Source organism: Vitis riparia, chromosome 1 (assembly GCF_004353265.1).
Source record: "Vitis riparia cultivar Riparia Gloire de Montpellier isolate 1030 chromosome 1, EGFV_Vit.rip_1.0, whole genome shotgun sequence".
NCBI classification, from domain to species: Eukaryota; Viridiplantae; Streptophyta; class Magnoliopsida; order Vitales; family Vitaceae; genus Vitis; species Vitis riparia.
Window position 1 is genome coordinate 18584507 of NC_048431.1, and position 72089 is coordinate 18656595.

Sequence of the window (72089 nt, forward strand, 5' to 3'; positions counted from 1 at the left end):
ATGAGTTGAAAATGAGATTGGTCCAATAAAATAAAAGTCTTACCATAAAAGCTCCCTCCTACCAATTTCCTTCATCAAATCCATCATCACCCCATATTGTCTTTTAAACAAATGTGTAGGGAGAAACAATCTTGGCTTGGTTCATCATCCTTTCCTCTGAATATCTTTGGCTTGGTTCACCATCCTTTCCTCTGAATACCTTGGCTGATCATATATATTTACTGTTGTTGAATTGCCTACCCTACATAACTCATCAATCCTCCATAACCCTTCAACTGCAAGGTGGCTTGTACGGTTGCTTTTAGCTTTCAAATATGTGGTTCCCATGGCTACCTACCATATCATTTATCTAAGCTAATGTATTACAAGAATACCCAGAACATGGCTGGTTCTCAGAAGCACACTACACACCCATCCTTCCAAGTGTGATTGATACTGCTTATAGGGTTGCTTCTCCAATTTGTTCTGTTTGAACATTTCCACAACATTCATGACATAAGCTAAGGTTTGACATTATGTAATTAATTCAATTAATATAATCATTTTTTTTAATAGGAGGTTTCTTGGGAAACTTAACAGGAGTAAAATTGAAAATTGAGGCATGGGGATAAGGGTTAATTTTGGGTTACTTGGAAGGATAAAGAGATATTGTTTGTAATTGAAGCTGGGGTGGAAAGACTGAAACATATCCATAGTTTTATCAATGGCTATTAACACCTTTCCTGTTTTTATGGTTCAATGTTCTGATTGATAATGATGGTTTTCAATCTCAATTCTTGAGGTAGCTTCAAATTTCAGAAAAGAAATGTCTGTTGCTATTGCTTATGGGTTTCTTCTCCAATTTGCTTTTGAACATTCTTCTTATGTTTGAATATTTGAACCAATATTCATCATATCATGTTTGACCTGATCGAATAGAAGATGCATTGAAAATGAGACAATCCCTAAAGAAGAAAAAATAGATAAACCCTATACTTACCACAAATGAAACAATCTGGTGGAGATCTGACTTGGGTGGCAATGGGCTGAGCTGGGTGCAGTTTCTATGAGAACACCATAGACTCGATTCAATTACAGTAGGTTTACTGAGAAATTTGGAAGAGAAAGGGGTGTTTTTCTGCAAAATATTTTCAGTAACAATAAACATATGAAGAACACTATGGTTATGTTTGGTCCCGGAAAGTACTAAGAAAAGAAAAAAATTACTAAGAAAAATAAACCGAGAAAACTGTTATTCACATTCACATTCCCAAACATAATTTTCTTCTTAAAAATAATTGCAAACCTATTATAGAAACCGTTTTTAAAAAATTGTTTCACACTTCTGCTTTGTTCCGGAAGAGCCTGGCTGCCACTACTAGTTATGGGTTGCTTCTCCAATTTGTTTTCTACGGTTATTGTTGAATACTTGCCAAGCTTTCATAATATCAGGTTTGACCAAGTGCCAATAATTTAAAATTTTTTGAGTACAACCTTGGGCAACTTGAAAATATTACAACTCAAAATGGGTTGAAAATAAGATTTTCCCGGAAAAGAGAGGAACTCTATATTTGAGTAAAGAGGTTACCCTGGCAAGGAAGCCATCTTAAAGGGGGTCCCAATGGTGACTACAACCTAGGAATCTTCTATTGAGACCCAAAAGATTAGTCTACAAAGAAAGCGTCTACCTATGAGCAACTGAACAAATGTGTAACTCTAATTTTCTTGCCATCCTCTCGCTTAGTTGACCACCATTGCTTCCTGCCCGTGTTTTACATGATGTTAGCCCACAGCTCATGTTTTAACACTAGAGACTTCACAATGGGCACCAGATGCCAAACTCAACCTAAATGGATTATCATTCTTAAAAACCATCAACTGCTGGACCGACCTAAACACATTCGCCCTGAGCCAAATGCATACCTCTAAGATGCTGATTGTCTAACTTAACTTGAGGAGTTCTCTCCTCGTACACTGTAAGCTATATCTTTGCATGCTTATTATGCACTACCCTGAATATCGTATGAACGTATGGTTGCATCTCAAGTATGATAATTCCAAACTCATTCAAGTACCACATCAATACCCAAGTTTGACATACACCAAGGTTTGAGTTCTGATGAATTTTACAAGTTCCCATCAGCCATTTCAAAAGTTTTCAACATCTAATGCTTATATCCTTTTAACCCATAGTATATACTTCAAAATCTGTTGAAGGCCCAGGGCTCCATTTTTCAAGCTTAAGTACTATTACAACAATGAAAACGAAATCTTAAATCCCAACTGGGGTTGGCTACATGAATCCTTAGTCTGCTATTCACCCCTATCTAGAATTCTATCCTCTGTGAACTATTGCTCCTTTCTCTTTGCCTCCACCCAAGCTCTTTTGTATCTTCCCCTTACTGCTTGAGCATCTCCAACTTGAATCAAATCTCTCATCCTCACAGGGATTCTGTTGTAGATGTTCAAACCATCATAAATATTTCTCACTGAATTATTTCAACTAGAACTCAGTCCTGCCCCTGCACACTTAAAAGATGGAATATATTTATTATTTTATGACAGAAAAATTTCCTTAAGTTCCCAAATTCAGGCACAGAGATCACTAGGAAGTTGAAGCACTTAGATATATGAGGCAAATATATTCATTTTTTCAATTAGGCAAATACAGTCTTGAAGTTCAAGAAACCAAAATGCTATCCATCATGATCTGAGCCAAATACTGAAATGGGAAGACAAATTTTCAAGGAAGAGGTGGACCAATATAAATCAAGCATGAAGCTCATTTCATTTACCAAAATAAATAGTAAAGGTCCATATATGGAGTTTGTGTGCATATGACAAAAAAAATTTAATAATGTATTTACAAATATATGATGGTCATGTTTTAACTCTGGTGAAAAATGCATCTAAAACGCTAAGCCAAAATATTAAAATGGTACCTTGAGATTGATAATTTTCAAGGTACACTAAAATACAACCAAGATTCTGCCAGAAGCTCCGTTCGTTTAACAAAATCAATAGCAAAAGCCTATATATGCACTGCTTCTGCACAGAACATAAAATAGACAAAATATTACAAACATAAAAGAGCAACTTCTACTTATCTCTCTCTATCTTCTCCAGTGTTTGGCCGCTCTTTCAGAATTCCTATATGGGGAACTCCAAAGCTGTATAATGTTAGATATGACCCAAAGCTGTTAATTATCACCTCAATGGCCAATCTAACTGTCCCATATTATCATCAGTTATGTTCCAAGCTCCTTCAGCAATCTCATCAAATAGCTGGTCCCAACCCCAATTTGAAAAACCCACGAAAAACCAATACTCTGTAACAGATTCGTTTCCTGACTTCAGCCCTTCAATTTCCGAAACTGTGGCAGACTGATCAAGAAAGTAAACACCAGGTAAGACTTCTGGGTGCTGATCTTTAAAAACCCTTCGAGTTAAAGCGACAAGAGGCTTTCCACGTTTTACGACTGGGCCTCCAAAGGATAAAGGAGCCTCTTTCAGGTGATCTACACCTTCTGCCAATTCATTGAGAGATTCCCAATTGATATGTTTGTTGATAATCAAACCATGAAATCCTGTAGCCTGATCTGCCTTCACAATGAGAATTGTGGATTTATCAAATGGATGGGCATCAAGAAGCTTGTCAGTAGCAACAAGGATTGAACCAACAACCACATGATAGGCTGCTTCATGTGATCTGCTTGATGTGTAAGATCTTATCCGGTTGTATTTATATGCTCTTTTTGGATTTCTGTTCTTCAATAGGACTTCATGCTGTTTTTCCTTTGCGACAGGAGCTTCCTTGTGAATTATAGTTGGGGATGCTTCCTTAAATAAATTCTGATTCCTGATTTTTTTTTCTGCTTTTGTCCATAAAATGCCTAGCAAAACCCAAAAAGCACAGCTAATAAAAAGAAGCAGAACTCTAATAAGCAAACATAAGTATACCTGTAAGGATTTAAAAAGAAAAAATATAAGAGAAAAACAATTGAAAGAATATGGAGAAGAATGGATGATTCCAGAAACCCCAACTCATCATGGTAAGCCTGCCATATAATTGAAAATTATGTTATTGTCCACATGATACCTTCACCTCTGGTTTATGCCAAGAAACTATTTTAATTCTCCAATTACATCATGTCCGCATGGTAATTACAACATGCAATGATTACACTTTTTTATGTACTTAATATGAATAGGGTAGCAAAATGTTAAATCCTCATATGCATACAAGTGCTATTGCATAAAGGTGGAACTATTCAAAAAAACCAGTGAACATAACCAAGATGTAATAAATAGCTACAGCAGCATGACAAAGGTGCAATTACACAACCAATTAAGATTGCAAGTTAATTCATCAAAGTCAAGATGAAAATGAGAAATTCAATCATTCATTGAAAAAGAAAAAGAGGAAGGGAATAGAATTGCATAATGTGACTAGCAGGGGAAGTTGTGATCCATGCTTTCAACTTATAGAGTTCAAACTGAAGTTCAAAGTTTGTTTGAACAGCAGAGAAGCAGAATACCAAAGGAACTGAAGTTGAAACTGAATAGGAGCTTGGAACAGATGCAAAGAGTATTGCCAGAAAGGTTATTATGCAAATTTGATAAGGCATTTTATATTGTAATTGTCTTCTAGTACTTCTATATGCATCATGCACAAACATTACAAGTCATGGGTAAACAAGAAATTCCTGTTAACAGTTTCTAGATGGTTTGCCTACTAAATTGCAGAATGGAGATCTTAACTAGAGTGGGAAACTCATTCGGCAACACAACACCCATAACATAGGTTATGAAAAATTCTCTTTGCATAGAAGGCTATAAGAATTTAGAACTGCATGTATGTCTATCAGATATGATATGTAAACAAGCTAATCATCCACAGAAGGGGCAAAAGGAAGCAGAGCAAAGGAAGCAAAACATGTATGCAACAAGAGATTAGTAACAACAAAAACAATGGATCAGCAAAAAAGTCCAAAACCTGTTATTGTTATGATATCATTATTATTAGAAGTACACAGAATATACAGGAAGGTGTAAAATGTAAGGTAACCCCTAATCTTTTCTAAAATACCCATTTTGATCCAATCTAATTCTAATAAAAATTTATAAACAAATTCTAATTACCCTAATTAATTTCAATGTAAACTATTTCTAATTACTCAAAAATAAATCAATAAAATAAACTAATTAGCCATTAATTGAAATTAGAATGAACCCTGAATCTGACATTTAGATATGACCAGCTACCATTTTCATCATCTTCCCTATCTCCAAAGCCCTAATATCCAAATCCTGCCATTCATCATCTTCTCTTCACTTTTACTTTTCTTTTTCAAATTGTTTTTTTCTTTTTTCCCCTTTGTCAGACTTTGACTTGCTCTACAGTGGCAAACCATGCTAGCTATGGTCTATTTCTTTCATTTTATTCTTGGGAGAAATTTTCCCCTATTTTCAAAGATTATCTCATCCTATTAAAAAATTAACCTTTTCCTCATTTTCTTTTTGTGCCCATGCATATCTGTGTGTTTGGTTTACCTAAAACTTCATGAAACCAAATCATCTCATTTGCTTCCATATTATTTATATTTACTATATTATTTTCTCTTCAAGTTTTTTCATCTAAGGTTTTTTTCTTTCTTTTCTTTTATTTATTTATTAATTTATTGTTGTTGTCTTCCCATGGCTGTGTGAACCTCTCCATTTTCCCCCTAACACTGTCAAACCTAATTTTATTTCTCACTTTACAATCATTTTGTTGTAAAATGAGGCTTTGATTTCTTATCTAGATCCAACACCCTAAAGCCTTTTGACTAGTGCTAATTAAGTATATGTTGAATTTTCTGCATTTAAGCAAGAAAATTGTGATACAAAATTGGGTTCTTTTTTAAATTTAAGGATTTGAAGCATGCATTTGCAAAGGTGCTTCCAACTAAGATTTTTAAAGATGCAACATATGTCAATTTGTCTAAATGATCCTCACGTCTTTAGACCTTTCGTATATATAGGAACTATACAACAAGATTTCATAACGTTTCCGCTAATTACAATAGAGATTTTCTTCCAATCCCTTAGCTGTACATACTACGCCTATATGGAAAACCCAACTATACAAAATAAAGATAATAAAGACCTACGGCATATAGAGAAAAATAGGGCTTAAAGACCTACCACAAGCCTCAATGGGCTTGGGCTCAAGCTGCGGCAAACCTAACTAATAAGTTTCCGCACATCCTATTAACATCACCCCTCAAATTGATGCGGGCGGATAAAAAAGCATCAAGTTGTCAATCATGTATTGACGACGGTGCTGAGTAAGAGCCTTCGTGAACACATCAGCAGTCTGAAGAACGGTGGAAATATGAGGAAGAGTAATCACACCCCCATCAAAAGCTTCACGTATGGAATGACAATCCACCTCAACATACTTGGTCTGCTCATGAAAGACGAGGTCAGCTAACAACCCACGAAACCATACAATCTCAAAGCAAGCACAGGACATAGCACAATACTCAGACTTTGTAGAAGATTTTGAAACGCGAGCCTGCTTCTTACTCTTCCAAGAGATAAGAGCATTTCCAAGAAACATGCACCACCCTGTGACAGAACGACGAGTGTCTGCACAACCTGCCCAATCAGCATCACTATAACCGGCCAGCAGAAGAGAAGAACCAACTGGAAAGAACAATCCACATCCAGAAGTCCCCTTGAGATAGCGAATGATACGTCGAACAACAAGAAGATGAAGGTGGCGAGGTGCTTGCATAAACTGACTAACCTACTGGACAGCAAAGGAAATATCAGGTCTTGTAATCGTTAAATAGTTTAAGCTCCCAACCAATTGCTGGTAGAATGAGGGATCAGAAAGAAGTTCCCCTTCCTCTTGTTGCAATTTCAAATTCACCTCCAAAGGTGTAAGAACCAAATTTTCGTCCTGAAGACCAGCCAAAGTAATCACCTCCTGTGTATACTTGTGCTGATGCAGATATGTACCTTCTAGTGTGGTTTAAACCTTAAGGCCGAGGAAATACTGTAGATGGCCAAGATCTTTCATATGAAAGGAAGCCTTGAGGTGCTGTTGTAACTGCTCAATCAACTGGGAGTCCGTTCCTGTAATCACGATATCATCCACATAGACCAGAAGCACAACAATCCCGATAGCAGTCTTGCGAAGAAAGAGAGATGAATCAAAATTGCGTTGAACAAAATGGAAATCAAGAAGAGTGGAATGAAACTTATCAAACCAAGCACACAATGCCTGCTTTAAGCCATACAGAGACCGTTTTAGGTGACAAACATCCGAAGATGGTGTAGAAAACAGACCCTGGGGAGGAGTCATATAGATGTCCTCCTTGAGATCCCCATGTAGAAAAGCATTCTTGACATCCATTTGCAAGAGAGCCCAACCTTTAGAGGTAGCAATGGCTCCGCACCATAGTCATGTTAGCAACAGGTGCAAAAATTTCCTCATAATCAACACCATACTCCTACTGCTTTCCAAGGGCTACCAAGTGAGCCTTATACCTCTCTAAGGAGCCATTGGATCGGAACTTAATTGAATAGACCCATTTACACCCAATAGGTTTCACATTAGGAGGACAAAACACAATATCCCAAGTGCGATTGTCTTGTAGTGCATAAAGCTCTTCTTGCATAGCTCGTTGCCAACAAGCTTGAAAAGATGCCTGAGAATAAGAATGAGGCACGACAATAGTATCCAAAGTCACAGTGAGTGATGTATGAGGAAAACCATACCTATCCGAAGTCGAGTGACTCTACTAGACCGTTGAGGTTCACTATCCACTGGATCAGGTGGGGAATCAGTGGCAGGAAGGGCGTTGTTGGGCATGGACAACATTGTTGGTACACAAAGCCCAGCTTAAAGCGTTCAACAACATGGGACACATCATCAAAATTGGGAAGCATGGCAAGATCAGATTGTGAAAAAAGGTGACTGAAAGAAATGTTGATTCTCAAAGAAAATCACATTTCAGGATACACGAAGTTTGTTAGCAGTAGCATCATAAAGCAAAACCTTTCTGCGCATTACTATACCCCATAAAAGCACATCGTGCAGATTGAGCAGTAAGTTTGTGACGTTCAATGGGTGGGAGATGGACAAAACAAACACACCCAAAAGTATGAAGGGACTGATACTCAGGATGATTACCAAACAAGCGGAGATAAGGAGAGTCATACTGCAAGGTTTGCATAGGCAAGTGATTAATCAAGTAGATAGCAGTAGACAAGGCTTCAACCCAAAATTTAGATGGAACGGAGATTCAATTAACAAAGTACGAACAACATACAAGAGATGTTGATTCTTGCGCTCAGCCATCCCTTTTCTGTGGGGTGTAGGGGCAAGAGCGTTGAGAAAGGATCCCCTTCTATTGTAAGTAGTTCTGAAAATTGTGAGACATATACTCTCCCCTTGAATCAGAATGCAAGACCTTAATACAAGCTGAAACACAGAGATCACATTTGCCTTGGATCGACGAAAGTAGACCCAGGTGAAATGACTATAATCATCGATGAAAGTTACAAAATACTTGTACTGAGCATGTGAAATAACGGGACTAACACCCTAACCATTAGAATGAATGATCTCAAAGCATTTTGTAGCACGACTGCCATGCATAGGAAAAGGTAAGGTCTTGCTTTTGCCAAGTGTACAGGTAGCACAATCGAGACACAAACTAAGAGATAAAAACTGATCTTTATTCCCCAAATGACCATGTTTCATTAGATGTGTCAATACTATAGAATTTGGATGGCCCAATCTTTTATGCCATACCTCACTTTTATTTGCTACTGTAGTGCAAGCCAAAGACATTAAACTAGGAATAGAAAAATGAAGAGGAAATAAACGTCCCACTTTAGGCCCATTCGTGATCATCGTCCCAGACACCTGATCCCACACAATACAACCACCACAAGAAAAATGAACATCACAGTTAGCATCCACCAATTGGCCGACAGAAATCAAGTTTGTAGACAACCCCAGTGACACAAAAACATCACTAAAACCATGACCAAGAGTGCCAACAGCAGTAATAGGAAGCGTACAGCCATTGGCAATCTGAATGTGTTGGGCACCTTCATACTTGCAAATACCATGTAACATATCTGTGCTGCCAGTCATATGATTTGAGGCTCCCGAATCCACAAACCAAGAAGGTGTGAGTTTCCAACTCTTACCTTGAAGTCCAAAAGCAGAGAAAGCTGACATAATCATTTGTTGCACCATCTCGGGTGTGAGTCCAAGTTGATTAATGCCAGCTGGTCCAATTGAAGTGGATGCAACATTCTGTGAAAGATCTGAAGCCACTGGTGGGATCTGAACATCCACATGAAATGCTTGTCCTGTTTGTTTTCGGGTCGTATTGGGCATTCCTTAATGATATGGCCATCTTTCCTGCAATAGTTGCAGAATTTCTTGCTGCAATTCCATGCAATATGCCCATATTCCTTGCAGCTGTAGCATTTAATTTTTGCCTGGTTTCTTCCTCTTCCCTGAGCGGCATAGGCCATGTTAACCACCTCGGAATGAATCCTAGCTTGAGTCATTCCAAGTTGAGTGGACAACCACTACTCCTCTCTTAACAATTCACTAAGACAGACATCCAATGAGGGGACAGGATCATGGCTTAGCAAACCTGCCCGTGTAGTCTCAAATTCTGATCTCAACTTCATTAGATATTGATCTCTCTGACTCTCGGCATGAACATCCTGAAGTGCACTTAGTGCTGCTTGAGGAACCTTGGCATGAACAATGCTCAAATACTCACTCCATAAGTTCAGAAATCCACCATAAAATTGTTCTAATGGACAGATTTCCTTGGTTGTAGTTAGCAATCTCCAATTCCAACTAGAACCTTCGAGCATTGTTGTCTTGATTGTAGATACGCCTCAGATACTCCCACATCTCTTTAGCAGTCGTGAAGCAACAAAGGTTATTCACCATGTGAGGCTCAATAGATCCCAATAGCCAAGAAACAATTCTTGCGTCTTTGTTCTGATACCATGTCAATTTGTCTGGATGACCTTCAGGTCTTTAGACCTTTTGTATATATAGGAACTATACAATAAGATTTCACAGCGTTTCCGCTAATTACTACAGAGATTTTCTTCTAATCCCCTAGCTGTACATGCTACTCCTATATGGAAAACCCAACTGTACAAAATAAAGATAATAAAGACCTGCCGCATATAGGGAAAAATAGGGCTTAAAGACCTACTGCAAGCCTCAATGGGCTTGGGCTCATGCTGCAGCACTTAAAGACTTGCCGCAAGCCTCAATGGGCTTGGGCTCAAGCTGCGGCAAACCTAACTAATTGGTTGCCGCACATCCTATTAACAATAGAGGCCTTTTTCATCTCCTTCTCCATTTTTTTTTTATTATTTCCTGATGTCATAAGCATGACTGTAATCCTGGCAAGGTTGGGGTTAAGATAGAATTTTTTTTAAGATATTTCTTAAAATTTGGTTCATTAATTTTTGTAGAAAATAAAGGTTGGGATGGTTTTTGAATGAGATGAAACTAAGGAAGTGCATTTGAAAATAACATGTTGAAAAATGAAATAAAAAATAAAAAATAAAAATGGTAAGAAGACAGCAAAATGTGGTTGTTCTACTAGCATTTGAAGAAGATGAAGTTTGTCATTTTATACCTCCATTAATGAAAGTTGGGAGACAAAATCTAACGAGGGAGGTTAATGTTATTTCAGAAAATGAAGGGAGGTCCGTGTAATTATCATATAATAAGTGTAAAAAGGAAGAAGAGTTAATTGACTATCTGCCTCTTTAGTGTACCAAAGCAATAAACCTATGGCAGCTGGTTTTTTCTCTATTTGGAGTGGGCTTAGGTGATTCACTTTTCAGTAAGAGAAAATCTCCTGAGTTGACATGGAAAGAAGCAGAAGAAAGCTTGGAGTGTCACTCCCTTATGCATATTTTGAATGTTATGGAAAGAAAGAACTAAGAGGTCATTTAAAGATGTAGAATAGTTGGATCAAATAATCAAGTCTTCCTTTATGTGTAACTTTTTAGATTGGGCTATAAAGTGTACATAGATGATCATTCTATGACCATGATAAGTATTGATTGAGCTCCAAGTAACCAGAGGAAGTTAGTTTTTGTTCTCTCTTCCTTTTTTCTTGTTGGCTGCTGCATATTACACAATGTGTGTACTTTGGCGTGTCCTTTCTCTAGTGCTTTTAATTTATTTTTAGGTTTCTATCATAAATATAAATAAAACCAAATGCATTAAAAAATAAAAACGCCACAAGAACACTCCAAATTATATAGGACATATACAAAAGGCGCCTTAAAGCACAAAAACAAGAAAAGAACCCCAACAACAACCCTCGCCCTTAACCACTCAAAGAAATCGAACAAAGACAAAGAATCAATCTTTATATACTGCTTTACCTAAGCAAACAAATTTCTAGAAAAGAACATCCTCAAATACTAAATTGAATGATCCTCATTCTCAAAGGCCTTGATATTTTTTTCCTTCCAAACCATCCAAAATAGACATAAAGGAGCTACACTCCAAATCTTTTTCCTCCTTCTACCCATAAAAGAACCATGCCACCTTAAAAGAGTCTCTTTTACAGTAGTAGATTGCACCCAATGAATACCAAAGAGATCAAATAGCACTTACCAACGGACCCTAACCAAAGAACAATGAAGGAGGATTTGATCTATGGATTTTGCTTCTTCTTTGCAAAGAAAACACTTATTGACCAAAGACCACCCTCTCTTCTGAAATTAATCTAAAGTCAAAATATTTCCGCAAGTTGTCTCCCACGCAAAAAAGTTAATTTTCGAAGGGACTCAAATTCCAAAGTACCTGCCTTGGAAAAGACACAACTCCTCCTGGTTCCAAAGCTGCATATAAGAGTTTCACAAAGAAGTTATGACCGTGCAAGTTCATCCACCATCTTATCTTCCCCCTCTATATCAACTGCCTTTCCTTGCAACTTGACAAATAAATCCCCAATTGCATCCACTTCCCAATCATTCAAAGGTTGTGAGAAACAAGGATTCCAATGACCACTCCCCATGTTGTACCCAAAGATCTGCCACCCAAGCCTCTTTTGCAACAACTTAGGCATATAAAGAGGGAAAAGAAACACATAATGGTTCATCCCCACATCACTTATCCACACAACGTATACAATGAGCATCAAGAGGCAAAACAAAAAACCACTCCCTCCCTTACCCAAACTAATATACAAAATCAATTAAAGACGTAGTGTTTTCATCAATGTACACATGAATCCACGGAGATAGATTGTTAAGAAAAGACCTTTTGAGTCTTTAATCTGATGTCTCCATCTTCAAAACACTCTTCAATTTCTTTCCTTCCAAATAGTCTAAACAATACATAAAGGAGTGGCTCGCCAAGCCTTTCACCTTGTACGCACAAAGGAACCATGCCATCCTAGCGTTATCATAATGAAGAAGAATGTGATCAATGGACTCAATCTCCTCTTTGCACAGAACACACCAGTTGACTAACGACCAACCACTTTTATGGAGCTGGTCCAAATTCAATGTCTTACCCCAACAAGCTTCCCAGTTGAAAAAGATCACTTTAGAAGGAATCCAAGAGTTCTAAATAATCCCTAAAGAAAAGGGATGACACAATCTAGTTTCAAAAGAGAGTAAAGGGGGAAAAGAGTCCCCTTGACTCAACCCCCTAGAGCTTCAAAAAAAAAAACCCATGGGAGAACCATTAACCTAAACAAACAAACTGGCCATAAAAATGCACCACTTAATCCACTCTAGCCATTTTTGCCTGAACCCCATTTTGCCCATAATCGCTATAAAAAAACCTCAACTGACATGGTCATAAGTCTTTTCAATATCAAGTTTACACAACAATCCCCAGTTCTTATTCCTCAACATTGAATCAATAGCCTCATTTGATATTAGCACCACATCAAGAATTTGTCTTCCCTCCTTTAGACGTTATTTGTATACTTCCTATGTACTTTGTGGCATCCTTGGGGTGTTTTTTATTTTTTAATGAATATGATTTTTATTTATCAAAAAAAAAAAAAAAAATTGTCTTCCCTCCACAAAAGCATTCTCATGCTTGGAGACCACCCTTCCTTACTATCATAATTAGGACCTTCTTATGTACTCTCCTTTATCTTTTAATGATCAATAACTCAAGAGCATAGCACTCTATCAAACTATTGTAATGCATGTATGATCATCTTATACTTGTAGTAGCTTGATGTAGTAAGCATACAAAAGAACCTAGCAACTCTAATGACACAAAAATCAACTTATTGCATAACTGATCAGGTCACCCGAATAGATGTTTGGAAATAAAAGCGGGTAGTGTTAGAAGATTAGGCTAAGAAATTAGCAATTAATTTTTCACCATATATAATTAATCTCCTACCATATTTTTCCCTTTCTTCTAAAAGTTGACCCATGATTTTTATACCAAGAATTTGGGTAAATTCCATATAGGAACTTTGCAATCAGATTGTTAGATTTCAAGGATCCTTTTTTGATAGGTAACCTAATTTAAGGGATCTTGCCGATCCTTCTTCTGTATATATATTGTAAAACAAAATGTAATGAAATGTATGGGAGATTATTTTTCATCATGGCATCTAAGTAGGAAGTTTGACACTACCAAGATCCACAGAGCCTTCATTGTTTAGTCACATACAAATTTCATTGTTGTAACTTGTTCGCTTTTTTTTTTTTTTTTTTAATTTTATTTTAACCCACCTTTATTGTTGATTGCTTAGTTCCCATTATAATTCCCTCGAGGTTATCTCTTGTTTGCTCTAAAAAATCAAAAACCTTGTCATTTCCCCAAAATGTCTAAAACTAGAGAAAATACACCATCCTCTCAAACAACCCTACCCTTCGATGCCTCCTCTACATTCCAAACCTTACCACCTTTATCTACCATTCATAATGACAGCCCTACACTCCAAATCACCACTCAAAAACTCAATGACTAGAATTTCCTACAATGGTCTCAATCAGCCAAACTTTTTATTAAAAGTAAAAAAGAAGATGTGCTATATCACAGGTGCCAAATCAGAACCTGACTCCAATGATCCAAGATATGAATTGTGGGATGAGGAAACTTTAATGGTCATGTCTTGGCTACTACACTCGATGCAGCTGGAGATTAGCCAAACATAATTGTTTCTCTCCACCACTAAATAGATTTGGGATGTCGTCAATCAAACTTATTCCAAGATTGGAATAATGACACAAGTATATGAGTTGAAGTGTCGAATCCATGCTACTAAGCAAAGAAGTTGGTCCGTGACTAAATATTACAATAAACTACAAAGTCTATTGTTGGAATAAAGCATTACCAGAACACAGAAATGGTAATCACTGAGGACACTACTAAGTTGAAGAAGATAATGGAGCAAGAGAGAGTATTTGAATTCTTAACTGGTCTTAATCCTGAATTAGACTAAGAGTACAAATATTGGGGAAAGAACCTTATCCATCCATCTAGGAGGTTTATGCCAATGTGATTGGAGACAAAAGTCATCGAGTTGTGATGCTTGGAGGCTATACTCCAGAAATTTCAGTACTAACTAGTGCTGGAAATTTCAGGCCAATGGGATCCAGGAGAAGAAAGAAAATCAGATGATAAAAATTCACTTTGATGTAATTATTGTCACAAACCAAGACATACATGTGAATCTGGCCAAAAACTCTATGGCAAGCCTTAGTTAGGAGGTAAAGGGGGGAGCAATAGAGAAGAAAAACCCACCATAACATTTGGACAGGCGCATCAAGCTGCCACTATTGATGTCTCTTGAAAATATCCTTGCCACTAAACAATAAACTATTTTACTAAGCAAGGAGCATTATGAAAAGCTGAAAACACTTCTCAATCAGCTTGACACACGTGTCAAAATTCCCACTACAAATACTACCTCATTTTCTTTCCTCCAAACAGGTGATATTGAAGCTTTAAGTGCCTCCAAGGATTATTTATCGAACATTTGGAACATTAATCCTGGTGCTACAAACCATACTGGTGCTACTGCTACTGACCATATGACAAGCCACTCCAATTTTTTTCTAGTTATACAATACTTTCAGCTAAGCCAAAAGTAAAGGTTGTTGATGGTACTTCGTCTTCCACAATTGGTCAAGGCATAGCCTCCATCACTCCTTCTCTGACCTTGCAAAGTGTGTTCATGTTTCAAACTCGTGTTGTAATCTCTTGTTTGTCAATAAAATCACTAAAGACTTGAATTGTTTTGTAACATTTCCCCTTCCCATTGCATTTCTCAGGACCAGGTAATAAGGATGATTGGGTATGGTGAGAGGAAAGGTGGACTTTACTACCTCAATACACATTGGAAGATTGGTGATTCTATCCCACAAGCTCTTATTACCACCAACCAAGGTTTGAAATATTGGTAAATACGGATATATCGGTACTTAGATTTTACGAATATATCAAAAATATCGTAGAAATATCAGTGGATATTTTAACAAAAATATCAGTAAGACAAAAATTATTTAAAATTCATGGAAATATTTGGAGAAACTCCAAAAAATGATAAAATAAATAAAAAATACACATGTTGAAGTTATTTTTTAAGTATAATTGACATAGGTATATCACACCCTTCAATTGTTTCAGTAAAGTTAACTTTTTGATGGGTGTTCTTTGGGTAATCCTTGTCAACTAGGTGTAGAAGGCATGACCAGAGGTTATTCAGGTACAGATTGGAAAGAGAGCTTGAGAGTAGGAGGAAGAGCTTGTGGAGGGATATTTTAACGGAGATATGAAATGAAGGGAGGAGGCAGATGTTGGTTTGCAGTGGATTCAAAATCTTTTGAAATCTCTGTAGAGGTGATTGGGGAGAGATGTAGGGGAATCATTGTGGAAAGGAGTAGAGGCTTTACTTCGTGGGTCAGGTTTGGAAGTCTCAGCTTGTGCTGCTTGCTGGAAGGGGTGGAGGCTTGCTGTAGGGGTGTTGTTGTGCAGGGTCTGGTCAAAAGGTGGGATCATGGAGGAAGGAGGTTTAAGTTGGAAAGTAGACCAAATGAGGCAGGTAGGTTTTTATTGTGTTCCGTGGTTGACCTGGAATCAAAGAGATATTGTTTAGTGTTTCCAGAAGGGAAAGGAATTTTGGGAGGATGGGTTCTGTTGGCTGAAAAGCTTCGCTCCCTGGGGGTTATGTCTCGGGTTGAGTCTAGGGGAAATGTTGTTTCCTATGGGACAGGGAATACAATAGGGGAATCTGAAGAAAAAGCCCAAAAATCCTATGTCGATGTGGTGAATTCAAGAGAGAAAAAGGTAGGGGAAACACTATGGTTACAATTGGGAGAGAAAGACATCTCAAGTGATAGGAAGTTAATGGACCGATGTCTGGTTGGCAGATGGGGACATACTCCACTGTTGGATTCAGATATGTATGCTCTTGAAAGTTGGGGGAGAACCTGTTGGAATATTAAAGGAGGACTGAAGTTTGCAAGGATAGGGGGCCCTCTCTTGCTGATCGAGTTTGAGAATAAAGATGAGGCAGACAAGGTGCTTTTAAGAGGAAACAGATGGTTCAAGGAATCGACTCTGCATTTGGACAGGTGGGACCCAAAAGTGGGGTGTTCTCAAAATGGCGAAAGAGCCGAGAGTGTTTGGGTAAGAGTCATGGGATTGCCGTTGCATCTTTGGAGTCAGGAAGCCTTCAGAAAGATAGGGGACTGTTGCGGGGGGTTCACTGAAGTGGATGTAAATACTGCAAATCTTAAGGAACTAGGGTGGGCCAGAATTTTAGTGAGATATGCAGGTGTAGAATGGCCGAGTACCATGCAAGTAGTAGTGGGATCTTTTTGTTACGCTCTCCAGCTATGGTGGGAGGTGAAACCAGGCTTGTCGGAAGTGGTTCCGGCCATTAGAAAAGAAAAGGGCAAGGAGCGGGAGGTTAGGGATGACGGAGAAGGAGATACACGCGCTGGATTCAAAAGGGTGGGAGAAAAGACGTATGGGGAACCTGCAAAAGTGGCTGAGAAGTACAAAGCAGATGAAGGAAGCTGCAGCACGAAAGTTCAGCCCTCTAGTACTGTGCCGGGAGCAGTATCAGAGGCTGACGGGTCAAAAGGAGACCGATCTTTAGCTGGGGGGAAGAGTTTGTTCTCTGGGCCTAGAGAATATATGCCACTGGGCCGGCAAGGTGAATCGGGCTGGGTAAGAGAGCCCGCTGAGGAGGGCCAAGGGATTAAAAAATCAGAGGTAATGGGCCGGCCCAATTTGAAGCTTTTTAAAGGCCAGGTGGGGGAGGAAGACCCATTTTGGAGACTGCAAAAGGGGTTAGGGCTCCCGATGGGCGTCGTAGTGGTGGCGGAGAGCAGGAGGGGGATTTGTTTGGGTCCAAGCTAGGATCTTTTCATCCGGCCGTCAATTCCTCAGAAATCACTGACGAGGCGTTATTGGAGGAGGCCTCCAGGTATTCCGATCAAACCTCTTCTCCTTTCTTATCTCTGGGGAAACGGGATATCTCTCTCTTTTCTACTCCTTCTGGGTGGGACGGGAAAGGTGTCGTCATGGCTAGGGCTTCCGACCGGGGAACAGCTTCAGATGACGAAGGGGGAGCAGTTATGGACCCGCTACGGATGATTTTGGCGGACGGAAGGGAGGCTGAGGTTTCGGACATGGTGGGTAGAGAGGCTGGGAATATCGAGGAGTTATCAGTAGGGGCTTTGGGAAGAATCTCCCATGAGGACAAGGAGGAGAGGGGCAAAGAGGGGGAGTTGTGTTGGCAGTCTAGTAGTCTGGCTAATTTTAGCCGCTATCTAGGAATGCCAACGGAGGGATTTGAATGGGAAATATTGTTCTTGCTCAAGAGAATGAAAGAGAGGAAGATTCAAAAAGGTAATTTGGATGGCACAAAGAGGAGAAAATTAGAGATGTCAAAATTCGGAAGAGAATTGAGAAAATTGGAATGGACTGTGAACTATATTGGAGGTGGAGGAGGAGGTGAAGGAGGGGTAAGCACGAGTAGGTCTAAATGAAGCTCCGAATGCTCACCTGGAATGTAAGAGGGGCTAATAATTGTGACAAAAGGAAGGTGATCAAAGCCTTGATTAGGAAAAATAGGGTGGATTGGTCTGCCTACAGGAAACCAAGATTCAGGAAATGTCCACGGGCATTGTTCGGAGCTTAGGAGTGGGTAGGTTCATTGAATGGGGAGCTATAGACTCAAGGGGTGCAGCCGGAGGAATAGTGGTGATATGGGACAACAGGATGCTGGAGTTGGTTGACATGCAAAAAGGATTATTCTCCATTTCGTGCACTTTTAAGAGTTGCGAGGATGGTCTTATATGGATGTTTACAGGGGTTTATGGGCCAACTTTAAGGAGGGAGAGGGAGAGTTTTTGGGAAGAGCTGGGGGCCATTAAGGGGCTTTGGAATGGGCCGTGGTGCGTTGCAAGGGACTTCAATGCCATATTGAGACCGGAAGAGTGCAATAGAGGAGGGAGATTGAACTCAATTATGAGAAGGTTCGCAGAAGTGAAAGAAGAGTTGGAGTTAAAGGACCTGCCCATGGTGGGGGGCCCTTTTACATGGACTGGAGGAGCGGGTAATCAGTCTTGTTCAAGGTTGGATCGCTTTCTGGTTAATGAGGAGTGGGATAGCCATTTTGGAGATGCGAGGCAGTTTCTCCTTCCAAGACCCGTGTCCGATCACTTCCCGATTCTTATGGATGGTGGGGGTATGAGAAGAGGCCCTATACCGTTTAGATTCGAGAATATGTGGTTAAAAGCAGAAGGTGTAAAGGATCTATTCAAGCAATGGTGGGAGGAAGGCAGATTCAGTGGATCTGCAAGTTTTATCTTGGCTGAAAAATTAAAATTTATGAAGGCTAAGCTGAAGGAGTGGAACAGAAACAGTTTTGGAAGGGTTGAATATAGAAAGAATACGGCACTGGAGCAGATGGAGTATTGGGATGCAAAGGAGAAAACCAGCAGGCTGTCATTGGAAGAGCTAGAAGCCAGAAACGAAGCGAAAGAAGAGTATAAAAAATGGTTCTTACTTGAAGAAATCACGTGGAGGCAAAAATCCAGGGAAGTGTGGCTGAAAGAGGGAGATAGAAATACCGGTTTTTTCCACAAAATGGCCAACGCACATAAAAGGAGGAGTAATGTGGACAGAATTAAGATTAACGGAGTGTGGCTCACGGAGGAAAATGATATTAGGGAAGGGATCGCCAATGCTTTTAAGACGTTGTTGTCTAACCCGGGGGATTGGAGACCTTCTGTTTCTGGGCTGCAGTTTGAGATGTTAGAGCCTTTGGACGTCAGTGCATTGGAGTCTCCTTTTATGGAAGAGGAGGTGTTTGACGCCCTAGTGGGCTATAATGGGGATAAAGCCCCGGGGCCAGATGGATTCTCTATGGCCTTTTGGCTTTTTGCTTGGGATTTCGTGAAGGCTGATGTGATGAGCTTCTTTAAGGAGTTTCACGAAAATGGCAAATTTGTTAAAAGCCTAAATGCAACATTTATGGTCTTAATTCCAAAAAAAGTAGGGGCTGAAGCTTTAGGGGATTATAGGCCTATAAGCTTGGTGGGAAGCTTGTACAAGTGGCTGGCCAAGGTATTAGCCAATAGGCTAAAAAAAGTGGTTGGAAAGGTGGTCTCCAAAGCTCAAGGGGCGTTTGTGGAAGGTAAACAAATCCTAGATGCAGTGTTGATAGCCAATGAAGCCATTGATTCGACCCTGAAGAATAATGAGAGCGGCATTTTGTGCAAATTGGACATAGAGAAGGCGTATGATAAAGTGGACTGGAATTTTATTCTCACAATCATGAAGAAAATGGGCTTTGGGGAGAAATGGGTTAGGTGGATTCGGTGGTGCATATCCACTGCAAGTTTCTCAGTGATGATCAATGGAACCCCTACGGGCTATTTTCAAAGCTCCAGGGGTTTAAGGCAGGGCGATCCCCTTTCCCCCTACCTCTTTGTCATTGCTATGGAGGTCTTTAGTGTTTTCATTAAAAGGGCAGTAGAGGGAGATTTTTTATCTGGTTGTAGGGTAAAAGGTCGGAGTGAAGAAGGGGTCCTAATTTCCCACTTGTTGCTTGCTGATGATACACTGGTGTTCTGTAAACCTTCACAAGATCAGTTGACTTACCTCAGTTGGCTTCTCATGTGGTTTGAGGCTGTTTCAGGATTGAGGATAAATTTGGAAAAAAGTGAATTAATTCCAGTAGGGAGGGTGGAGAGTATGGATGATCTTGCTGAGGAGTTTGGATGTAGTATGGGTAGTCTTCCAACCACCTATTTGGGGATGCCCCTGGGTGCTCCTTTTAAGTCAGTCACAGTTTGGGATGGAGTGGAAGAGCGCTTCCGAAGAAGGTTAACTATGTGGAAGAGACAATACTTGTCTAAGGGAGGAAGGGCGACTCTCATTCGTAGTACTTTATCGAATTTACCCATCTATCTAATGTCATTGTTGTGCTTACCAAGCTCAGTTAGACGAAGATTAGAGAAAATCCAAAGGGATTTCCTATGGGGTGGGGGCAACCTGGAACATAAGCCCCATTTAGTAAGATGGGAGTTGGTGTGTTTAAGCAAGGCGAAAGGAGGCTTGGGGGTCAAAAGCCTATCCCTCCTTAACAAGACTCTTCTTGCTAAATGGAATTGGCGTTTCGCAAATGAGAGAGAGGCTTTGTGGAATCAAGTGATTAGAGGGAAGTATGGAGAAGCTAGAGGGGGATGGTGCTCGCGGGAAGTGAGAGAGGCTCATGGTTTGGGTTTGTGGAAAGGAATTAGGGCGGATTGGAAGTTGGTGAGTGATAGGATGGCTTTCACAGTTGGTAATGGAAGAAGGGTGAGCTTCTGGAGGGATAGATGGTGTGGGGAGTCTCCTCTATGTATGACCTTCCCCTCTCTTTTTGCTTTGACGGTTGAGAAGGAAGCCTGGGTGGCAGATATATGGGATCCCTTGGCTGAGGGGGGTTGGGGGGGTTGGAACCCCTGTTTTTTAAGAGCGTTCAATGACTGGGAGGTTGAGGAGGCAGAAAGATTTATGGAGAGGATTCAGAGTAAAAGAGTTATTGAGGATGTGGAGGATATGGTATCTTGGACTGAAACCAAGAGCGGTAAATTCTCGGTCAAGTCTCTTTATATAGCTCTTGAAGCGGGTGGTTCATCTTTGTTTCCTTCAAGCTTTATTTGGAATGCGAATGTGCAGCCCAAGATTAGTTTCTTCGCATGGGAGGCCACGTGGGGCAAAGCTTTAACATTGGATCTAGTCCAGAAAAGAGGATGGGCCTTGGCGAATAGATGTTTTATGTGTCTTGAGAAAGAGGAGACCATAAACCATCTCCTTCTTCATTGTCCCAGGACGAGGGCATTATGGGATCTTCTCTTTGCCTTATTTGGGGTGTCTTGGGTTTTGCCCTTTTCAGTTAAAGAGACCCTTCTGAGTTGGAATGGTTTTTTATGGGCAAAAATCGCAAGAAGGTGTGGAGAGCTGCTCCTCTTCATATTTTTTGGACAGTTTGGAAGGAGAGGAATCGATTGGCGTTCAAGGATGAGTCGGTGTCAATTCAGAGATTGAAACAATCTTTTATTCTTACGTTATGGGCTGAGGCTAAATTGTTCATAGACGATTGCCCTCTAACTATAGCTAACTTTATTGATTGGTTGGGCTCTAAGTAGGCTTGTGGCAATAGGCTTTTTGTCTTTTGGCCTTTGATGGCGGGTGTATAGGTTTTGTATACTTAGAGTCGCTATTTTAGCGTCTCTTTCCCCCTTTTTCTTTAATGAAATTCATTTACTTATCAAAAAAAAAAAAAAAAAGAGAAAAATATCAATAAGAAAGGATATATCGGTATTAATAATTTATTATTTATCTAATCAAATTAATTTTAATTTATAAAATATTTGAACTTAATTATTATTTTTTTAATAAATTTATATTTTTAATATTTTAAAATAAAAACAGTCAAAATTAAAAGGATAAATATAAAAAATTTAAAAGCGAAGTGAGTTAATTTTTTAAAATAGGATTAATGATATAATGATAATACATTTAATATTAAAACTATAATTTTTTTAATTCAAATGCATTCAATAATGTAAAATAAATGATGATGCATATATGAATTTTTAATATTTATATTTTTTATATTTAATTATCATATAAATGATATTAAAATATACTTGTTAAGAAAATTATAATGGTAGTTTTTACATATTTATTAATTAATTAAATAAAATTTAAAATAACATCATTAGAATTAATTTATTTATTTTTTAATAATGAACTTTAACATATTTATTATGTATATATATTAACAAAAGAGAAGATGGCCCAATGGTAACTAAGCTTGAACCAAAGTCTTTTGGCCTAGGTTCAAATCCCTGCAATAGCATGGGCTAAAAAAATTTCAGCTTTGTGGCAGGGGTTGGGCGCTGCAAGCAAAAAATTGAAATGGAGGGCACTGCAGGCAAAAATTGACGCATTGACTGGAGGTGGTTGTTTGACTTCCTGAAATATCGGGAAATTTCCCAAAAAATCAGCAGAAATGCCTATAAACGCTGATATTTCGACGAAATTCCAGAAAAATCAGTTGACCGATAATCGGTATGGAATGTCATGTTGGCCTGTTTGATAAGCGAAATTTTGTCGATATTTCGAAGAAAAATCGCAACATTTCAAACCTTGCCACCAACAATCCCTCAAAAGTTGAACAAATATGGGTATGACACAAATAGTTGGAACACCTACCTTTCTTCCTTTTGGAAAATATGTTTCTCACATTGTTCGACAAAACTAAATCCCATGATTTTCATTATGAGGCTTGTGAGCTTGCAAAACACCATCCTATACCCTTTCTAATAAGAAAAAAAAAAAAGGAAACGTCTCCTTTTAGTTTAATGCATACAGATGTTTGGGGATCCTCTAAAATTCCAAACATTTTAAGTTCTAGATGATTTGTTACATTCATTGATGGTTGTTCTTATACCACTTGGGTTTATCTCCTAAAATCCAAACCGGAAGTTAATTTTATTTTCCCAATGTTCCACAAATTGGTTTGCACCCAATTTGGTACTGAAATTCATACCTTTAAGGTTAGACAATAAAAGGAAATACTTCAACCATAATCTTATCACCTATCTCCAAAATGAAGGTATTGTGCATCAATTTTCATGTGTAGATACCCTACAACAAAATGGGGTAGTAAGAGGAAAAACAAACATCTCTTAGAGGCTTTTAAGTATTTAATTTTTCAAATGAATGTCCTAAAATCATATTGGGGGGAAGTCGTTTTGACTACTACATTTTTTTTTTTTTTGATAAATATCACGAATATATTAAAGGGCAAAGGCCACCAAGCATACAGGACGTATACAATCTGCCTCAAAGCGAGAGCACAAAAAAAACAAGCACCCTTACCCTCCCTCAAGTGGCCGCTAACCACTCCAAAAAACCTAAGAGTGAAGAGGACTCCTCTCCAATATACACCCTAGACTACTACATTTTTAATAAATCGAATGTCTTCTTGAGTCTTAGACTTTAAATCCCTAGTTGATGTACTTTCAAAGTCTTTTCCTAACTTTAAGGATATTGGAACACTTCCTCCAAAAATATTAGGGTGTGTATCTTTCATTCGCATTTCCAAATAATCTATAGGTAAACTTGACCTAAGAGCTCTTAGGTGTGTCTTTCTTGGATATTCTCCCAATCAAAAGTGATGAAAGTGCCATCATCCACCCACAAAAAGGCCATATATCACCATGGATGCTACCTTCTTTGAGTGTCAACCATTTCACACACACTTATCTTCAGGGGAGGTTGGAGAAATTGAAGATAAGCTATCAGAAATTTTTCCTAGGAATGGTGAGAATGGCAGGGGTGTCCTTCAACCGGTTAATGTGCCAAATGTCTCTACCTCAGACACTCAATTTCCTCTACTGTCCAAGATGTTTCAACCCCAGAATTCTAGATTCTGCACCAATACTCCCTATTATTTCAAATGTTCCAACCTTGGAGTCCTCTAATGAATCAGCTAGTGAACGTTAGAAATTCCAGCAGACTTTTAATGAAGAGCTAATTGTAGAAGATTTGCCCACTGAAATTCCAACCACTGAACTTGAGAATCAGCTCAAGGAAAGGTAATATATGTTCCCAGCAAACAGCTCCGAACTAAAAGTGTATTCGAGGAAGGGAAAATCTATAGCATCCTTTCATATCCCATTATCCAACCTTGAACTAGGTAATGAAAATACTCATTCTAGTGTGTATAATGCTTTGTATTGGCTCATTGCATTGAGGAAAGGCACTAGAAAATACAATCAGCATCCTATTTCAAATTTCACCTCATTAAATCGTTCATCATCTACATACCAAGCCTTTATTACCCAAATGTCTTTTGTTGAAATTCCAAACACAGTCCAAGGGTACTTAGAGGATGAGAATTGGAGGAAAGCACTTAATGAGGAGATGCAAGCCTTACAAAAAAAGGAGACATGAGGTATAGTTGAGCTTCCCAAAGGGAAGAAAATAGTAGATTGTAAGTGGATTTTCACAATTAAATTACAAGGCTGATGGGACAGTAAAAGGTATAAGGCTAGATTGGTAGTCAAGGGATTCACACAAACTTAAGGTATTTGACTACTAAGAGACCTTTGTACCAGTGGCATAAATGAACACTATTCATGTTCTATTGTCTTTAGTTACTAATCTTGATTGGCCCTTATAGCAATTTAATGTGAAAAATATTTTCTTACATGGCGACTTAGAAGGAGAGGTACACATGGACACTCCACTTGGGTTTGGTGACAAGGTTTGGAGGAACAAAATTTGCAAACTTAAGAAGTCTCTTTATGGACTTTAACAGTATCCAAGAGCATGGTTTGCAAGATCTACAAAATCAATGCTAAAAATGTACTACCATCAAAGCCAAGGGGACTAGACATTGTTTATCAAACATGACTCATCTAGTAAGTTGACTGCCTTGATAGTTTATGTGAATGACATTATTGTTACTGGAAATGATGAGGGGGAAACTCAAAGGCTAAAAATTGATTTGTCTAATCAACTAAAATATTTCCTCGGGATTGAAGTGGCACATTCAAAAAGGGGAATATCTATTTTCCAACAAAAATATATCCTCAATTTGCTAAAGGAGACAAGGATTTATCAAAAATAAAAAATAAAAAAAATTCTAAAGGAGACAGGGATGCTTAGATGCAAACCAATAGAGACTCTAATTGAGCAAAATCATAAATTAGGAGGAAAATAGAAGATGATATGGTAGACCACGACCTCTATCAAAGATTGGTGGGGAAATTAATTCATTTATCTCCCACCCGACCAAACAATGCATATGTTGTAGGTGTTGTAAGCCAATTCATGCATTCACCACATGAATCTCACATGGAGACAATATACAAAATCCTATGTTACTTAAAGTCTACACCATGCAAGGGAATCTTATTTCGGAAGACAAGAAATATGGAATTGGAACAGTGATACTAATTAGATTGGATCAATAGTTGATAGAAGGTCAATTATTGGATATTGTACATTATTGGGAGACAATCTAGTTACTTGAAGTAAAAAACAATCAGTGGAGGCTAGATCTAGCGTAGAAGTTGAGTTTACAGCCATGGCTCAAGGGATTTGTGAACTACTCTGGATAAAGATCATTCTTACTGACCTTGACATCACTTTGAAAGGACCCATAAAGCTATATTGTGATAACTAACCTACTATAAATATAGGTCATAACCTCATTCATCACGATCGAACCAAGCATGTGAAGATAGATTGATGTTTCATCAAAGAAAAGCTTGATCGTGGGCTAATTTGCACTTTGTATGTCCCCTCTTCTAAACAGTTCACAAATATACTAACAAAGGGCCTACCCAATTCAATTTTTTATGCAATCTTAGACAAGCTAGGAATACAAAATATCTTTGCATCAACTTGAGGAGTGTTAGAATATTAGGCCAAGAAATCAACAATTGATTTTCCTCCATATATATTAGATTTCTCCTACCATATTTTTTCCTTTCTTGTAAAAGCCGACACATGATTTCTATACCAAGAATCTAGGTAAATTCTAAATTAAAACCTTTTGCAAATTCCCTGTAGACCCTTGCAATCAGATTGTTTGATTTCAAGGATCCCTTTTTGATAGGTAGCCTAATTAAAGGATCTTGTTAGTCCTTCTTTTGTATATATATTGTAAAAAAAAATGTAATGAAATATACAGGAGATTATTTTTCATCAAGTAGAAACAAAGTTTGGCCCAATAGATGTTTGAAAATAGGAGGTAATAACAAAGTATTAGTATTGCACTACTTTAAATAATGAATAATGAAAGTTAAAAACTCAAAAAGATGCAAGTGCTTATAATAAATTCACTGGTTGAGGAAAAAATACCATTATCTCCCATGAGATGATGAGAATTACTTCCATGACCAGCTATAAACTTGATAACATCAGTTACTGCCATATCCCCTTCATACGATAGAGCATTCTTTGTTTCAGCAGGAAATAAAACCAGAGCCGGATATATTTCTCTCTGCATGATCAAAATACCAAAAGAATACAACATAAATGCCCCACACAACACTTGGATAGAAGAATTTTTTTGCACAGCAATGGTAACTGGAAAGTGGCATGAGAGCTTGTTAATAACTGAAGTCCATATATAGATATACAAATAATAGAAAATAAAGTAAAATAAAGACCACTTGTATATAGGTTGTTGAATGCTGGGCACAAGCCTCTATCAGACTATTGGAGGAAAAGATGCTAGTACTACAGAGTTTTAATATTTCTGCAGCATCCAGAGGCAGAATCTTTAACTGCTAAAATGAATGGCTCCACTGCTATGCATAGAGTGGCCTTTCTGGTTTTGACTTACTATTTTTTTTTTGATAAGTAAAAGGATATGCATTAATAGAGAGGCGAAGCGTCACAAAGCATACAGGGAGTATACAAGGCGGCTAGGGCCTCAAAAAACAAAGACAAAAAGAATCACTTCCCCTTAAGTGGATGCTACCCACTCCAGGAAGCTTATAAGGGAGAAAGCCTCCTCACGTAAATACAATTTGGCCCAACTCCACAAATTACAAATAAAAAAATTCTTTAACTTCTGAATATTCAACACACCCCCCCTAAAGGCTAATCTATTCCTCTCCTTCCAAACCGTCCAAAAAATACACAACGGAATGGAGTCCCAAATCTTTTTCCTTTTCTTCCCCACAAACGAGCCCCTCCAGCTAATTAAGACCTCCTTTACAGTTTCTGGAAAGACCCATTTAACATCTACTAACCCAAGGACAATATCCCACAAAACTCTAACCACTATACAATGTATAAGGATATGATTTACATTTTCTTCTTCACACCCACACAAAAAACAACAATTCGGAAGTTGCACCCCTCTTCTTTGAAGTCTATCCAAAGTAAGCACCTTCCCCCACGTCGCCTCCCACGCAAAGAAGGCGACTTTAGTTGGCACCCTAGCCACCCAAATACTTCTTGAAGGAAATCCTGTATCATTAGAATTGGTCAACAAGCTACAAGCTTCCTTGACCTTGAACTGACCATTTCTTCCTTGCCTCCAAAAGACTGAATCTTCCTCCAAAGAAGGCCTATGACCCCTCAGCATATGGAATAAATCCCCAACCATATCTAGCTCCCAATCATTGAAGTCCCTAAAAAAATTTGGGTTCCAACCTCCTTGACCAGAATTTTGGTCCCACATTTCCTCAATCGTTGAGCTCCTTTGGACAGCCATACCGAAAAGGTGAGGAAAACAATGGGACAGCGCTGTATCAGTACACCAAATATCTGTCCAAAATCTGATCTTGTTGCCCTTCCCAACTTGGAATATCATGTTATCCCAGCACCAATCTGATTCTTTCCAAATCTCCTTCCAAACCCCTACTCCAACCGCCCCATTATCCTTCTTTGGCCTCCATCCAAGACCGTCTTGGCTGCAGTTAACCTGGGAGGCATTGCGGGCTCTCCTCCGGGCGAGTTCCAAATTGAAGGACTATCCCCTAGGAAAATGGCAAAAGTTCGTGAGGTTTTAAAGTCTCTGGATATCAAGGTATATTCCAGGAGGAAGAGCAGATGCTCTACAGGATTGTGAGACCAACTGGATTTGGTTCGGGATCAGGGCCAGAGAGTTTCATATGAAGATAGTCAGTTGGAATACCAGGGGTTTGGGTTCTAAGAAAAAGAGAAGGGTGGTTAAGGATTTTCTGAGATCAGAAAAGCCGGATGTAGTGATGATTCAAGAATCTAAAAAGGAGGAGTGTGACAGAAGGTTTGTGGGTAGTGTTTGGTCAGCCAGAAATAAAGATTGGGCAGCCCTTCCGGCAAGTGGGGCTTCGGGCGGGATTTTGGTCATATGGGACTCTAAAAAGTTGCGTAGGGAGGAGGTAGTGTTAGGCTCTTTTTCGGTCTCAATCAAGTTTGAGTTGGATGGATGCGAATCTTTGTGGTTATCTGCAGTTTATGGCCCAAACAACTCAGCTCTAAGGAAGGATTTTTGGGTGGAGCTTTCAGACATTGTTGGGCTCTCTCATCCGCGTTGGTGTGTGGGCGGTGACTTTAATGTTATAAGGAGAAGCTCAGAAAAATTGGGAGGTTCTAGATTAACCCCAAGCATGAAGGATTTTGATGACTTCATAAGAGATTGCGAATTGATAGATCCACCTTTAAGGAGCGCATCATATACTTGGTCAAACATGCAAGAGAATCCAGTATGCAAGAGATTAGATCGCTTCTTGTACTCAAATGAGTGGGAACAAGTCTTTCCTCAAAGTCTTCAAGGAGTACTGCCAAGGTGGACTTCGATCATTGGCCGATTGTCTTGGAAACCAATCCATTCAAGTGGGGTCCAACGCCTTTCAGGTTTGAGAATATGTGGTTGCAACATTCTAGTTTTAAGGAGAATTTTGGAAGATGGTGGAGAGAGTTTCAAGGAAATGGGTGGGAAGGACACAAGTTCATGAGGAAATTACAGTTCGTTAAAGCCAAATTGAAAGAGTGGAATAAGACTTCTTTTGGAGAGCTAAGTAAAAAGAAAAAAGATATATTATCTGTTTTAGCTAACTTTGATTCCTTGGAGCAAGAAGGGGGACTATCCCATGAACTTTTAGTCCAAAGAGCTTTAAGAAAAGGGGAGCTAGAGGAGTTGATTTTGAGAGAAGAAATACATTGGAGACAAAAAGCTAGGGTGAAATGGGTAAAAGAAGGGGATTGCAACTCAAAATTTTTCATAAGGTGGCCAACGGCAGGCGAAATAGGAAATTTATCAAGGAGTTGGAGAATGAAAGTGGTCTCATGTTGAATAATCCAGAGAGCATAAAAGAGGAGATCCTAAGGTATTTCGAAAAGCTTTACGCGAATCATTCTGGAGAATCGTGGAGAGTGGAAGGCTTAGATTGGTCCCCTATTTCTGGTGAGAGTGCGTCTAGATTGGAATACCCCTTTACTGAAGAAGAGATTTATAAGGCCATTTTTCAGATGGATAGGGATAAGGCGCCTGGGCCGGATGGCTTTACCATTGCAGTGTTTCAAGACTGTTGGGAAGTGATAAAGGAGGATCTAGTGAGAGTGTTTGCAGAATTCCATAGGAGCAGAATTATCAATCAGAGCACCAACGCTTCCTTTATAGTTTTGTTACCCAAAAAAAACATGGGAAGGAGAATCTCGGACTTTAGACCCATTAGCTTGATCACTAGTCTTTACAAGATAATAGCCAAAGTGTTAGCAGGGAGACTAAGAGGGGTACTTCACGAGACTATTCATTCCACTCAAGGAGCCTTCGTGCAAGGGAGACAAATTTTGGATGCAGTTCTCATAGCCAATGAGATAGTGGATGAGAAAAGAAGAATAGGGGAGGAAGGAGTTGTATTCAAAATTGACTTTGAAAAGGCCTATGACCATGTGAGTTGGGATTTTTTGGATCATGTGTTGGAGATGAAAGGGTTTAGTCTTAGATGGAGGAAATGGATGAGAGGTTGCTTGTCCTCAGTTTCTTATGCAGTCCTAGTGAACGGTAATGCGAAAGGGTGGGTTAAGGCATCTAGAGGTTTAAGACAAGGCGACCCTTTATCACCTTTTTTGTTCACTATAGTGGCAGATGTATTGAGTAGGATGTTATTGAAAGCTGAGGAGAGAAACGTCTTGGAGGGCTTCAGGGTGGGTAGGAACAGAACAAGGGTATCCCATTTACAATTTGCAGATGATACCATTTTCTTCTCCAGCACTCGAGAAGAGGATATGATGATGCTTAAGAATGTTCTGCTAGTGTTTGGTCATATTTCCGGTTTGAAAGTTAATTTTGACAAAAGCAACATCTATGGCATTAATATTGAACAGAATCACCTTTCTAGGCTGGCCGAGATGCTTGACTGTAAGGCTTCTGGGTGGCCTATACTTTACCTAGGTCTTCCTCTGGGAGGGAATCCTAAGGCGAGTGGCTTTTGGGATCCTGTGATTGAGAGGATATCAAGGAGATTAGATGGGTGGCAGAAGGCGTATTTATCTTTTGGAGGTAGGATAACTCTCATTCAATCTTGTCTAACCCATATGCCATGTTACTTTCTCTCCCTTTTTAAGATTCCCGCCTCTGTGGCAGCAAAAATTGAGAGAATGCAAAGAGAATTTCTATGGTCAGGCGTAGGGGAAGGCAAAAGAGACCATTTGGTTAATTGGGACGTTGTGTGCAAACCGAAGTCGAGAAGGGGTTTGGGTTTCGGAAAGATTTCTATGAGGAATGTCGCTCTTTTAGGGAAGTGGTTGTGGAGATATCCTAGGGAGGGTTCAGCTCTGTGGCATCAGGTTATCTTAAGCATTTATGGATCTCACTCCAATGGCTGGGATGTCAACAATATTGTTAGATGGTCTCATCGTTGTCCTTGGAAGGCCATTGCACTAGTCTTCCAAGAGTTTTCCAAATTTACTCGGTTTGTGGTAGGGGACGGGGATAGAATTCAGTTCTAGGATGACTTGTGGTGGGGGGATCAACCTTTGGGAATACAATATCCAAGATTACTTAGCGTAGTCACGGATAAAAATGCTCCTATTTCATCAATTCTCGGATATTCCCGTCCTTTCTCTTGGAATTTCAATTTTCGCCGAAATCTTACTGATCCTGAGATAGAAGATTTAGAAAGCCTTATGCGGTCTCTTGATCGTCTACACATATCTCCTTCGGTTCCAGATAAGAGATCATGGTCCTTATCTCCTTCAGGTCTTTTCACAGTCAAATCTTTCTTTCTGGCCTTATCCCAATATTCTGAGTCGCCTCCAGTGTTCCCCACTAAGTTTGTCTGGAATTCTCAAGTCCCTTTCAAAGTCAAGTCCTTTGTCTGGTTGGTGACGCACAAGAAGGTTAATACTAATGACTTGCTACAAATGAGGAGACCCCACAAAGCACTTAGTCCCGACATATGTAAGTTGTGCATGAAGCATGGAGAAACAGTAGATCACCTTTTCCTCCATTGCTCTTTGACCAAGGGGTTGTGGCACAGATTATTTCAGTTAGCAAAGATGGATTGGGTTTCCCCAAGGAGCATATCTGACATGTTTTTTACTAATTTTAATGGTTTCGGATCTTCTAAGAGAGGGGTTGTTTTATGGCAAGACGCGTGCATCGCGTTAATGTGGGTGGTGTGGCGGGAAAGGAATGCAAGGATTTTTGAGGATAAAGCAAGGAATTCAGGGTATCTTTGGGATTCTATTCGTTTTTTGGCTTCTCTATGGGCTTTTTGTTCTAAGGTTTTTAAGGGATACCTCTTAACGTGTTACAACTTGATTGGTTAGCGGTGTGTAAATAGGCCGTTAGTCTTTTTCTCGTTGTATTTCTTATATTTGATTACTTGTAGTCTTGTTTTTCTTTGGTGGGAGGATTTCTCATCCTTCTAATTGTACCTTCTTTTTATCAATATATTCCATTATCGTTTCCTATCAAAAAAAATACTTCACCTTAATCACTTGTTTCCAAAGATTCTCTTTGTCACAAGCATACCTCCATATCCACTTGCCAAGTAAAGCTTTGTTCAACATGACTAGCTTCCTAAGGTCTAGCCCACCCTTTTCCTTGTCTGTACAAACCACCTCCCATTTAACTAGATGAAATTTCCCTCCATATTTCCCCCTCCCACAGGAAGTCTCTTTGCACTTTCTCTAGCCTTCTAGCAACAATCTTGGGCATTTTGAAGATAGACATTTGATAGATTGGCATGCTAGCCAAAGTACTTTTAATTAAAGTGATTCTTCCCCCTTTAGAGATATATTGTCGTTTCCAAAGCGCGAGTCTCCTCCTTACTCTCTCTTCCACCCCATCCCACATATAAGGAGCTCTGTTAGGAGCCCCTAGGGGAAGACCCAAGTACTGAGAGGGTAAGGACCCCACCCTACAGCCTAGCTCAACAGCCAACTCTTCAATCTCCACCACCTCTCCAACTGGAATTATTTCACTTTTGGCTAAGTTAATCCTTAGACCTGAAGCCGCTTCAAACCAGAGTAAAATCCAACTTAAGTGAGTTAGATGCTCCTTACTAGCCTCACAAAATACAATTGTGTCATCAGCAAAAAACAAATGGGAGATGTTCAAAGGGGATCTACTGCCACCCCCAATGTTACACCCTGATAAAAATCCCCCTCCACGGCTCTCCTAATAAGAACATCTAGCACTTCCATTCCCATAACAAAGAGATAAGGAGATAAGGGATCTCCTTGTCTAAGGCCCTTAGTGCTAGGGAAAAAGCCAGCTGGCACCCCATTAACCAACATTGAGAAATTGGCTGAGGATAAGCAACTCCACATCCACCCCAACCACTTAGACCCAAAGCCCATCTTTTGCAGAACCTTCAACAAAAACTTCCAATTGATGTTGTCATAAGCTTTTTCTATGTCCAATTTGCAAATAAGGCCCTTTTCTTTTCGTTTCTACCACGAGTCTATCACTTCATTTGCAATTAAGGAAGCGTCAAGAATTTGTCTTCCCCTCACAAAGGCATTCTGAGAAGTGGAAACCACCTTTCCAACCACTTTCTTCAGTCTGTTAGCTAGCACTTTAGCCAATAGCTTGTAGAGCCCCCCCCCCCAGAAGACTAATAGGTCTAAAATCTCCAAGATCCCTAGCCCCGCTTTTCTTGGGAATCAAAACCAGAAAAGTATTGTTGAGGCTCTTGAGGAAGGAGCTATGCTCGTGGAATTCCTTGAACATTTAACACAATCCACAAACAAAACTTGAAAATGACATGAGAAGGTAAAAGGTTTAGAAACAAAGAAACTTCTATGAAGGAGGAATTTCAAATAAAAAACTTCCTAAATTCTAAATGAAATTTAAATACCAACCACTAAAAAACTGAAAAGTTACCTAAATACCTTTGATAGAGTAATTTAGAATTTCTTTATTTCCTTTCATTCCTTTCTTAAGTAGATCTTAAATATTCATCCCCTTCAATTTTAAGTTCAATCATATTTGTTTCATAACACAGTAATGACTAAACCTATACATGACCGATTTAACTATTAGATCATGTTAACATAATTATGATTCGATCTATATATAACCTTTTTAATCTATAATTTTTTATTGGGAAAAAAAAAGGAAAAAAGAAAGGCCTAGACCACAAGAATGAGGACTTCAAAAATAACTCTTCAAGTCATAGCTCTTTCAAAATCCTCCTATTGCATCCTTGCAATGCCAAAAAATAAGGCAATGTAATACCCACAAAGATCCAATCACCTCATTAATGGAGGATTTGTGATTTGCATATTCCTCACCCTGATGACACAAATACCATCAATTCAACATAGCGCTTTCCCTCCTTATTAGCAGATCTATGGTGAGAATCTATTTTCTAAATAGTTTTTCCATGCTTTTTGTAAAAGTAACTGTCCTATTGCGTTTCCTTGAGCTAACTTTATTTAAGGAGCTAAAGCTCCTCCTACAATTAAAGCCTCTGCATAGCTAATTGCCTGTGAAAAGATTAATGCTAACAATTGTTATAAAAGGAGGCTTATTCCCTACGCCAAAATTCAAGCCGAGATTTTGTTCTCAGCATATTCCCCATGAAGATACTAGTTAAGGAATGGAAGACATCCAACCTTTCCAAATTGCTTACCAAATGTCATAGCCTATCAAATCCCTACCTTCCCTTGAGCAACAACCCCCTCCTAACTCCCAAAATTCTCCTTGATAAAGAATCTGCACATGACTTATGCAGCTAATGGAGGATATATATTAACCAGTAAACTATGTAGCATCACTATACAGAAATTAATCAGTACTATGTTTGGCTGAAAACCAAATATTGCATCAAAGACCAAGCATGAAGGACTGATAACATGATAGCACACTAACACTTCATAAAGTATAAGGTACTTCAAAGAGGGGTGGGGGGGAGAGGTGGCAAAAAGGATAGATGACATGTAGCAAACTCACTTACAAAAAGGTCTGGTGATATAAAGTTTGAATTTCAGAACTATTTTGATATGGCTCATAAAGTTAAATTAAAGGGCTATGTTAGTATTCAAGGTCAACACTCATTGTTATCAGTGTAAACTAAAACTCCCTCACACCTCCCTAAATCTTTCTCCACTTATATGTATTCTTGAACAGGATGGACCTCAAGTGAGTATTTAGAATATGCAACTGGAATTTAGACGTACTGCTGTGGCAAAGCTAGCTAACAGTAAGTTAGATAGGCTCAAAGACCTTATATATATAATTCTCTCTTTCTTCTGATTACCCCTCCCATTCTAGATTTTTCTTGGAATGAAAACATCGTTAGAAGCATTAACAAGGCTAACAGACAGTCAAGGCAATGTCCAAACAGGTTCAATACAACAAAGACTCTCTTCATCTCTCCCATTGCACCCCTTGATCTTTGTTGACCTTTTTATGAGAGTTTGTTTGGTCCATTCCATCCAAGAACAAATATAAGTGGAGAAAACTTTAGAGAGTTGGGCCTATCTAACTCACTGTTAGCTAGCTTTGCCACAACAGTACCTCTAAATTCTGGGTGCATATTCTAAATTCTCACTTGAGGTCCATCATGTCCAAGAATCTATACAAGTGGAGAAAGATTTAGGAAGGAGTGAGGGAGTTCTAGTTATCACTGATAATAATGAGTGTTGACCTTGAATACTAACATAGCCCTTTAATTTAGCCTTATAAGTCATATCAAGGTAGTTCTAGAATCCAAACTTCATATCACAAGACCCTTATATATATAATTCTCTCTTTCTTCTGATTACCCCTCCAATTCTATATTTTTTCTAGGAATGAAAACATCATGAGATTTTAATATGCAGCAGTTAGAAGCATGAACAAGGCTAACAGACAGTCAAGGTAATGTCCAAACACATTCGATTTCCTCTCCCATTGCACCCCCTTTTCTTATTATCAACATTTCCCTTTCACAACATGCCTGTGAATTTTTCTAATTTTTAAGAAAAAACGTAAAATGAATGTGTTGTGTCCTTTCCATGTGTCAATTCCCTTTTCTTTTTTTCAAGTTTTCCATGTTGGCCTGTCCTTGTTGTGGTGTATCTTATATCTCTGTTCGATGTCCATGTCAAACTATGTATTGCACTACAAATCTGAGTAACTAATAAGTAATGAAATTCCTAATTTTTGATAACTAGTAGTTTCTCTCTGCTCGAGTCCTTACCCTATTGCACTACATGCTAGGCAAGAAGCTTTGTGGTATCCTATTGCATTTTTTATTTCTTTTTTATTAGAAATATACTGATTCACTAATATGATTGTTTAAGTACAAATGACTGAAGAGAAGTGCTTCCAAAAAGATAACTAATTGAACAAAGAAAGAAAGTGAACTTCTCAAGTAGGAACAATAGGATAACATTACATCTCAAGAATATAACACGACCTTGTACAAGTTAGAGCAACTCTACACTCCTTAAGGAGTTAAGAAATCCTCTAGAAGAGAAGCCTGAAGCTAGGCTCCTCGTTTTGCTAAATGATAGACAACACGATTTGCTAAACGAGGAGACCAACAGAGGAGCAACCCAAATTGCTAGCAACATCTAGAATTTGACAAAGCCACCCATCATATTTCCAAGTGCAATAGTAGAATCCAAATTTTTAACAATATTTTATTCAGTCAATATGCCATCCTGTTTTACTCTTCTTTATAAGGTAGGTTTCTTGTCTGCTACTAGCAGAAAATATTAAGTTGTTTCCATATAGAGGTGATTGGATGGTGGATAGTTATCCTAGGCAATTGAAATGCCTAGAGAAATTTTTGGCTTGGCAATGGTTGACCATTGGTGTGGTGGGGCTGACTTTTTTCTTGAGGATGAAGGTTTCTATTAGTAATGGTTGTCAAATTTTGGCTTGGCCATTGGTGTGGTGGGGAGCTTCTATATGAATGTTTCCTGAGGTTATTTAATTTTACAGTCCATAAGAAGACTTGGGTTTTAGATTATTGGGTTGGTGCTTAATGGAATCCAAGGATAAGGAGAAACCTTTTGGATAGGTAGGTGACTTTGGTGGACTCCTTTCTACATTTGCTGAGCACTTATTCTGTTTCTAGCAGCCTGGAAGACAAATTTACAAGGAAGATTGCTAATAGGAACTCTATCACAGTCAGATCATATCATAAGTCCCAGGTATTGGGAGACCTTCACACATTCCCTACTAAGTTGATTAGAAACTCAAGATGCCTTGCAAGTTCCATTCTTCTAGTTATCACTGATACTAAGTTGATTGTTAATCGGCTAATGAGTGGAGGTTGGAGTATGCTTAAGCTGTCTTTGCAATCAAGATTTAGAGTCTGCTGATGACATCCTCATTCATTGTAGTTGATTAGTCCACAGTCCTTGGTGTTCTCCTTGTTTGATGTTTCTTCAATCTTTCCTTGTTCAATTAAAGTTTTTCATCTTAGTTGGTTTGGTGCTTTTGTGGGAGCCAAAGGCAAGTTGATTTGTAAAGTGATCCTCTATTTATTTAGATCCATTGGGAACAGGGTAATGACAGAAGTTTGCTGGTGTGAAGAGATCATGTTTGATAGTGAAGATGTGCTTCTAAACACGTTTTTCATGTGGATAACAGGGGGCATGTGTTAGCTACCTGGCCTTTCTATGAGTTTGATGATAGTATGAGGACATTAACTTGTACTGTTGTAGGTTTCTTTCTTTACCTTAGTGTGCTGCCTGTGTCCTTCATGTATACATATGAATAGAACCCCTTTTATGTTAGGGGCTCATTCTAATATACTTTCCTATTTGCCTAAAAAAATGGTTTGGAGAAAATATTACATAAGCAAGGTCCAAGAAGCAAGAGGAACCAAACAGTGGCTGAGCCAGTTGCAATGCCTAATAGAGCCTGGGTCATGAAAAACCCAGTGCGTGAACCCATGAATCCACAAAAAATCCTAGGAAAACAAAGCAAACAAAGGCATAAATACTATATAAAATAAGCAAAATGTGGATTCGACAAGATGCACCTGATCATTTGATTTTAGAATCAAACTACATTCATTCAATGTGCAATCCATCAAGTAAATCAGTGGGAGCTTCAAAGTAGCATCCTTTGAGTTATCTGTGACATAGGTAACCACTTGTTAGGACATAAAATTTCTAGGAAGTTTTTTCTTCATTCTAACATTTCTTCCATCAATAGGATTAGAGAAAAAAGATTTTCTTGAGTTCAAATATTAAATTAGGAAAAAAAAAATAGCAAATCATATTATGTCTAAAATCATGCAGTGTGTACACCAGATCAATCACTACTTCAATAGGAAACCAAAAACTTCATTATTAACAAAAAGGGAGCAAAATAGGGAAGGATAAGCCATCCTTTGAACAACAAATATCCCTGAACACCCTCCATTTAGAACTTACAACAATATAACAAAACCAACAGAATCCGCACTCATGCAGCCATTAGAAAAGCCTCTGTCAACGCACCTTAAACCTCTAGAGAGATAAAAGAGAAAACCAAGAATAAAACTTCCAAGGTTCACTCTTTCCTTGTGAAGCCCATAGAAGCACCAGTGTTGAATCCCCCTCCACTATAAAGGCTTTCATCATAACAAGGATTTCTACTTCAATAACTAAGTCAAGACCTGCTGATCTAGAGAATATTGCCCTCATGGTTCCCAAAAGAAAGTCTTTCTGTTAGAAAAACACAAGTCTAAAACTCTGTCCATGTTAAAATAAAATTTTCTTAAGCAAAAAAAAAACTGTCCCTCAGCATATGTTCAAATGAGACAAGTTAGCTGATAACCATTCTCTTTAATGAATATAATAAATAACAAAAGAGGGAGAAGCCCCATTGGCACAGTCAAAAGTATAAAAACAAAGACTCAAAATAAAGACCTGATGTAGGAGCATTCAAGAAATATGCTAAGACCAAACTACCTTAGTGCTTTAAAATACAATTGTTTGAGCACTAGAAATTCACTTGAATAAGGATTCCAAATATTTAAGTTTTTTATTCTAATTATGATTTCATCATATGGAAAATTACATTAACCTCCTCTGAGGTATGGCAAAATTACATGCAGCAATCCTTTCTTTTCAAATATTATTACACAGACCTTCCCTAACATTTCAGTCGAACACTTTGATCATCAACTGTCAACTGACCTTCCCTAACATTCAAGAAATTCCAAGATTGCTCCTCTTTACATATATTAGTAAGGCTCAACAGTAACATAAAAACCAATAAAAAAGAAAAAACAACCTTAAATATTGCAAACCCAGTTCGTATTGCAACCCTGTCATCTTCATATTCTTATCCCTTATCTTGTTTATAACATTTTATGTTCATTATTTCCGATGGAACAACATTTATCACTTAAGACAAATCTCATCCACAACAACCTCTTCATCCATCTCATTTCTTTCAACTTGACTCATACCATCCTCATCTCCATAATCTCTATCATTTTCTACAGTTGGATCAAACTAGGATCCCTACTGTCCAATGATATGAGGCATTTATGTAAATTTTATCTTTGAACTTATGAATCATTCTTGTTCGCTTTTAGTGAAAACGAGTGAACATTTTTTGGGAAAAGAAAAACAAAAAAGTGCAAATTTGCATCGGGGATTCAGCTTTTGAAAATAAGGGATTAGGGTTTTTTCCAGTAATTTTTTTTAAAATTTTTATTGTTTTTAAGAAATGATTTATGTTTTCATAATTGTTTCCCCTACTAGACTTTTTGTTTATAATTATCATATTAACAAAAATCATCTTTATTCAAAATTAGCTCATCTTCATCCATTTTTCTTTGTCAATCTTTCTTCTTTTTTGAGATTTTACTCAATTATTCATTCAATAAAAATGGTTATTAAGAATCTCTCTTTCAAATTTTTTTCCAAGAAGGGATTTTACTCCTTTTTTTTCACTTTTTTCTTATCTTTTCTGCTGAGTTAAGAACCCAGCTAAGTTTTAGGGGGGCTCCAATTTTTCTATTGGCACCAGATTTCATGCATCTTAAACCTTTGCAAAGAAAATAAAGGGGAAGAAAGGCAAACAAAAAATATTTTAAGGAGAATCAGTTCATTCAACATAGAAATTGGATAGAGAGGAGGGGGGGGGGGAGCATTCATGAGGCATGAAGTTCAAATAAACTTAGCACATTAAAGATAATTGTTGTATCATTAGAAATGTATTTAGATATATTTTTATATATTTTATGTATTCATATTAAGAGTATTTGATTAGGATTGTTTTCCTATTATATTTAAGTATTCATATGTGTGTGTGCATACATATGTATATATGCATTTACATGTAAGTAAAATAGAAAGTACAAGAAGATGAGAGTGAAGGAAAATGGACATAATTTACAAACAGCTGGAAGATGAGAATTGTGCAGCCTATAGAACCAAATCCATTTATGGCTGAAAGAAGCAGAATATTGCCAGATTTCTCTGCTAAACAATGTACCTTTCCATAGAGTTTCCTTTCTCTCTTTGCATATGTGTCATTTTAACAACAGCATGACAGTCATTTCTATCTATAGCATTTTTGACATTTCAAGATGGAATGAGTAAGTGGGAGACAGAACATTTTCAAGAGTGTTCTCTAAAAGATGTTAATAGCTCTTTGAAAATTGGGTTTTCCAGATGGAAGAACTCATTTTGGGGTTGCAAATATAAAAATATCTTCTCTTCTCTCTTTGGATTTGAATTTTTTATGGATTTTTATTAATATTTTTCTTTTAATTCTTCTAATAGTGGTCCATGAATTCTGATTTCAATCTGAAGATATAGAGGCCATCAATAAATTACATGCATCAATGCAGCTATCAACCATTGGATTATTATGCATGACATGGCATTGAGAAAGATTCTACAGCTTACAATTACCAGAATGAGATGGATATACCATGATTTAAACAACAGTGAGAAAATATAAAGCAGAAAAAGATGCATTTACTTGGAATGCCAATATAAGCAAGTGAAGGAAAAAGAATTAATAAAAAGAGACAATAAACTTCAGTAATTACTGACAGAAGAAAAAGTACTTACTGCTGCTAAATATCGATTGTCCATTCTCAGATCCACTCTTCAACATGTTCATGTAGCCCTTTATTGCCTGGTATATTTCACGAACAACCAGTTCCATTCTCAGGCAAAATCCACACCAATTGTTGGTGAAAAGGACCACACATCTTTCTTCCAAGCATGGCCACCATATTGACTGCTAGATTTGTTAAAACCAAGAACCAGCTCCGAGAACGTATGGGTTGTAACTCGAGGGATAAAATCCACCTCATGAAAATCTAGATTAACAAATGGTGGACGTGGGGCCTCCCTAGGCTTAGAACAACAGAATCAGAGTGTTGATATGGAAGAAGGCTTCCATTACAAAAACCATCAAGAAAAGTAGCCAGTGAAGAATAACTAAACACTTTATTTTCTGGAAAAACATAATGCTGCTGTAAAATAGGATCAATTATTACTGCTGATGGAATCTTTGAACCAGAAGTTAGAGCTCTAAGTAACCTGTAGCCACCATCAGAAAAGAAAAAGGAACCTTTAAAACCCTGAGAGTATTTCTGTTGTTTCCCTAATTGGTCTAACTGTGAAAAACCTTTTTCTTCCACCTTCAGATCTTCAGTTATTGCAAGTTCATGACTTGCAAGAAATTGGGCAGGTTCTATAGATGGTGACTGTGTGCTTGTAACAACATGAGTTGTCCTCTCTTTGCCATGCTCAGAAGAAGGTTCAACAACAGTAGGTTTAGATTCTTCAGCCATGTTCACAGCAGATATGCCTGCAGTATATAGTGACTGATCCTTGTCCAAATCAGCACTATTTTCAACAAGGCCTTCCACAGACAGTTCTGGTGAAACTTGACTAGACTGAGGTTCAGCCTGTGATGTTGATGTATCAGCTATTTTGACATCAAAGTCATCAGATAGAAGTTGGAATCCTACCTCCTTCGCGAGTGAGCTTAATTTTGCCTTTTTCTTATGCTGAAGCAAGTATCCCAAGATCTCACTCAAGGAACTACCTTGTAAATCTGAAGTTATGCTATCCAAACGTTTACCCTTATTTATAACCATGACAGATATCTTATCCTTTGCTTTCATCTCTTGACTTGTTGGAGATACCGATAACTTAGGATGTCCAAATTTACTCCCTGATGCATGATAAACTTGGAGAGAGGGTTTACCAGGCTTATTGTCACTTTGTCCGCCCATTTGAAATGATATCTGATAGTCCAGTGCTAATTCTCTAAAAGCATTCAGAGCTGCCTTACTCTTTCGTCTAATTCTTGATGAATCGGATGATCTATCCACAAAAAGAACAACTGATGGCTCACTCGAAGGTAAAGTAGGCTCAGTATCATGCCCATCATCTTCCAACTACAAGATAGAAAGACAGGTGAGGAATCAAAATACAGAATAAAAAACACACTAATTAATCTAGAGAATAAGAGAGAAGAGGTAGAGGCAAAATGACAAATAAGGAGGCGCCTCATGGATCAACAAACATTAGAATCTGTGGATTTCATAATTGGCATATGTCATAGTCATAATTGGCACAAATGGAAGTCATACTTGGCAATCTGTAGCTTATCTATACTGTATTATAAGAAATGAGTGTCATGAAAAGGGATGGCTTGTCGCATGTAGATGATATTTTTTTCTGAAATCATTACCAGCCAAAAACATGTTTTCATGCTGAAATATTAATCAATTATTATTTTAAAATACCATGGCCCAGCAAGATCATTGTATTTCCTACAACCAAGATAAAATTATTCTAGTGCATACTGTAGTTCTTGAAAGGATGCACTGTGATCTGCATACAAAGATGCATCAAAAAGCAACATCCAAAACAAGCGAGAACCAGATTAAATTGAATCATTCTAATAAGAGAGACAGGGTATTCACTATACCATTGGAAGTTATTGAAAGATATGGCCCTCTATCTATAATACACTCTGCCGTAAATGCATATGCAGGATTTGATCAATTATGGGACAACCATCAGGTTCAGCAGATGTACCTTTTCAAGAAACTTACAGTTATTGAGGCCATAAAAGCAATTAACTATACAACCAGCAAAGTGTCCAGACAGGCAGCTTAGCTGGTTGGAGATGTGTATCATGGTATATAAGATAATCCAAAGACTGCAATCAGAAAAACGTAATTACCTTGGAAATAGACACTTGATGATATTGAGCAAGGTGCAGGATATCAGACAAGCAATACATGCCCACCACAGTCACAAAGATATTGCAACAGTCTAGCCATGCAGTTAACAGATCCACATATGATAAGATGAAGATACATATGATACAAGCCTCATCATTTAACTTGTATGAAGATGGTGTAGTTCAGGTAATGGTCCAGATTTCACAATGAGTTAAACATGTCATACATCTAACAAGATATGGGCATACAGGATTCTGGAAAAAGACAGGCAGTATGATGCAAAGAATTCTCATGCACCACTTAGATTAACAAAAGATTACTGCAAAACGGGTAACTTACCTCTGCAACAAGTGAATTTTGCGTCTGTAAAACACTACGGAGGTCATCCCCTTCCTTCAGAATCTTTGAACAAGAGGGACATCCAGCAAAGTAAACCATTGCAAACCATGAACCAGAATCTCCAATATCCAGAGATGAAAGCAGAGATCTATTAGAAACTAGACCAAATCTTTGCCGTTCTAAGGGCAGGAAGAACTCTCCTGCAACTGTCATGAACTTCGAGAGAAAAAAATCAAACTGCTTAAACTCTTCAATGGTACAGGACAACTTAACCCCAGGTGTATATTCTCAGTTTCCAGGTAAGGATCACTGTCATTTACTCTGCTGAAATCTCCAAGCCAAGGAATGTCATTAAACCCATTTTCAATGCCACAGTTCAGCTTTTCATTTTGCATTCCCTGTTTTTGAGAAAAAAGGAAAATATGAGGAATACATTTCCAAGACATGCACCTCCATTTTTATTCCAATCAGCCTTGTAATGAAGTGCAATTAGAAAATATCATCCACCTTCTGGTTTTCGTTCCCTCTTGGTTCAAGTGTTATATTTGTCTCTCCCTTGAAATCTAATCCAAATGGAACCCCTGCAATGCAAAGCTTTCGTCGATGTCATAAATGAACAAAATGACAATGCAATAATTATATTCAATCTTGATGTGGACTGAGATACTGAGACTAAGGGAACATCAAGTTCTCATCTTTCCAATAATAACATTTATTTGGTAAAAAAAAAAATTATTTAATAAAAACAATATAGAAATATAAAATGAAACTTTAAAAGAGATCAATAAAAAGTAAAAATCATAATTTAAATTCAAAACATCATAAGCTAAATGTGTGCACAATATTATATGATGGGTAGGGTGTTAAAAGTAAGTGCTGCTAAAGATAAATATATACAATTCCAACATATATACTGCCATATGATTTAAACTATTAAATAACATACAGTGTCCAAAAGCAACCTATTTACACATTAGAAGTGTAATACAACCAGACCAGTACCAACTACCATTGCTACCTCCACCTGGAGAAATATCAAAAGAGAGATCTCAACTGAAGAGATCTCGAGACCTGCAGAGAAGAGAGATCTTGATGGATGCTCAACCAGTTTTGAGAACATTAAGACCATGCATGCAACATCACCTATATATCGGGAATTCATATATTAGGCAAACTTCATTTTGTGTGACCAGCAGACTGTCCATTACTTTAGTTCATGGTGGAGACACACACATGCTTGCTAAGACACAACAGGATCAGCAAACTAAGATGTGTCACTCAAGCATAAATAGGAGGAGAAAACACCAAATGGAGTTCAGACCAACTAACAAAATCTCATCATTCACAACAAAATTTGTCCTATGATCTCTTCAAATATTTCCTGCTCTATAATTGTATTATATGGTATATCCCTCTCCACTAAGATTTTATTACTAAAATATACATGTCAGGGCATATTGATATTGCAGTAAAGGAGTAGTGTTCTTCTAGGCTCTCTTACAACATACACAAACAAGAACACAATACAAGTAAAGCATGGAAGCTAGGCAAAATCTAAACAAGCTCCAAGCAACATGGACAATTAACATATGCGTTGTCCAACCATTCGTTTGAGTTATACACCAAAAGGGGAAAGGGACAATTAGCCATAAAAAGCATTCTGGATAATATTGAGCTTGAATTTCATTCAAGCTGATGTTAAGAACCACACATGCATAACAGATGCATTGGATGAAGAAAAAAGACTTAAGTTCCAGAGTTTGAGACACCTTGTTCACCAAAGGCATCTTCAGTTCCATTGTTCTTCCCCTTTGCCAACAATCTGGGGGTCCATCCACAAAATTCCAGGAGAAGTAAAGCTTTGTCAGTTGATTCAAGAAACAGTTTCAATTCCTCGTGAGTTTTTAGGGGTTTGAGGGGAAGTTCTTCAGGAAAAAATGACATAAGAGAATAAGCAGAAGATAATATGTTTTGTGGTCGAAGTCTTCCTTGATACTTATAAGGCACAGAATGGTGGTAGTTTAGAATTGTTATTTCCTCCATAGCACCAAGGGCATCTGCCAGCACCTTTTCACTATTTCTGTATATAAGCATCAGTTTTATGGCACCAAGTTTCTCTTGCTTCTCAGTAACTACATTAGCTAATTCCTTCATAAGGGATTGAGCCTCACCAGACCCTGCATATCAAACATCAAGTTTATCAGCATTATCATAAAGAATTCTTTCAAATGGTAAAATATCTAAAGCTTACAACTAGCTAAAAAGTGTAGATGCACAAGAATAAAATAGTATGTTGATATAGAGGGCAAACAGTTAGCGCTCAAGAACACATAATGATAAAAATAGTACCCCAAGCCACATTGTCTAGCAACCAAAGAAAAAGACTTCAAACTTGAGAATCATGTATATAGCCATATACATGATTCCATTTATAAGCCAACTTCATACAAACATAAGTATACAAAAAATATTGAGAAACAATAACATATAAGAAAACCTAGGGGAAGGATAACAAAAGTTATTGATCATGTAAGATAATGCGATTCTACTGTTAAAAAATGAAAATTGTGAACTGAGGCCCCTTTGTCCCACTACACTAGGAGGTTCAGATTGTATATGTTACCGCCACACCCAACTTTGTCCCAAAGAATTCCCCTCATGACGCTTTTCCATTACCCTTCCCATGAGAGTAGCTCATCTCTTTTAGAACACAATCACATTCATCCACTTCATTTTTAACAACATAACTTTCCCCCACAATGATATATGACTCACCTCTCTCGAATTATTGAGTTCAAGCACGCTCCTCTCCTAGAAAAGCCCCTTCTCTCAAAGTTAATCAATCATATGGTTTCTTATTCCACTTGACCAAATGGAAAATTTCCCAACCCCATGTAGATCTCCCAAAAAATGCCCCTCTCAACTTCTCCAACAGATTGTCGAGTGAAATTAGGATAACCAACAGACATGTATTATTATAGCAAGAAAACTTCAGAAAATGCTTGTGATGGGGATTAATGTGCCTCCTTGTGATACATCTTTTCTTTTCCAGGTTGCCAATATTCTTTTAAACATCTCCCCCCCCCCCCCCCCCTCGACCAAATGGAAAATTTCCCAACCCCATGTAGATCTCCCAAAAAATGCCCCTCTCAACTTCTCCAACAGATTGTCGATTGAAATTAGGATAACCAACAGACATGTATTATTATAACAAGAAAACTTCAGAAAATGCTTGTGATGGGGATTACTGTGCCCCTTGTGATACATCTTTTCTTTTCCAGGTTGCCAATATTCTTTTAAACATCCACCCCCCCCCCCCCCCCCACACTAGGTTGCAAACTGCCTAGGCTTGAAATTGGCCTCCTAAGGAAGTCCAAATAAGTCAATGATAACTTACCAAGCTTGCAACCCAAAACCTCAGAGAGTTTATATCCCACCAAAGTGGCTTATAGATCACTTGGTTCTTGCACCCTAAATCCCAATTCATCCACATTTGCAACAGAAATGAATAAAACCTTTTTTTCTAATACATGATCCACAGGGCCCCAGTCCACATTATCATAGGCCTTTTCAAATCAATCTTCAAAATCATATAAGCAAAGACAAACAAAGTATTGAGGCATGATTATGGAGAGCCTAGGAGGAGGTTTTGTGAGATGGAAAAGAAGATTTTTGATGTAAGGCTCAAAGGAATTGATGGGGGGAAGTGGATTTCAATCACAGAAAGAAGTTATAGCAATATCTTCTCTTTGGATTTTAAAAGGAAGAGATTTGTTGGCTGTTGGAGCAATTGAAAAATGCATCTGAGCAGGAAAGATCCTTAGGTTTCATCAAGAAATTCAAGGAAAAACATAGACACATCATCTAAAGGTATGCTTTAATAGAAAGGAAGGCTCATCACGTTGTCGAAGTTTGCAACAAATCAAAGAAATATCGTTAAGGTGATTTCAAAGAGTGTTAGAAGCAAAGGGTGGGAAGGTTTAAGGGTAGAGATATCTTCAATGGCAAAAATTCCCTTCCAGTGCATTTTTGGTGAGTCAAATAGAGGTAATGTTACCTAAGAAGTTAGCAAGTTGTGGTCATTGTGGTGTAAAGTGATCCTATGCAAGTATTGTTCAAGAGGAGGGCCTAAGGTGCTAATGTCCCAATCGAAAAGTGGACTAGAGTTGTGGTTTGAAAAGCAGTATTAGGATGGAGGATTGGTTAGAGGTAGGAAGAGCTATTGCAAGTATTTTGGATATGAATGGTATGGCGTCCATTACACCATTCTCGATCTTCAAAGAATTGTTCTTCATGGATTCCATTGAAAAAGCATGTTGGCTTCAAGAGTTAGGAAGGGTATCAGTGAAGAGAGGTCTTGCAATAACTTTAAGGAGATTATCATTAAGGGCAAACACTAAGTACTCAGAAATTTAGGTGACATTGGATAGAACTAGAGGCCTTCCCTTCCATTTATGGTCCAAGAATCACTTGCATCATTTGATGAAGGGTCGGGGAAGAGTTAGAAAGATAGATGATGCTTTTTAAAGCTAGTTAATCTTTCAAAAATCAAGATGAGAATAGAATTGGAACCATACATGGTGTTACCAATGCTATTAAAGGTGAAAGATGGATTCTGATGTTTCACAGTGTCCATTTTAGTCATCAGAGAGGAAGACGATTGTGTGAAATATTAGCCTTGTGGATGCTACTTCCTATGTCTTTATGATTCAATTCTCTTTATAATGTCACCATGAGAGGAGGACAGTGTTGGTTTACAATGGATTCAAAGTCCTTTGATCTTTCTATAGAGGAGGTTGGTGGGAAGTTGAGAGGTGTCATTGTGGAATGAGGCAAAGGCTTTTTAGTCTAGGTGAGATTCAGGGAGCTCAGTTTAGGATGCTTGTTAGAAGGGGTGGAAGCTTCTTTTGAGACAAAGAGTTGCGAAAGTGGAGCAAATGATGGAAGAAGGGAGGTAGGGAGTTCAAGCTGGAGAGTCAATCAAATGGGGGCAAGGAGGTTCATTTTCTGCTTTGTTATCATGGCAAATGCAAAGTGGTTTGCCTTGATCTTTCTAGAAGGGAGGGGTCTCCATGGGGGTTGGTCCATTTTGACAAAGAAACTTCGTTCGTTAGGGGTTGTTCTTGCAACTAAGGCCAGGTAAGTGGTCATTCCAACAGAGAAGAGGAGTAGCTCTATGGTCATCTGGAAATGAGACTTTCGCAAATGTAGTTAGGAAGAATATGGGCTTGGTGGGAGATGCGGTCTAGCTCCAACTTGGGGAGAGTGAGGAGCAAAGTAGGGAAGAGAAGTTCAAGTTTGTCTGGTTCGGAGGTTCGGAGGTTTGGGAGTTATTTTGTACAACACGTTCTCTTTTAGTTTCCAGTTCAAATAACGATAGTGTTATCATGCTATGGCACTATTGTCAAGGTCATCCAAGTTTAATGTATCTTAAACAGCTTTTTCCTTCATTATTCAATAAAGATTCTAAAGTGTTCCAATGTGAGATTTGTCAATTTTTTTTATTTTTTTTTAATAAGTAAAGAGGAATTTGAGATTTGTCAATTATGAAATCATGTTCACAGTTCTTATCCCCTTCAATCATATAAATCATCTTATCCTTTTTCTATGATCCATAGCAACATTTGGGGGTCCTCTAAAATAAAAAATGTGACAATTTCTAGATGGTTTTTTTTTTTTTTTTTTTTATGGATGATCATACTAGAATTACTTGGATATTTCTTATGAAGGAAAAATCGGAAGTGGATCAAATTTTCAAAAATTTTAATAACATGATTCAGATCGAATTCCATGCAAAAATTCAAGTGTTGAAAACTAACAATACTAGAGAATATTTCAACTCCATTATGGGAGATTTCCTCTTAAGCGAAGGCATTGTTCATCAAAGTTCATGCATTGAAACTCCTTAACAAAATGGGATTACCGAGAGAAAATAGACACCTTTTAGAAGTTACCAGGTCTATAATGTTCTCCACCAAGGACTATAATGTTCTCCACCAATGTTCCCAAATTCTTTTGGGGAGACGTACTTATTAATAGAATGTTTTCTCGTGTCCTCCGTTTTCAAACCCCATGCCAAGTCCTTCTCAAATCTTATCCAGATACTCAACTTCTATCCACTATTCCATCAAAAGTGTTAAGTAAGCTCAATCTTCCAGCAATCAAGTGTGTATTTCTTAGGTATTCACTAAACCTGAAAGGCTACAAATGTTACTCCCCAGTAACCAGAAAATTCTATAATAACTCCATGGATGTAACATTTTTCGAAAATCAATCATATTCTAAATCTGATATTCAGAGGGAGCATACCACTAAAGAATATCAATTTTGGAAAACAGAAATCACAACCAGCAGTCTTCAAACACTTGATTCTCATTTTCCCCAGTCCCATATCCCTCGTAGTCAAAGTCCTCCAATGATTGAGTCTTTAGACACCATGGTTGAGCCACCTAGAACTCGTCCTCATTCAATTCACTCACAACCTGCCAACAACAATGACTTCATTGTCTACTACAGGAAGAAGACTCAAAAGGAAACAGAGCAAAGAACATACCCCGAGCAAGTTCATGAGGCAGAACCGAATTCAAACCACAGTGAAATTTCCCCAAGTAACACAAATTCTGACCCTGTCACTAATGAGTTACAGAATGACAGTCTTAATCTGCCCATTGCCAAGAGGAAAGGAGTATGATCCTGTATAAATCATTCGATCTATAATTTTTTATCTTATGATGGATTGTCACCTGTTTTTCAAGAGGAAAGGGGTATAACCTTGTATAAATCATTCAATTTATAATTTTTTATCATAAGATGGATTGTCACCTGTTTTTCATGTCTTTGTCATTAGTCTTATAGACGTCCAGATTCCTAACAACATCCAAGAATCTCTTTAAATTCCTGAATAGATGGCTGTCGTTGGAGAAGAAATTCGAGCTCTAGAAAAGAATGGGACATGGGAAATTATGAATTACCCAAAGGGAAAAATCCAGTTGGGTGTAAATGGATATTCACCATAAAGTACAAGGCAAATGCAAGTGTGGATAGGTTCAATGCTCATTTGGTTGGAAAGGGATTCACCCAGACCTATGGAATTGACTATCAAGAGACATTTGCTCCTATTGCCAAGCTTAACACTATCTGGGTTTTGTTATCATTGGATGTTAACTTAGATTGGTCTCTCCATCAACTAGGTGTCCAAAATGCATTTCTAAATGGCTACTTGGAAGAAGAAATGTATATGGAAATCCCTTCAAGCATTGAGACAAGATCAAATATTAATAAAGTTTATAGGCTCAAGAAATCCTTGTATGTCTCAAAAAGTCTCCACCCACTTGATTTAACAGATCTACAAAAGTTGTAAAAAGGTATGGATAGTCTCAATATCAGTTTGACCACACATTGTTTGTTCAAAACTCTCTCAAGGGAAAGATGGCCATTATCATTGTATATGTAAATGATATCATCCTAATTGGAGATCATGAGGAAGAACTATGCAAACTTAAGAATTTTCTTGCTAAAGAGTTTGAAATCAAAGATACAGGAAATCTCAAATACTTCCTTGGAATAGAAATAACTAGGTCAAAAAAGGGCTTTGCAGTCTCTCAATAAAAGTATATCCTTGATTTACTAAAAGACGAGGATACTCAGATGCAAGCCTGCAGATACTCTTATGGATCACATAATCAAACTAGGAACTAAAGAACAAAGTGCCCCTATGGATAAAGAAAGACACCAACGTCTTGTGGGATTTTTACTTTTCTCATACTAGACCTAACATTGGTTTCTTAGTCAGTGTGGCAAGTCAATTTGATGCAGCACGCAATCATCATTAGTTTCTTATTTTAAGTTTATTTGCTTTACTATTTTGTTTAAAATTGATTTCCTAGTTTTCCTAATTTTCAATTATCTTCATTTCTTATTTCTAGGAAAAGTTTCTAATTATCTTAATTTCCTATTTCTAGTTTCTTATTTCAATTATTTCCTTTATTTTGCATTACAAACATTATTTAAAGGTTTATTATGATTGTTAGAATCAGTTCAATATAATTTATCAAAATTATTCCCTAATTTTTTTTTTTTTTTGATAAGCAAACACAATTCAATAAAAAAAAAGGCTGAAGAGCCCCAACGTATACAGGGTGTATACAAGGCAACAAAGGCCAAACAAGCAAAAAGCCAAAAAACAAACCACCCCTTAACTGGAGGCAAACCACTCCAGGAAATCTATAAGGGAAAGCGGCTCCTCTACCATATACAATTTAGCCCAACCCCAGAAATTACATACAAAAGAATATTTAAACCTCTGAATTGCTAAACCCCCCCCCCCCCCCCCCTAAAGGCTAATTTATTCCTTTCCTTCCAAACCATCCAAAAAATGAATAACAGAATGGAATTCCAGAATTTTTTCCTTTTTTCCCCACAAAGCACCCCCCCAACTATATAAAACCTCCTTTACAGTATTAGGGAACACCCACTTGACCCCAACTAAACCCAACACTAAGTCCCAAAGCACTCTAGCCACTGCACTCTAACCTCCTTTACATTATTCCCTAATTTTCAGATCCTATTGTGATCTTTGTGTTTGTTCTTGAGTGTTTTTCCGTTTTGTTTCCAAACCTTCCGCTGCACCAAAATTGGTATCAAAACAAGTATTTTTACCTCAATCTGATGGTTGACAACGATTCTAAAGGGAAACGAACCATCAACGACAAATGGAAATTCGAAAAAATCAAGCAACAACTCGACGGGATCGATGAAACTCTTCGCAACCAAACATAGATGGTGGTTGTGTTGACTGTCGAAGGGAAGCACAAACCCATGGAGCGACTACCAGACCAATGTGGCAACCAGCAGGAGGGCAGCTACGAAAACTAACACCAACCACAAGTCGGGGCACAAATCGACGACGGAGGCACGATTCACACCGGTCCAACTGCGAATCGTAATTTTCACGAGCCCCTTCCATTACAGGTGTATGAGTGTCAAAATTAGGGAGCTCCTAAGCAGTGTGACAACAACAACCTCCAACAAGGGGTTTCAATCAGTGACAACGGCAAGTTCGTGGTGGCTTTCCACGAGCAGTTACAAGGGTTTTTTATGAACAAGATGAGTTTTTTTCCACCTTTTCAAGATACTGATGATTTTCGACTTCCACAGCGGAGGAATATTCAACAAAGGTAGCAACGGAAGTTGGATAGTTCATCTAGAGAAGAAGATGATTTTCATTTCGATTATCGGGCTAACAATCATGGTCAAAATAACCAAGAATTTAAGATGAAGATGGATTTACGGAGTTTCAACGGTCGATTACACATTGAAGACTTTCTTGATTGGGTCCATACCTTCAAAAACTTTTTTGACTATTTGAATATTTCAAAAGAAAATCAAATAAAACTCATGACGTATAAGTTGAAAGGTGGAGCTTTTGCATGGTGGGAACAACTTCAATATAATCATCAACGGCAAGGAAAACAACATGTTCATACTTGGCCCAAAATGAAGTGGTTGTTACAAAGGCGATTTCTCCCTCCAAATTATGAACAATTTTTATATCAACAATATCAAAATTGTCGACAAGCCAACCACGCTGTAAACAAATACACGGAGGAATTTTATCAATTAAATGTCCATTGTCCACGTTAATTTGTCTAAGTCGGAGGATCAATTAATTACTCATTATATTGGAGGCCTAAAGCTGGTTATTTAAGATCAACTGGCTCTTCAAAGGGCTTAGACCATGACAAATGCAATTAATTTGTTGATGAAAGCGGAAAATCATATCAATAGGTCCACGACGCGTGCTCAAAGTAACTTTCGGCAACCAACCCAAAAAGCTTCTTCTACTCCAAAAGGGTCAACAACTTCAGGCATCAACAATGATAGCAATAAAGATGCCCCTTCCACTCAGAATTCGGCGTAGAATCGAATTGAAACTTCAGCCTCTATTCGATCTAATACTCAAGGTCGAAACCAACAGCAACAACTAGTCAATAATGACCCTTATGCGCATCCAAATCTTAGGAAATGTTTATGATGCAACCAGTCAGGCCATATTTCAAATAATTGCCCGAACAGACGATCCGTTAACCTTACAAAAGAAGGAAGCGATGAAGAGGAACAAGTTCTCGAAGAAGATATACATGAGGGTGTTGAGTTTGCAGAAGGAGATGTAGGAGAAAAAGTGGTGTACATTATCCAACGAGTTTTGTTTACCCCAAAGAAACCAAACGACTCTCGACGACACTAAATATTTTGGATTCGATGCACTATTCGTAATAAAGTGTGCAACATGATCATTGACAGTGGAGGTAGTGAGAATATTGTTTCCAAGGTTTTGGTGAAAACACTAAATTTAAAGATTGAGAAGCATCCTTCTCTATACAAGATTGCATGGATTATGAAGGGCCCAGTAGTTCAGGTGCTAGAAGTTTGCAAGGTTCTTTTGTCAATTGGGAAGTATTATAAAGATGAGATAATATGTGACGTGGTGAATATGGACGTTTGTCATATTTTATTGGGGAGGCTATGGCACTATAATGTTGATGCCACTTATAAGGGTCGAGATACTACTTTCGTTTTTTGGTGGTTTGACAAGAAGATTGCTTTGATGTCAGAGTCTCAATCATCAGAAAACAATTCAGTTACTTAGGAAGATCAACCGCTATTCACCAACATAACAGGCCCAGATTTCTTTAAGCAAGTCAAGGAGCCGAAATTTGTTATAGCATTGGTAGTTAAGGGTCAATCTGAAGCAACTATTGATATTCCCACCAAGGTTCAAGAGGTACATGTTGATTTTCCTGACTTATCTCCTAATGAGTTACCTCCTATGCGAAATATTCAACACCATATCGATTTAGTAACTGAAGCTAGTTTGCCTAACTTGCCACATTATCGTATGAGCCCAACTGAGCATAAAGAGTTGCACTGACAACTTAACAAGTTGCTTGATAAGGGCTTAATTCGTGAGAGCATGAGTCCTTGTGCAATCCAAGTTTTACTCACCCCAAAGAAGGATGGTAGTTGGCACATGTGTGTGGACAATCACACTATCAACAAAATAATGATCAAGGATCGCTTTCCTATCCCACGTCTTAATGACATGCTTGATAGGTTAGAAGGTGTTATGGTGTTTACCAAACTTGATTTACAAAGTGGCTATCATCAAATTCGTATTCGACTAGGCTATAAGTGAAAAATGGCTTTCAAAACTAAAGACGGCCTTTATGAATGGCTAGTGATGCCATTTGAGCTATTAAATGCACCAATCACATTCATGTGGTTGATGAACCAAGTTCTTCGTCCATTCATTGGAAAATTTGTGGTGGTTTATTTCGATGATATTCTCATCTACAGTAAGAATGAGGAGGAGCACTTATCACATCTCAGGAAAGTTCTCTTAGCCTTACGAGCTAATAAATTGTATATCAATCTTAAGAAGTGTAGCTTTATGACTAACCATCTTTTATTCCTTGGATTTATAGTGGGAAAGGATGGTATTCAAATTGATGAGATGAAGGTGACAATAATTCAGGAATGGCTAGCTCCTAAAACCGTGCGTGAAGTGCAAAGTTTCCACGGTTTAGCCACTTTTTACAGGCGTTTTCTTTGAGGACTTAGTACAATCATGGAACCTATTACCAATTGTTTGAAGAAAGGCTAGTTCCAATGGGAGAAAGCGTAAGAAGACAACTTTGAATTAATAAAAGTAAAGTTGTGCACTACACCAGTGTTAGCACTCCCCAATTTTGAGAAAGTGTTTGAGGTTGAATGTGATGCATCAGTTTTAGGAATTGGGACTGTCTTATCCTAAGAGGGTCACCTAGTGGAATTTTTCAGTGAAAAGGTTAGTGAACCTCGACAAAAGTGGTCTACTTATGAGCTTGAATTTTATGCAGTTGTTTGAGCCTTAAAGTATTGGGAGCATTTTTTGTTTCAATGAGAGTTAACGCTATTTGCGGATCATTAAGCTTTAAAGTTCATCAATTCTCAAAAGACAATGAATTGAATGCATGCTCGATGGATTGACTTTTTACAGAAGTTCACTTTTGTTATCAAACATGATCCTAGCCAATAGAATAAAGTAGTTGATGCATTGAGTCGACGAGCCTCTTTATTAGCTACAATTAGTACTAAGGTGGTGGGGTTTGATTATTTGAAGGATACTTATACTATTTATGAGGATGTTAGTGGCATATGGACATGATGCAACAATAAGGAGTTTGTTACTGACTTATTCAGGATTGATTTTTATTTTGGGGTACACAATTATGTATCCCTCTTTCTTCTTTGCATGACCATTTTATTGCATAATTGGATGTTGGCTGATTAAGAGGACATGTTGACCGAGATAAAGCAATCATCTTGGTAGAGGAGAGATTTTATTGGCCCCAACTCAAATAGGATGTTGGGTGTTTCACTCAGCATTGCCCAATGTGTCAAAGGGTCAAAGAACAAGTTCAAAATACTGCTTTTTATACTTCTTTACCTACTCCAAAGATGATTTGGCAAGATTTAACTATGGATTTTGTTCTTGGCCTCCCAAGAACTCAACATGGTGTTGATTCTATTTTGGTTGTAGTTGATCAATTTTCTAAGATGGTTCACTTCCTCCTTACGCTTCTTATGTGGCCAATTTATTTTTCCGTGAAATTGTTCGCCTACATGGTTCAATAACTTCTGATAGGGATGTGAAATTCCTCAGTCATTTTTGGAGAACTCTATGGAAATTGTTTGCTACTTCTTTGCAATATAGTAGCACGAGCCATCCCCAAACTGATGGGCAAACTAAAGTGGCTAATCGCACTTTTGGCAATATGATACGATCTATTAGTGGAGATAAACCAAAGCAATGGGATGTTGCCCTTCCACAGATTGAGTTTGCTTTTAAGAGTATGCCTAATTGTTCTACCAAGAAGACTCCTTTTGAAGTTGTCTACACTAGTGTTCCAAGGCATACAATGGATTTGATTCGTCTTCCTCCTTCTCATGATGTCAATCATAACACTGAGGAGTTTGTAGAGCGTATTTAACGGATTCATCAAGAAGTGAAGAAGAATTTAGAAGAGGTTGATCTTCGTTACAAGACTGCTGCAGACTAAAACCAACGCCTTAAGTTGTTCAATGAAGGCGATTTAGTGATGGTCCATCTCAACAAAAATCATTTTCCTGCTAGCATGTACTATAAGCTTAAAGACAAGAAATTTGGTCATTCTTGCGTCTTTCAAAAGATTGGTGATAATGCTTACAAGATTGATCTTCCAACTAATATGAACATTTTCAATACTTTCAACGTTGCTGATATCTTTGAATACTTTCCCCCGGATGAGTTTTCTTCACAACCACAAAACTCGAGGACGAGTTTTCTTCAAGTGGAAGGGATTGATGCAACACGCGATCATCATCAGTTTCCTATTTTAAGTTTATTTGCTTTACTATCTTTGTTTCCTATTTCTAGGAAAAGTTTCCAATTATCTTCGTTTCCTATTTCCAATTTCTTATTTCAATTATTTCCTTTATTTTGCATTACAAACATTATTTAAAGGTTTATTATAATTGTTAAAATCAGTTCAATATAATTTATTAGAATTATTCCCCAATTTCCAAATCCTATTGTGATCTTTGTGTTTGTTCTTGAGTGTTTTTCTGTTTCGTTTTGAAACAAACCTTCCTCTACACCACAATTCATGAATCATCCAATAGAGGAACACGTGGAAGTTGTGTATCGAATACTAAGACATCTCAAGATGACAGCTGGCAAGGGCCTATATTTCAAGAGGACAATGAAAAAGAATGTTGAAATCTTCTCAAATGCAGACTAGGTTGGATCAATTATAGCCTGAAGATCTGAAGATCAACTCCAAGGTATTTTACTTATGTGTGGGGAAATTTAGTTGCTCGGCGAAGCAACAAACAATCCGTTGTAACTTGGAGCAGTGCAAAGGTAGAGTTTAAAGCTGTGGCTCATGGAATTTGTGAGGGAACATGGTTAGTAAGGTTACCAGTGGAATTAAAAATTCCATTAGAAAAACCTATGAAAATGTTTTGTGACAATCAAGTTGCCATAAGCATTGTCAAGAACCTTGTTCACCATGACTGAACGAAACATGTGGAGACAAATTGTCATTTCATCAAAGAGAAGATGAAGGAAAGAATAATCACTTTGATTTACACTCCAGCAGGTCTTCAAACAGTTGATGTTCTCACTAAAGCACTTCCAAGATCTAATTTTGAAGACATGAGTTGCAAGCTAGGTATGATCAATATTTATAGTCTAGCTTGAGGGAGAGAGTGGAATTTCAGTTTTGCATTTTCAGTCATTTTACAAATGGTTTTTACAGTTGTTTATTACTTTTGTATTTAAGCCTTCTTTCCTTATTTAATAGGATTTGGGCTAGGATGTAACCCAATTTTGTTCCCTAAATTAATAGGAGATTTATCTCCTCTACACTAGGATTTTGGTTAGCTAATTTTAGGTAGTCTTTCTCTACCATGTATGTTAAATACCTATGTATTTTTCATTAAGGGAGGTACAATAAAAGAGAGGGAGGGGGGAGGGGGGGAGGGGGGAAGAAGTAAATAAACTATAGATTGAGCAAGTATAAGTCATTAATTTCTTAATATAAAAGAAAAGTCAAAAGCCAAAGTTTAAGAAACAAGAGAGCTAGAACAAGTCTAAAGATGAGATATAGGAAAATCTCTAACCCCAAGTGTGCCTATCCTCTTTTAATGGAGCCCTCATGTGCTCCTTCCTCTTCCTTTTCCCTTGCCTCCAAAGATGAAAGAAGTCTGGAGAAGCAAAGCAGTGGGATTGGGGGTTTGCGCTTGGAGGAGAGGAGTTGGGCAGCCCCTATCCCATTGCTTATTTCACTACGAGATGGGGTGCTCCCAAGGACTGACATGCAGACGCAAGGAGGCCTCTTGCCCTCTGACAACACTTTGTTAAAGGAAGTTTGATGTAAGACAACTCTAGGATGGTTGCCTATACTCAAAAGTAGGTGGACTAAGGTTTTATTTTTAGGATGTAAGGAGAGGAACAAAGAATAAATTTTATGGTAAGAAAAACATAAGATAAGAAATAAAGAGAGAAAAAACAACGAAGAAAAGATGGAAAAGCTTAAAGTCTCACTAAGGCCTTCTAGGAGTCTCACCTACAAGAAAATCAATGAGGATTGCAACCCTTGTAATGAAGAAAAACATAATATTAATATCAATCAATTCATTCCTTTGATTTATATTGATTAGTCTATTTATAGGCTTCTCTAAGAAATCCAAAGTCTATTGGGACTCTAATAACCTATTATGACTCAAATTTTAATTATAACATCCAAAGTCTATTAGGACTCCAATAACCTATTATAACTCAAATTCTAATTATATTATAACTTAACTAGCTAATCCTAATTAGACTCCAACAAAAACTAATCCTAATTCAATTCTAATTAATATTAATCCTACTTAAAGTTTACTTAGGTATTCCCTTTCTTCCTTGAATAGACTTTTAAAGGCTTTCCCCCATCGAAGTCACAAGGTTTCTAGGTGTTTCTCCTTTGTCGATTATTCCTTTGGGGGGTTTGGGTGCTTCTTCTTCTTCTTCTTCTTTTTTGGGTGCTTTAGAGGCTTCGATGGTTGGGAGGAGGTCCGCGAAACCTAGGCTTTTAGAAAATAGTTGTGGAGTGGAGGATTCTACTCCCCTTTCTTCTTCTGCTAGGTTGCCCACCCTTGATACTGGTTCAAAGTTTCAGTCAAAGGCAAGGCAATCCTTGGGGCCTATGGGTTCTTGATGTCAGCCACTAAGGATGATGCTTCAAAATGGCAGTTTGTTAGATTGTTCGAGAAGTGATGCAAAGGATCCTTTCGGTAAGGAAATGGTGATCAAGGCTGAGGAGTTGGAGTCCTGTAAGGCCTTAGGGTTTAGATGCAGTTTGATGGGAAAGGAGCATAACTTTGATAACCTTCCCGATATGTTTGCTAATTTCAGTAACTTCATGGGAATGCATGTTGTAGGTTTTGAAAAGGAGATCAACACCTTATTGAGAAAAATGGAGGCAAGAAAAGGGCATAAGGTTAAGGTCTCAAAAGAAAAGAGGAAAACTCTCTTGGCATCCCGTTTGGAGAGGAAGATCTAAAAACTAGAATGCTCAGTCAATTACAATAGTTTTTTGCTCATTGTTAAGGGAAGGGAAAGGAGCAGTAGGAATTCAACACTAGTATTGTGAGACTGCTTTTTCGTTTCTTGTTTGTTGGAGAGAGATTGGTTAAGTTAGGGTTTTGGGAGAATTTTTTATTTTTCCAAATATGTATCAATGGGTGTAGGTTAGGGGCATTCCTTGGTTTTAAGAGCTCCTGCTAAGGGCATTCCAACTCGCTTAGGGGTTGGTCATTGTTAAGGAGGTGGTGGGTGTTTGTTTTTCTTTTTCCTCTCTTACCATTTGGAATGCTTGCCATTTGGCCCTAATTGTATACTTCATGTGTAATTTGATGAGCCTTTTTGTAGGCATCTTTAATATATTATCCTTTTTACCTATGAAAAAAATAAATAAATGCAAGAAAGCATAAGGTAGAGAGTATGAAAAGGTCGATTCCTAGGTCTGCCTATAAATGAATTTTCAAGCCACCTCCCATTGAGAAGAAAACAAAAAAAGGAAAAATGTAAGAACCTTTCAAAGATGTATTCCAAGGGGCATCTGTGTTACCACCTAACCACAATGTTGGAATTGCATCTTTTGTTAAGCCACTATTAGATACTTCTGATGAGCTATGTGACAATGGATCAATCTCCCTAAGAAACCTCCAAGGCCATAACCTAATATGGTCTATTCCTAATGGAAAACCCTCAAACCCCAAATTTTCATCCTTTAACTTGCAAACTTGATTCCAATTGATAAGATGATCTTTGCTCTTTTCTCCAAAGAAATTCAAAGTGGATTTTCTCAATCTAGAAGCAAAAGCAATTGGGATTATGAATATAAAAAGATCATGTAAGGGGATATTAACCAAAAAAGATTGAATTAGAATGCTTTTAGTCCAAGAGAAAGAAAAACTTTCCTCCAACCATCCAAGCTTCTCAAAATCCTATCAATCACGGGTTCTGAAAATAAAGCCCTAAGGTTCCCTTCCAAAGGAAGGCCTAGATTACATGAGGGCCAATCACTTGCTTACAACATACGAAGGAGGCTAGAGAGGAAAAGCCATCTTGGTTCACATTTATGCCAAAAAAAGGTGCATTTTCAATGTTGATTTTAAGGTCTAACAAAAAACCAAGTTCAAGGAGAACAAGCTTACTTCTGTTTGCATCATTTACATTTACCCTGAACGTTTATCCAATGTGAGTGACTTCTCAAAGAAAATTCCAAGAGATCTCCAACTATTGGAGTCAAGTGAGGGTTGGAAAGATAACTTAGGGCAGAAAATCAAATCTCTACATAAATAGAGGTAACATGATGAATTCTTTTTTTTTTTTTCCTTTTTGATAGATAAGAAGGTAAATATATTAAAAAGGGCCACTAAAAGAGTGAACCTCAATATACATAAAATTTACACCAACCGCCAAGTGGTAACACCAAAAGTCAAAGCTATAAAACAATAATTACTAAAACGACACCAACCTCAACAAGATCTCAACCAATCAAAAAGACTAAAAAGAGTTGAGCAAGCATCATTTATAAAAATGTTGATCTCCAACCACAGAAAACAAACAAAAGAATTTTTTAGTCTTCAGAGGGAAAGCCCATCTCCATCAAAGGCAATTTTATTCTTTGCCTTCCAAACTATCTAAAAGATGCATAAGGGACCTACTCTCCAAACCTTCCTATGTTTTTTACCCACAAAAGAACCATGTCAATTTAGAAGTGTCTCTCGAACCGATGAGAGAAGCACCTAAAACACTCCAAAAAAGGAAAAAAGCAACTCCCATAAAATCGTTTCCTTTACACAATGGATAAGGAGATCTCTATGGACTCTTCCTCAATATGGCATAGAAAACATCTAATTCCCTAAGTTGCCTCCCAATAAAGAAACTGACTTTAGGTTGCACCCACACCTTCCATATGAAACTCAATGGAAAAGAAACTGACGTCTCCAACTCTAAAGTGGTGTAGAGAGACTTCACTGTAAACTTACCGCTCTTTATCTCTCATCCCTACACACCCTCAACCCATACAAACATGACAGAAACCTCTCTACACATCCCACCTCCCAATCATTAAAAGGGATAGAGAAACAAGGGAAGGGCTCCAACCCCCATCCCCCTTAATCAAAAGAATTCCAAACATCCTCTCCCCACGCCTTCTTAGAAACTACTAAGGAAAATAAGGGCGAGAAGGAGCTACACAAAGGTGCAGTCCCATATCGCTTATCCTTCCAAAACTTGACCCCTCCGCCCATAGCCCACCAAGAAGGAGATACTACTACTCACAAGATCTCAATCTTTCCTTATGAGTTTTCAAAAACCAACACCATACCCCTCCCTCACCTGCCAAGAACACCACACCCCTCCTTCTTCCCCATACTTCCCATTGATAACTTGATTCCAAAGGGCCCTCCTTCCATCCGAAAGCATCAATTCCATTTGCAAAGTATAGCTTTTTTGAGTGTGGAAAGATGTTTCACACCCAATCCCCCTTTCCCTTTGTCCAAGCAAACAGTCTTCTATCTTACTCGATGTGGTTTCCGTTCAAAAGCCCCACTACCTCGTAGATAGTCCTTTTAAATCTACTCTACCCTCAATCTAATCAACCTTGGGATGCACAGCAAGGACATAAGGTAAATGGGAAAACTAGACAAGGTGTTTCGAATCAGGGTAATTCCCCCTCCTTGGGATATGTATTGTCTCTTCCACATGGCCAACCTCTTATAAAACCTTTCTTCCACTCCATCCCAAGCCACCACAGATTTAAATGGTGCGCCCAATGGAAGACCCAATAAGAGGAAGGGAGATTACCCACCTTACAGCCAAACTTTAAAGCCAAATCATCTATATCATCCATCCCTTCCACTAGAATTAACTCTCGCTTATTCAAATTTATTTTCAATCCCAAGATAACCTCAAACCACATAAGCAACCAGAATAAGTAAGTCATCTAATCTTGAGAGGCTTCACAAAAGCGAGGGTTTCATCTGCAAACAATAAATGGGAAATTTTAACCCCTTCTCCGCCCTTACCCTTGACCTAGCATCCCATCAAAAAACCCCCACTAACTACCCTCTTTAACAAACAACTGAGCACCTCCATAGTAACATGATGAATTCTTTGGAATACATAAATATTGTTAACTTTGAAAATTTTACATATATAAGACATTCTGCCACCTATAATATCTTTGTTATAAATATGACAAACAAAAGAGGGAAATTATATAAGCAAATCCCTTCATGCCCTGCAGAATACCTTTTTATATGAAGCATAAGCATGTTAGCCTTCCTACAAACATGTTTTCAGTAAAGCCCCTCAAGTTTGGATAAAACACACTAATAACTTGAATAAACATGAGAATGCACAACGGTGTAGGCTTGACATTATCAAGAACAAATGTCAATTTTATAGTCGCCCTTCAATCTTGTAATGCCAAGCTTAATATTTGAAGCCTATAATTTCAAGTAGGTCACGTGCCTATTTTAGCACATACCAATCCCTTCCAGTGGGATAATCACTGTACATGGTCCTTCTGCAGACAGCCATAACTTTTATGCTTACTTTTGAGATCAAAACACAGAATTCTACCTCATATCCACTACATTCCTACTGAATTGGTTGGTATTTTCACACCAGTTATCGCAAAACCGTTGTTCTAACACTCCATCGGCTTCCACCAAAAAAAGAACTCAGAAAAAATCAATCTCTTTGCAACAGAATTTAATTTTTTTATTTTTTCGTGGAAAAAAAATACTCCAAAAATCATCTCCGGGAAAAGCAACGGAGCCCCAGGTCATGAAAACTCAAAAATTCATCAATGATCTTTGTCAACGTCTTCTAGATTATAGTTAAGCCAACAAATAAATAAAGGGAGAGACAGAGTGAAAGAGAGAAATTACAGGGAACAGTGATGAGAAGGAGAAGGTGAGGGTGGAGTCGGATCTGAGAAGAGAAGTTTGCTTTGGTGAGAATCTGCCATTGGGAACTCCTTTCTCCACTTTGTGATTGTGAACCAAGTGCCAGGCTTGAGACCAAAACACAGGAAAAGATCACCGCCAGCGTTGTCTTCATCGTAATCCCACAGACTTCCTTTGAACAAGGAGCCTCTCCTTATTTTCTCCAATTTGGGCGGCTTCCACAGTTCCACTGTCCCAAAACAACCCAACTCCTGCGCTAGGCTGCAACTTGACCCACCTGACCCAACCCAGATTTTTCATTTAAATTATATTTTTTTTTAAATATTAATTAAAAAAATAAAAATTAAAATGGGTTATTAGATTAAAATGATCATTAAAAATTCAATTTTAGAAATTTATCCCTTCATCATTTTTTTACTTTATTTTGATAAAAATATTCTTATTATTTTCTTATAAAAATAATTATTTCTTTTAAAAGCATATTATAAATATTTGAGATAGTTAAGGGTATTTACAGTTAAAAATTGTTATTTTTCAAACAAAAACATAGGAAATGATAAATTCATAATATGGGAATATTTCGTTTCTTTTAACCTATCATATTTTTTTTAAATAGTCATTTTAAAAAACATTTTTATTTCTCAAATATACTTTATCTTTTATTTTTTATTCTCCCATTTGAAGGTTATTTTAAAATATAATTTTATTATAAATAATTTATAATATAAATTTGTATTTAATTATCTTTTTAAAAGATGATTTTGATATCATATGAAATCATTTGTAAAAGCATTTTTTTTCAAAATGAAAATTTAGCATAAACAAATTTATAAATTTGTTCTAAAATCCTCTATTGAAAAGATGATTTTCACATAAATATAGAGTGTGATTCATAACTACCTTTTATATACATTTTTAAAATCATATGTTGTTTTACAAAAATAAAATAAATAGATAAAAAGTCATCCCAACCCACCTCCATTAAGGATTTTTTTTTATTTAAATATTATTATTTCTAAAAATAACTTTATAAAATATTTATAAAAATATACTACTTTAATTTTTTTTAAATGATTTTACATACTAAAATCATATTCTCAAAAGATGATTTCTTTTTATTATTTCAAGTTAATTTATCCTTTCAAAATGAGATTTTGGTACAAACATAATTTATAAATTTATACTAAAATAGATTTTTCAAAAACATATTTTTGACATAGATATAAAGTGTTATTTTCGAAAATAAATTCATCACTACCTTTCTTATGTATTACATCGCCAAGATTTTTAAGCCAAGCTAAAATTAATTGATCCAAGAGTTATTTCAATTGAATAAATAATTAAATTTTCAATTAATTAAACATACTTAAAATATATATTTTGCTAAATAATAGAGATCGATCTAAGTTAAAATAAGATTAAAAAAAAGGATAAGAAATTTAGGGTTAACACCAGCATAACTATTATATATAATAAAAAAGTTTAATAATATTACGAATTTAGGTTTCCATTTGGATAGAGGATAGATCATTCTTTTCATACTTACCTTCATTTATAAAAAGAAAAAAAAAATAGTGCATCAAGTGTCATAAAAATAAGAGTTAATTTTACTCACTTTTCCTAAGGTTTACATTGAATACATCTAGCCCTTGTTAGTTTTAAATTTCGTCAAAAAAAAAAAACTCCCTTACTATTCTTATTGTTTATTTTCATTTACTGACCTTTGAACTCAAAATAAAAAAGATTTTTTTTATAAAATTTCAAATCAATATGGACTAAGGTGATGTTTGTTTTTTAGCTCAATAGAAAAAGCTAAAATATTTGATTTTTTTTTTTTATTCGGTCAAAAAACAAACACCGCCTAAGTGTATTTAGCTCAAACTTAGGGAGAGGTGAGTGAAATTAATCCTAAAATGAAAGGTCTCACTTTAGTAAGAAATGAGATCTTTTCAAAACTATACCAAAAATGCACTAACTTGTCAAACAAGGAATGTCATGTGTGCACCCTGATTCCTATTTAGATCTCATTGCTTTATACCTGACATCTTATCACTCAATAAATTATACATGATTTTATTATTCTATACCATGATCTCATTTCTTTGTACCTCAATCACATCTATTGTAGTTTAGTCTCATATGTTTATATCTTCATTCAACAACTCAAATTTCACCATGTACAATGATTTGGGTTCAAAGTTCAATATGTTAACTAATCAATACTATAAATTTCTTTAAAATAAAAGTAAAAAAATAAATAAATATCATATGAAGGTGTTAGTTGTGTTCTCAAATAAACATGATTGGACTTATTATGCTTAAACAAATTGCATAGCATTGGAGTCGACTTTCTCAACCAGAAATGTGGCCCAACTATATGAAAGTTGTTCGCGGGGCTGTTTAGACAAATTAACAAAATAAAAAACAATAATAATAATAAAATGACCAACACAACGAAATAACTATATTCATAGCAAACATGAGAAAACAAAAATACAGTCCAAAAAGTCTTGCTTATGGCGAATGCAGATTTATAATTCATGTTCCCTAATGCCTTTGAATTTTGCCTTACATTGAAGACCTTAATTTTATTATTGATAACCACTCATTTTCCCTACTCTTATTTTCAAGTTGGACTTAAGTTTTCATTCCATCCTCTAGCTTAACATTTTTTTATTATTTTCAATCTTCATCCTTATTAAGTTGATTCCAATATTTTTCATCTACCCGCCGGTTGCTTGGACATGAATTCCTAGTCTAAATTGGACATTGGTACTAGAGAAATTTTGCTTGTCCATATATTGAAGAAAATGATGCTTACTCCCCCCCATCCCCACAAACATAAGTGTGCTCTTAGGCATAACCTCTCTAACTATAATAAAAGGTAGAAGTATGGTTATGCTAAGGTAATAGATGTTGGGATAGAGCCTTCAAATGTAAGATATGATGTAATAAAGTTAGACTGAAGTTTCCACTTATCTATTTGTTATTTGCATTAATATTGATTTGAGCATTCAAGTATGCATTATATATGGCTTGATTGTAATGGGAGTTGTACGAAAGATTCAAGTTATGAGTTCCTTATAAGATTGATGAGTTGTTCATAGTCGGTTTATGGACTTAGACAATCTATATGAAGTTATAGAGCACTACTTCCTAATTAGAGAGATGATTGTCTTGATCATCGAGATGAGTTTCCTATGGTGAGTGCCCTAGTGTATATGGTTACATATTGGATAGAACTTATGGTGAATAATCATGACATTAATTATTAGATAGTTATGATTCATCAAGCTACCATACTACATGGACTCTCAATCTTGAGGTGTATATTAAGCCTATATTGAAGTCATAAAAAGGATTTGACCTATGGGGACCCATAAGTGGTCATATATTCTTTACAAATAGGTCACTTTTGATGAAGGCTGGTGATAATAAGTATTCTCAATAAAGGTACCATGATATCTTATGTGATTAAGACAATGTATCTCTTTAAGTGATTTTAATAAGAATTGTGATCATGAAACCTATGGTATTACAATAATTCCTTTAATGTAATTTGAAATATGTACTTTGTGAGCCAAATTATGTATTTGATTACATAAGAGGATCTGTAACTCAGGGATTTAAGAGGTAATTTTGAGACACATACCTCGTTAGATTATGAGTACTAGTTCATGGGAAATTTGTATGTAGTGGATAGTAGGTCACGAACCTAAGTTCTATCTTATTGTATATACGATATTGGAGTACAATTGACTTTTTGTATTGAAATGTTAAGTTAATTTTAGAATTGGATTATAAGGGAGTCGATATTTTTCCATGGGTCCTAGTAGTCCCCATTTGAGTTTTAAATTCATGATGGCACAATTCTAAGGGTATTTTTGGGTTTCTAAATCATATATGTATGTAAGGGCATTTTGATTAAAATGTAATATTTAGATCATATAAATTGTCTTTCTAGACTGAATAATTAATTAATTGGAACCCAATAGAGTTAATTAATTAATTAAAACTCAAGTGGGCTAGATTAATGGACTGAGCCTAAGTTGGTTCAAGTCACTTAAGCTCATGGGAAAACTTATATAAACCCCTTTAACTTCATTTTTCCACCCCTTTTTTTAGAGATTCTAGAGAGAAAACCCGAGTCGTCCTCTCTAGAGAGAAGACCACCCTTCACTTATGCCAATATCCATGAAAAGAGTGATTGGGTGGACGATTGTTGGGTTTATAAGACCTATGATGCCTATAGAGTTTTTTCATTGAATTGGATTTAATATGGGAACATCCAAATTATATGTATCATGTCTAAATTCTTTAGATCTATGTTTTTAATGGTTTTTATTGTCTTTTTTTTTTTTTTTTTTTGCATTAGATCTAGGTGGCTTTAGGAATATATTGCATGCACTCTAAAAGATGTAGGGTTGGGAATAGAGATATTTAGGTTTCTCTACAATAGAAGAGTGAGAATTCGTTGCCTAAGATGAGCCAAAATTGTATGATGTCCCCAATGGCTTCAACCGTGTAGGTAGGTTTCATAGATAAATGCTTTGATTCTCATCAACATAAAGTTAAGACTTTGATGATTTAGACTTTTTCTAAATTTGCAAATGAGCAAGGTTGATTCTATTTTAAGCTAGCATTAGATAAAATGAAGATGCTAGTGATTGTTTTGGGAAAGGAAAGTCTTGAAGAACACCTACTTCATCATTTAACCATCAACAAAACCCTTTCACCCTTAAAGTATACACAAATTTTATCGAGCCAAAGCAACCATTAAGAAATAAAAAGCATCGGTTCCCTTGAATTGAATTTTCTCCTAGGTTTGATTCTATTCAAATTCATGAAGACACAAAATTATTTGAGATGGAGAAGTTCTTGTTGCCAATCCTAGCTAATAGGAGGCCTAACAATGCCCCATCTTGATGAGCTAAGAGAAATACTAATTAGGAGGAATCTAGTAAGCCAAGTTCAGGTAGGAGAGGAAAAGTGTCTAAGAAAACTAAAGTTTCTAGTATTGCATCACAAAATATTCTCACAATTGTGTTTGGGTAGGTCTAGATCTTTGAGAATGTAAAGGAAAATTTTGATAAAATTGACATGGTGGAGGTATAAGATAATGATCTTGACATGAAAAATGATAATAATGAAGCTATATTAAGTGATGTTATTCCTAGAGTAACCTTGGATGACAAAACATTTGAATTGCTTAAGGTTTTTGAGGTTGTCACAAGCTTCAATTTTGAAGGTGTTGCTTTGAGACCTCTTTTATTGAGCCGAGAGGAACGTGGCAAGCTGGAGGATGTCTTTTTACAAAGTCTTTCATGGCACCAAGAGGACTAAACTTCTTATCTCCATTGCCTAGGCTCAAAAGGAAATTGAATCTTGTGAGAAAGAGCTAGTTAGGTTTTAATCTATAGTGAGGGCCCCAGTAATGGAAGAGAAGAACAAGTTGAAAGCTCTGAATGATAAACTACCTACCACCTCTATGGTTGAGAAAAAAAAAAGTTCAAAGGAATCAACACATAGTCATTACTATTTAGACTTAAGTGACTTTCTGAGTTGATGAAAATCTAAGTTTAAATCTATTCTTAAAACGATTTCAGTAGAATTATTTTAGTATATATTATTTATGTTGGGCCATAGTTTAGTCGATGCATCCCATTTGATTTATTAGTTTATGCATGCCACAACTTGTTCTCCTTTAGTTACTTTGCTATGCTTGCACTATCTCCTACATAGTAAGGTAGAAATCAGTTGCATGGTTTACTAGTCTACAAACTACTCCTTATTGATGTATGCTCTAAATATTGTCACAATGTTGGGCAATTGGACTAGCCACTTCAAGATGAAGTCTCCTCCCACAATCTCCTAGGTAATGATACTAAATTGGTAAGTGTTGATCAAACTCTTTCCACAATAATGGTTTAGAATTGAATGTTACTTTTTCACTCAATTTATTAATTTAAACCTAGGAAATAGGAACTAATGGTAAGATACTCTTCCATTGATGAAATTGTGGGGGTAGTTGGGATTGACAATGAAAATATAATTTTGATAGAGCATTTCCATTGTCTCTACTTAGGTCTAAGACTCTTTGATGTATAATTTGTTAAACATTCCTATTTCCTCTTCTTTTTTTTTTTCTAAGATTAATTTCATAAGAATGCACTTGACCACATTTGTAACCATCATTGTGTTAAAAAAAAAGACTATTAACTTATAACCATCATTGTGTTAAAAAAAAAGGGTTATCTCATTTTCCTTTCCCTTTTATAATCACTTTGCCTTATTAAATCCCCCATTGACTACCACTTGACTTTATGTAAAATTTGTATTAAATTATGTGACCATAATAAATTTTAAATTTAATTACTCCTAAAAGTTCATGTAGGCCATTTATTAATTTATTCTCCTTAAAACACTTCTAATATTTTCCATCATACCTTCAATTCTCTTTACGCCATGTCATCTCCCAACCCAACCAACTTTGTGCCCCCAAATTTGATCAAGACATGTCATACCCCATCTTACTACATTAACCAATGCAATCCAAACCTCAATACACACCAATGCCATGTCAACTTCTTCCTTCTCTTGCCAAGTTAGTTTACTCATGGATTCATTACCTTGGTATTGGGTAACGGTTTTTAGTGTTTAAGAGAACGTTTGTCATATTGGATAATATATTTTATCTAATGTTTGGTTGAAGATGAGATATATGATAAATGGAATAACTTATCTACCTTTTTTCTTGTAAGATGTAGTAATTTAAATTGAGATATAAGATATACGTATCATATGGAGCATAAATTCATTTTTTTCATTTCGTTTTTCAATTTTCTTTTCATTTTTCCCCACGTTTACTCATTTTACTTGCAAAACAAAAACCTAGGGTTGACAATTTCAATTTTTTTTTTGGCAAAATTAGCCAGAGCATTTAATTGGGTTTGCTGGCTGGGCTTTAGGCTCTAAGGTATGTCATGATTGAAGAAGGGTCTTTAAAGCCTTCTTCATCCTTTTCCCATGTTTAATGTGTTATCCTTCTCCCATCCGGGATGGATGCTTGAGACCTTAAATAAAGCAATAAGGAAGATACCAACTGTCTATTGATGCTATATTGCTTAAATTTGCAGAAAAATAAATAAAATAACATAATACATATTTAAAAAAATTGTAATAATAAATATGTAGGTAATATATGTAAAATAATACAATATTTTTTGAAATTATAAAATAATAGAACATAAAAGCATATAAGTATATAATTTCCAATATATAAGAAAAATTGAATAACATAATTTTTCTTTCATTTTCAATATATATTTTCATATTTAAATATTATATTTATTTTATTTAATAAAATTTAAAATATTAATAAATTTATATTTTATTCATAATTTAATTTGATAATATTAAAATAAAAAACAAATATGATTGGTTTTTAATATCTTTATATATATATATATATAATTATTAAAATTTTATATTTATTTTTAATTTTAATTATGTTAAAATAATATATTTACAATGTCACTGATTCAACTATGGTTCAACCATTGAATTGAACCGTGAACCACTAACTTTTTTTAGTTTAAAACCTTTAATTGAAAGAGTTAAAATGCTTTTATAAAATTTAAAATATTTTAATCATAAATATTATAAGTAAAAAAGAAAAAAAATTACAAGTTAAAATATAAATTGTGGAAAGATTTCTAAATAAAATTACAAGTGAGAGGGATTTCATATTTTTAATATTAAACATTGAGATGCAATATATTTTAATTTTGAAAAAGAACTAAACACTAGGATGCAATATATTTTCTATTCTATTTTTTTTCCATATATAAATCAAACTTGATTTAACATATTTTATTGGATACAATGTCTTAAGATATAATTTTTATTGGATATAATATTAAAAAATATCACATCCAATTGAAAATAATACTTTGATATATTTATATCTTATACTATTTTACCCGACCAATCAAGCATCACCTAGGAGAAGGTTATAAAATTGAAATAAGAAATGGAGATTCATTATCAATGAGTAAAGAAGGGGATATCATTTTGATAATAAAAACATTATAATTTGAAACTAATTTCTCACTTTGAAATATAGTATCTTATTCCAGTTTTGTTAAGCAAATTTCGTTTAGTCAAGAATATTTCCTTTAATAGTGTAATTTATATGGATGTACTCATGTATATAAATGTTAACCTAATTAAGATGTATTCAATAGAATGGCTATGAATGCATAATTTAATTAATGTTTGTACTTTTTCTTTTACTAGTTTCTTAGGGCTGGTTGGCCTTTTCCTTTTTGGGAAAATAAAAATAAAAATTTAAGGTTATGTTTGGTTTCTAGAAAATATTAAAAAATGGTTTTCTCATATTTGATTTTACGAAAATAGAAAAGAAAATTAAATATAATTAAAATTAGTTAAAAATTTATTATTTGAAAATTATTTAATCTTTATATAATAAAGAAAAATAAATGAAATGAATTTAAAAATATATATAAAAAATAATTTATTGACTTTGAATCTATATATATTTTTTTTTTAACTTTTCCTCTCTATTTTTTTCTCTTAAATTTTCTGAAAACTAAACATAACCTGAAGCATTCAATTAATCTTAAAATTTTAGTGATCACCTAAGTAAAAATGCTCGAACCTTTTATAGTTTTAAAATTTAAACTTAGACCTATGAAAAATTTTAAAATCCAAATTAATAACTCATTATATCTAGAAAAATCTACATCTATATTAGCTGATAATACACATAATTGAACTTATATGGTAGTTCTCTTTCTGGTTTAAATTTTTAATTCAAGACTTTTTGAAAATTGAGAACTTAAAGAGGGGTCATTCATGTGGAGGTAGATTCCAATTTCCTACCTTTTAAACCTCCATCTTCTTCATTCTGATTATAGTTTCTGCCCATTTTGCTTTAGAGAAAAGAACACTAAATAAAGGGTTTCTTGTGTATTTAATGCAGTCAAACTTTCCAGTTATAGTGTGACTTTGTAGATATTAGTGTG

The 72089-nt window shown here is 36.7% G+C and overlaps 2 protein-coding genes across 2 annotated transcripts; both read right to left on the minus strand.

Moving 5' to 3' along the window:
* Positions 1 to 2744: 2744 nt before the first annotated feature.
* LOC117905932 lies at positions 2745 to 40647 on the minus strand. Its single transcript, XM_034818854.1, has 4 exons — positions 40517 to 40647; positions 37480 to 37574; positions 26411 to 26552; positions 2745 to 3872 (listed from the first exon to the last, which is right to left on the minus strand). The coding sequence occupies exons 1-4, from the start codon at positions 40611 to 40613 to the stop codon at positions 3187 to 3189; spliced, it is 1020 nt and encodes a 339-aa protein (XP_034674745.1). The 5' UTR covers positions 40614 to 40647; the 3' UTR covers positions 2745 to 3186.
* A 123-nt stretch (positions 40648 to 40770) lies between these two features.
* On the minus strand, positions 40771 to 43268 carry LOC117920632. The gene is made up of 2 exons (XM_034838238.1): positions 42994 to 43268; positions 40771 to 41859 (listed from the first exon to the last, which is right to left on the minus strand). The coding sequence occupies exons 1-2, from the start codon at positions 43204 to 43206 to the stop codon at positions 40771 to 40773; spliced, it is 1302 nt and encodes a 433-aa protein (XP_034694129.1). The 5' UTR covers positions 43207 to 43268.
* Between the last annotated feature and the right edge of the window lie 28821 nt (positions 43269 to 72089).

Coding starts and splice junctions, on each gene's coding strand:
- LOC117905932 (XM_034818854.1), bottom strand. CDS start 40,613: ATGGAACTGGTTGTTCGTGAAATATACCAGGCAATAAAGGGCTACATG. Junction 37,575..40,516: donor ACAATCGATATTTAGCAGCA/GTAAGTACTTTT, acceptor CCTATGTCACAG/ATAACTCAAAGGATGCTACT. Junction 3,873..26,410: donor TCATCTCATGGGAGATAATG/GTATTTTTTCCT, acceptor GGGTTTTGCTAG/GCATTTTATGGACAAAAGCA.
- LOC117920632 (XM_034838238.1), bottom strand. CDS start 43,206: ATGACAGTTGCAGGAGAGTTCTTCCTGCCCTTAGAACGGCAAAGATTT. Junction 41,860..42,993: donor AAAATTCACTTGTTGCAGAG/GTAAGTTACCCG, acceptor TCTATCTTGTAG/TTGGAAGATGATGGGCATGA.